The sequence below is a fragment of the Rhipicephalus microplus genome, chromosome 9 (assembly GCF_043290135.1).
Source record: "Rhipicephalus microplus isolate Deutch F79 chromosome 9, USDA_Rmic, whole genome shotgun sequence".
Taxonomy (NCBI): Eukaryota; Metazoa; Arthropoda; class Arachnida; order Ixodida; family Ixodidae; genus Rhipicephalus; species Rhipicephalus microplus.
The window spans coordinates 93,486,049-93,558,137 of NC_134708.1; the positions used below are offsets into that span (position 1 = coordinate 93,486,049).

General features: G+C 45.4%; 1 protein-coding gene and 1 long non-coding RNA gene across 2 annotated transcripts; both read left to right on the forward strand.

Moving 5' to 3' along the window:
- The first annotated feature begins 11,362 nt into the window (after positions 1 to 11,362).
- LOC142771407 (uncharacterized) lies at positions 11,363 to 55,022 on the forward strand. The gene is made up of 5 exons (XM_075872889.1): positions 11,363 to 11,529; positions 35,404 to 35,540; positions 35,601 to 35,668; positions 39,399 to 39,482; positions 54,844 to 55,022. Exons 1-5 carry the CDS (start codon positions 11,446 to 11,448, stop codon positions 54,990 to 54,992), a joined length of 522 nt encoding a protein of 173 aa, XP_075729004.1. The 5' UTR covers positions 11,363 to 11,445; the 3' UTR covers positions 54,993 to 55,022.
- A 425-nt stretch (positions 55,023 to 55,447) lies between these two features.
- On the forward strand, positions 55,448 to 58,035 carry LOC142771408 (uncharacterized). The gene is made up of 2 exons (XR_012885898.1): positions 55,448 to 55,668; positions 56,677 to 58,035. It is a non-coding gene; the product is annotated as an uncharacterized LOC142771408 (long non-coding RNA).
- The last annotated feature ends 14,054 nt before the right edge of the window (positions 58,036 to 72,089 follow it).

Genomic DNA, 72,089 nt, shown 5'->3' on the forward strand with positions numbered 1-72,089 from the left:
CAATCCCGCGACCACTAGCATCGGTTCGCACTTCTGTCGGAGCGGATGGGTCAAAGTGCGCCAATATAGGCGGAGTTGCCAGAAGCGTGATTAAATGTGAAAAAGCAGCAACTTGGTCGGTACCCCAGGTAAACGTGACGTCTTTCTTTAGAAGCTCAGTGAGAGGTCGAGCGATGGTTTCAAAACCTTTCATAAACATTCTAAAGTAGGAGCGAAGTCCTACAAAACTCCGGACGTCTTTAACTGACCGGGGTACTGGAAAACTAGCAACAGCACGAATTTTCTCCGGGTCCGGCTGCACACCAAATGCGTCGACAAGGTGACCCAAAAATGTAATTTGCCGGCGTCCGAAGTGGCACTTCGACGAGTTTAATTGAAGGCCTGCAGTGCGGAATATGTCGAGAATAGCTGACAAACGCTGAAGGTGGGTCTAAAATGTTGTGGAATAAACAACAACATCGTCAAAATAACAGAGACATGTTGACCGTTTGAACCCTTCTAGCAGAGAGTCTATCGTGTGCTTGAACGTGGCTGGGGCGTTGCATAGTCCAAACGGCATGACCTTGAACTGATATAGGCCGTCTGGAGTTACAAATGCAGTTTTCTTTTGGTCTTTTTTGTCGACAGCAATCTGCCATCAGCCGGAACGTAGGTCTATTTAAGAAAAGTATCGGGCGCCGTGGAGACAATCGAGAGCGTCATCGATGCGGGGTAAAGGGTAAACGACCTTTTTCGTGATTCTATTCAGATGGCGGTAATCTACGCAGGAGCGCCACGTGTCATCTTTCTTGTTAACGAGCACTACGGGTGACGCCCAAGGGCTCGAAGAGGGTTCAATGATTCCCTTGGCTAACATCTTGGTAACTTCTTGATGAATTACTTTACGCTCGGTGGCAGACACCAGGTAAGGTTGCCGATGAATGGGATGAGAATCGCCTGTGTTAATGCGGTGCTTGACGAGTGAAGCCTAGCCGAGTGGACGGCTGTCTATGTTAAATATGTCGCAATATGAAGCCATAAGGCGGCAGAGTGGGCTGAATTCTCAGGTTCAAGGTCTGGGGCAATCATGGAGGGCAAAGTTTCATCCAGGCACGTGGCATCCAGCGAGTGACGTGGGGGATCGGGACATACGCCTGCCACAAAACAGGTGACTTGGTCGTCAATAAAGGTTCTTAGCGTGGCGACGGATATTCCTTGAGGTAGCCCTTGTTTTATAGAACCGCAATTGACAAGAGGTAAATAAGTTCGGCTTGAGGCCATGGTTATGACGGAGTGTGGGACAGTGATGTCACGCGCCAGGAGAACATCAGGAATAGGCGTCACGATATAATCACCGTCGGGCACGGGAGAGGGTTTCCCAATTCAACGAATGTGAGAACTTTAGGTGGTATCCGGAAGAAGTCAGTTGTGCACAGGATCTTCGGGTGTTCAGGGTGAGAATTCAGGAGAAGAGGAAGTTCTAAAAAGAGAGTGCCGGCGGAGCAGTCAATCAGGACAGATTGTGTCAATAAGAAGTCCATCCCGAAGATAACGACATGTGGGCAACTATCGAGCACAGTAAATAAAACAGGAACATGGCGGCCGGCAAAGCTAATTCGAGTGGTACACATTCCAATGACGGCTACATTTCCACCATCGGGGACACGGACAGCTTGTGTTACGGCAGGCGTGAGTACGTTTTTGAGGGGGCGGCACAGACGAGCACTCATTATAGACAGCTGAGCTCCAGTGTCAACTAAAGCCGTCAAAAAAAGACCGTCCACATGCAATTACAGCAAGTTCTTATTAGTAGGTAGCGTCAACGGGGAATTAGGGTCAGTCGCACTTGATGCAGAACACCTCCAGGAGCTGCATATTTTAGTTTTCCATCCCGGACGATCCATTGTTAATCGGCAATGGATAGCGGCGGGGTTGAGGCGACGGAGAACGGCGGCGTTGCGGTGACGGTGAACGCGTGATTGAGCGGCTGTTAGGTGCGTCGGGAGCAGGATACTCACGGCTTGGCGAATACCGACGCGGTTCCGCGTATGGCCGAGGAGAAGAAACAAATTGGCTCCTAAGGGGGGGGGGCATCCAAGTGCTGCGGCAGTCGCGGGAGACATGGCCAACTCGGTGACAGCGGAAGCAGAATGGCTTGTCGTCTGCTGTTCTTCACTCCGTCGAATTGCGGAATCTGAGCAGAGTGTATGGGTCGTGGCATGGTACATTTATTGGCATCGGTCTGTAGTCTGGTCAAGAGACGGAGCAGGTGACAGGAAAACCAAGGTTAGCGATTTGTTGCCGCACGACTGCCTGAATAACTTACACCACCGGAGGTGTCTGCATGGTGCCCTGGTCGAGTGGAAGTGCATTAAACAGCGCCGGACGGGCAGCGTGGAGCTCGCGCCGACCGATCCGTGTGACATTCTCGTTCAAGGGTGGTGCGGCACCGAGATCGGTACAATTGACGTGACAGCCGTGTTAGGGAACCGTGAAAATTGAGGCCGAACTCGGAGGTTTTTTTAGCCATTCCGAAGCCACGGCATTCCTTAATTATGATATCGACGGTTGTGACGTTGTTGAACACGAGCAAGTTGAACGCGTCGTCCGCGATACCCTTTAGTATGTGGCCCACCTTGTCGTTCTCGGTCATTTGCTCGTCCACTTTGCGGCACAACGCGAGCACGTCCTGTATGTGCAGGACATACGACTCGGTTGATGACTGCACTCGTGTGGTGAGTTCTTGTCATGCGGCTGTTTGTCGACCAGACGGGTCCCCAAAGATGTCGCGTAGTCGGTCCTTGAAGATGTCTCAGCAGTTGAGCTCGGCCTCAAGAGCGTCGAACCATACACGCGGGGTGCCATCCAAAAAAAAAGATTACGTCGGCGAGCATCATGGTTGGGTCCCATCGGTGAGACAGGCTAACACGCTCGTACATGCGGAGCCAGCAGTCGACGTCAATGCCAGGCTGGGCGGAGAACGCACCGGAATCACGGGGGTGGAGCATCGCAAGGTACGTAGTAGCTGGCGCTCCAGGTGATGGCAGTGAGGGGGGGAGGAGTTATTATTAGAAGCCATTGCCGGAGGCTGTACGGTGCGGCCACTGTGAAGCTCCGTGGTGAGAATAGGAAGCGTTCCACCTCCACCAAATATGTTACGTAAGAGAGACGTCGTATGGTCGAGGCTGTGGATGAAATATAATTCAAACCAGCAGCAGCAGCGGCGTGACCGGTAGACCAGACACCGAGCGGAGACCACTCTTAATCTTCCTCGTCAGGCACACACGCGCATCGCTCCCTAGAGTCCAAATTTGCATGCATGTAGCAATATATTAGATTACAGCACCAAGTTCCTTGCGAACGCTTGACCCTGTCTACTATAAGGGCATCCACTTTTCTACGTGTGCATTTCGTTCCAGCCCCGTAGAAAGCCTTTTCGTCGAGTCAAATGAGTGCTCGGTTCACCTACAGAAAACTTACAAGTCCTTTGTATATTTCATCAAGGCAAAAGCAGACAAGAGGCACCCATCATAATCCACTAATAATGATTCGTCGAGCTTCGCTCTGTTTCAGAACAGACCTTCGGTGAGGCAGCCCTATTCAGTTCGCCTAAAGGGTATCGCTGAGGAGACTGGTTTGTCACTTGAACGCAGCTTAATGGCTCGTGCAGCATACCTGTCACCATGGCAGTAGCGGATTCCTGATTGCGATGTGTCTTTCCTTGAAGTTACAAAACACGCGCCCCTTGCCCATTTCCACACATACTTGCTGGAACTTGATCACCATTACACCTGTCTTGAGATTCTTAAAGATAGCTCTAAATCTATCTATTCTGTGTCCTACGCTGCTGTCGGGCCATTCTTTTCAGATGCTGGCCCTTTACATCCAGATATAAGTATATCAACAGCGGAAGCCTACACGATACTTACGGCCGCTAAACACACTAAAAATGCAACAACAAAAAAGTCTGATATACATGGAATCTCTCAGTGTGGTAAAAGCTCTGCACACTCGTGAAAAAAACCGTATTTTCGTCTCACTTTATTTTATGTACGCTCTGCACACTCAAACAACATGTCGTAATGTGCTGGGTGCCAGGGCACCGTGAGATCCAAGACAACGTGATCAGTTGCTCCATCCGTCCTCTAAAGCACCGCCACTGCACCCAAATCAATTCCAGCCCATGACCTTAAACCGTCTCGCAATTGAAAGCTCAGGAATTACTGGCTAAGCAAGTGGGATAGGCAGACACGAACCAAATTACTTGTTATTGGGCCACAATTTGGTGATTGGCAGCCAGTATTGAAATCACGTCGTGCAGAGGTAACTATAACCAGGCTCAGGATAGGGCACATACAAAGCACACTCATACCTTTCGTCCGTAGGGAATCCACCATTGTATGACAGATGTGTATAAGCACTAAGAGTGCTTCACATTTTATTCCAGTGTGTGACACTTTAGGAAAATAACACTTTTCATTACCTTACTAACAACAGATGCCAATTCACCCGGCTATGTTTGTCCGTAAGGAACCACTTTTCACTCACTAATCTGTGTTGACTTTTTAACAGATTTGCGCACTTTTATTGTAACATACGAAGGCATCGCTAAGCGTGACCTCTGAAGAGAGGTTGCTGCTGCGGTGGCTTCATTGAAAACTACCTACCTCGCACCTCTCGCACACAAGGGCACAGATGAGGCACTTGTGCTAGTGTCAAATATCTCCACCGTGCAATATTATCAGAACCTTTTGCCATTCATTCTTACGTCACCTTTCAAGTCATTGTCATGAGCTCATTACTACTATATTTTACCCACTTTAGCGCAAGGAACTTTAAGGCCCTATAAAGCCACCCAACACATTCATTGTTCTCATCTCGTCCTATCACCTGGCGCCCTTTGGCCATCAAATGGCCCTTGCGCTATAAAACACCACACGTCAACAACCACTGGTCATCGAGGGTAACTGACTCGATTTCCAGAGAAGGTAAGCGGATGCGAGAAAGAAAGAAAGTTAGACGGGCAGGTTTGTTTAGGAAGTTTGAAGGTATACAGTTGCATCAGCAAGCACGGGACAGACTTGACCGGTAGAAAACGGGAGCGACTTTTGTCCTGCAGTGAGCGCAACCTGGCTGATGATGATTGAATGAGGTATTAGATGTGATAAGATTCGGCTTTCATAGGTTGTCTGTATAAACTTAAGTAGAATAAGCCCAAGCGGTGATCATATGGAACATCACCTGAGTAAAAATGCTCCATTTGGCTGCTGACGTTCTTTCGCATTTTTTACCTATGTATCTCAACTTCACCATTGTATATTTGCAGAATATTCAATACCTGAAGCTAGCCAAGAAATGAAGCAGCGTGTTCTCTAGTTCGCACAGAGGGAGATAATTAATTGAAAGTGAGTTTGGGGACCCTAAAGCTTCGCCTTTAGTAACGCAATAGTAACGTCCTGTGCATAGTGCGTGCTTCGAAAACTTTACGCATGAACCGTTTTGGAATTAGCTATGCTCTCACTATGTGGCATTAAGATAATACACTCTAAAAAACAGCGAGTGAAAGGGGTGTCTTTTTGTCCCACAACATCATTCGTCATCTATATTGCGTTCCATTTTTGCGCTATCGCCCCGAACCCGGTACATTTCGGCCACGATCGACGTGCCCATTATCAGGGTTTCGTTGCATTCTCGATAGGAAAGTGGCTAGCGCCGTGTTTTCAAGAAAGGAAGCGTATGCAAGCCTGATGACGATTACTGTAGTGTCACAAAAAGACACCCTTTTTACTCGATATTTTTAGAGTGTAGGCACAGAAGCGTGTGTGCTATTTGAAGTAAGGTACCGGCTTTCAACGACGAAGCCAATATGATAATCACATATTATGATGCCCGTTGGCAATGACCGCATCACCAAGCATTATTGCTGCAACATTTCATGTTGCATAATGAATGTTACATACAGCTCGCGTGTGTTTGTGAAGCACGAAAGCTACTTAATTTCCTTCTTACTTCATTTTTCAGCAGAGGAAGTTGTTTAAACTATTTTTACTAGCAGACGCGTGACCGTGTCGTAGAACATCCGCATGCCCCGCAAACAACCTGAGTTTGATCCCCACTCAAACCCTTGCAACTCTGATTCGGTCCCCACTCGTTCAGTATGGGCTCCTGTTACACCTTGAAGTATCTGAAGAGGTAAAATTCTCAGTAATCGTCTCACATGGTCATCGCTTTACTACGTTACTGGCAGTGCGAGTGCAATGTGAAACGTTGCACGGAGGCGTCTGAAACATTTTGTGGCATTTGAGAGAGCAATATCGGATCTGCTGGACACAAACACTAGTAACAAATGTGATACACAGTTGTTATACATGCAGACGCTTCAATGTTAGCCCAGGCACCGTTCCGGCTGCTCCTATAGCACGTCATTCCTTAACACCGACGAATCCATTCGAAGCCTAAGAAGTTGACTTCGTAAAAAGACTATTTCTTGTGATTACAGCCGGGGCCGCGAAGAGCGAACGGTAAATAGCGCTTTTCGTATGTTCACATCACGAGCAGTTCATAAATTGGTTTTAAAAATGACCTCAGAAGCCTTCCTCGTGTTTTTGCGACGATTTGTAGCATGAAAAGGTCTACCTCACGTGATTTATTCAGGTAATGCAAGAACGTCTAAAAGACGTCAAGAGACTTGGAGAAGCTCTGTCAGATGGTTTCACAAAACGACGTATTGTCACACTTTGGTCAGAAGAGGGCCACCTGGATTTTTATTCTTCCCAGCGCTCCATGGAGGGGGGTGGCGAATGGGGGAGCGTTTGGTTTGCACTATAAAGCTTCCACTGAGAGAGGTTCTCGGCAAAGCTCGAAGTAACATTTAGTGGCTGACCGCTGTGCTATCGGAAATAGAGGTGGTTGTGAACTCGAGACCTTTCACCTATATTGAGTCGGATAGCAAGCAACCTCAATAGTTAACCCCAGGTGACGTTACTATTGGAAGGAGACTTACGGCGATACCACCCGGTGGCTGGGATATGCCAATGAATCAGACGCGCATGGAAGCGATACGATGGCAGGCACATAAAAATAGCTAACTAAAACTTTTGCAACTGGTGAACAAAAATATTCCTGTTCAAACTTGATCAGCACATTTTATGAGTAGCAGTCTCATAAAAGAAGTTAAAGCAGGCGACATCGTCATAGTCCCTGCTGAAAACTTACTCAAACAAATATCAAAACTTGCAACGGTTCTAGAACTGTACAGAGGGGCTGATAGTAATGTCAGTTTTTGAAAGATTCAACAACAGCGAGGAAATGTTACCACAAGGCCTTTAGAAAAATTCATTCGCTGGAGCTAAACGAGTCACTTGGTGGCCGGGAGTATGTTTGGTCAAGTGCACCGCCAGGTTGAACCGAGGGTAACAAGCGCCTCCTTCTACGACAACTTCCACGCTAATGGGCATGTGCAGCCAGGAATAGACCAAGATGGTTTGAAACAATTATCGTTTGGGATGTTTTAGCCTCGCTTCGTGGCAGTGAACTACATGTGACTTTAAACAAACGCATTACGAAACTAATCAATAACCTTAATGTTTGTTCTTCTAGTGGTCTTGGAAACATAAATTCAAATTCGGAAAAAATAAGATTTAGACGTCCTCCCACATGTTGCTTCACATCTTCAGACAGCTTTTGTCTTGTGGTCAGCTTCCCATGAACTAGAAAATCGCAAAAGATATTGGTTTATTTTAAGCAGGGTGTAAAGTTCAAGTTGAAAATTATCGCCCTGTCTCGTTAACCTCTATCAACTTCAAGTTGCCAGATCGTATCATCCTTATTCACATTCACAATCATCGTGAATCAAACAATTTTTAGCCCCACCCAGTATGGCGTCATAAAAAGTTTCTCTTGCGATACGCAGCATTTATAAATCACGACAAACCTACACACTAGCTTGGACATGAACCCGCAGACAGATTGCGTTGTCTTAGGTTTTTAGAAGGCCTTCGACCTTGTCGCAAACTGCGTCTGACTAACGAACTTTCTGCCCTTGTTTTAGATACTTTAAGGCTATCTTGGCTCTAAAACTTTCCTTCGTTTTGTCAACAACTAACATTATCAATTGCTTTTTATTCCCACCTCGCATACGTCAGTTCAGCAGTACCCTGGAGTAGTGTCATTGGCCTTCTATTTTTCATAATTTTTGGTAATAACTGATGGAGCACGATTTCATACCGTATACGCTTGTTAGCACATGACTGTGTCATTCTTCAAAGTATAACATCTTTTGTTGATCCTGTTGCCCTTCAAAGTTTCCAAGACCTTCTTAGCAGTTGGTGTAGCAAGTGGCAAAAGAGTTTGGATATTAGAATTATATGGTTATTGCCATCAGTGTCGGAGATTTTTCGATACAAACCAATGCTCGCGAGGTTAAAGAAATTCACGGGTAAAACTTGAGCGTGCAGTCTCTCCGAAGCCCCGCTTTATCAAATTCGAAGCAAGATCGTTCTCGAGAATAGCCTTTCTCTCAGTCAAGAATAATTCATGCTGGCGTGGAAGCACTTTCCAAGCCAAAAACTAGATATCTGTATTATTACAAAGGTACGGAGAACGCTATTGAATGTCCTTCTCAATCACGTCCTTGTACAGCTCCTATGTTCTTTGTGTTGGTATCAATAGCTTTTTCTTTTATGAGCTTCATGCATACTCTTGCATTGAGTAGCCTGCACGGGAGCTTACCATGAAGTGTGATAAATGTCGCGTTCCTCTAGGTATCAGGCAACGTTGTTCAAAATGGCGTGTTCGGCCACCCAATTCTTGAAGGAGGTCAAGAAGATGGGCCAGAAATTTTTGAGGCTGAGAAGTTTGCTCGGTTTAAGAATAAAAATTAGGGTGGCTGTCTTCCACATCGTCGGGACACTTCACTCTTTCACGGCTGGTTAAAGACATTCATGAAGTACTTTATCGACTTGTCATTTATGTTTATGAAAGCCATGTTCGATATCTCATCTGGACTCGGGGCCAACTTGCCATTAAAACCAGGCCTCATCCCCTGGCTTTTCAATTCCACGTGCAGTTCGGGGTTAGCGCCCCGTCCCTAGACAGGGACTAGAGGCTGTGGGCCGGAGGCAATCTTCAAGCGCTTCCCAAACAGTTCTGTCATCACCTGTATGTCTTAAGATTTTCGCCAGATTCATGAAATATGCGAGTCAGCGTATACCTCTGGTTTGATTTGGTGTTAGTGTCATCCAAAAGATGCTTTAGAAGGTTCAAAAGACCTGCCCTAAGTAAAATTGAAAATCTTGTCCCTTTGCTGTCCATAGAGGACCTATTGTGTTCTTCAATGCAGCTGTTGATGTCGGCAATCTTGCTTAGCCTGTGATTGAAGCGCTGCCCTTCCCACCTGACTAGGAGGGACTGTTTGGCTTCAAGGAGATGAACCAGTCTGCTGTGCATCTTTTTTACAGGCAAGTTCGTAGTGACCTCCTTAGTGGTAGACCTGATGTCCTCCTCTCTTATCTTCCCCGTCTAGCGTTCAAGGTCACGTTTCTTCTCACTTTCAGACCTCTCCTTTTTTAGTTTGGTAAACTTGTCCCAGATAGTCTCTCCGAACTTGAATTGTCTAGTCCGTTCAACTGGAGGGACAGTGGCCAGAAGGTAGCGGTCGCTTCCTAAATCCACATGGAAGTTAGACCACTTGGCTTACACAAGACTTTGAACAACGAGCATGTGCCAAAAAACTTTGTGCGGCGCATCAATAAACAATCGATTTCAGAAAGGGTGTTTCTCACAAAGTATATGTAATTGTCACTACACACAATTAGAACTAAAAACGAAAATTGTGAGAGTCAGCCGAACGATTGGCGGTGAAGTGACAGCAGCAAGCCAAAGAAACTGAGCTTTTACAACAGGAGAATACTAGAAAATGGCAAGATCAATGGCTGCTGTGAAGAAGCATGAAGTAATACAAGGCTTACGCAGGCAGCAAAGCACCCGTCAATCTTTGGAAGCTGAAAAGACGTTATTTAGCCGTGAGGTTATATCTTTGGAGTATGGATATCTGCATGGTGTCATAGTTTCTGCGGACGTCTGTGGTTTAACTCATACATATTTGAGCTAAGAGTCAACATTGAAACACCCGCAATCCTAGCATTGCTATAGAAGCATCCAGAAAGCAACCTACAAACAACCCGCTTCATCTAGCTAATGTATAGAAATAATCTAGAAGGAACCTGGCTATTCGTATAAATCATCAAGTATCGATACTTTAAAATTTAGGTGACTTATTTCAAGCTTCGTCAATTGTTTGTCTAATAGTTTGTTTTCTATCTAGCACTTTTAAGGATATCATCATCCAAAGTAGCTCCTCAGTGGGATCTTCAATACATGTGCAGAGAGATATTACCTGGGCTCAATACGCCAGTTGTTAGAAGTCGACAGGCCACTCTGTATTCCAGCATGTGATCCATATTGCCACGTTTTATTTCTCAAGTTTTGTTATCGCCCAAATACACTACACAATTCTCATTGCAAACCGCGCCTGCAGTTTTCTAGAAGCTTTAGGACTGTAGTAGATCATTTTGATAAGATCACGCCCACTCTGCGAACTGTACAGATTATTCTGGAACCTACGTCACCACCTGCGATAATGCTAGAACATTCGATGGCAAGAGTAATAATGCTGACGCACTTCGCCGCTTGTCAGTAGTTGATCGAAGGCTGACGCTCCGTTCGCTTCTATCTGTGCAAGACTGCTACTGTAATCAGACTGTCCGTTAACCGGGCACATATTCGCCCAAATAAACAGTTCGATCCCACCATAAAGTCTCCTGTCTTTGGCCACGTCACGACCCCGTGACAATATTCGAAAGACAAACTGTGGCCACCAAGGACAGGTTATTTTTGAAGCAAGTGCTTCGGTGCAAGATCTTTTTATTGTTAGCAAGTTCTAATGGATGTCGTAAGTGTAGGTCGGCTAGTGAACAACGAAGTTACCAACTACAGGCTCGTGTGGCGAACCTTGAAGAGAGTGCACACGTACCTCAAAGGGACAAAAGCTTCATAATTGAGTGAAATTCACGTGTAATTGTTGATACAAGTCTAGAAAAAGAACTTGTCCAGGCTGTCTGTCAACCAAAGTGGCTTCTAAAAGATTGCGTATATTTTTGCGGCATTGTGCTACAAGAAAGTTCTGTAGATTTTTCTTTCGGTGTTCCCTGTACAGCATTGATGAAGAAACTTCCGTGACGCATGAACGATTCTGCAGTCAAGTAATTTTTAAGAACTTGGAGTGCTATAAATTCTTGACAGTTGATTAAGACAATACTGCGATTACAACAATGCAATACATCTGCGTCATGGACTTTTATAATAGACATGAAAGTATCACGACCATGCTTTGTGCTCAAAAATCTGTCGACCAAAATAGGATTCATGTCAGTCGTGCGGAAGCATTGAACAGTGAACTGGAGCGCTATGCAAACAGAGTTGATCGCTGCCATACTGACCCTTTTTTTCACTAATACTTTGATTCATACGGCTGGTACGAATGTGAAACAGGTCAGTTATTATGTTTTGGGTCATTTAGACACCTTCTGATGTTTTGACGCACGAAATAATACTATCAATATCCTAGGCAGGCTCTACGGTATCCATACATCTTTGCGTTTTACAGATCAATATCGGTTTTTCATTGGCGAGACTTTGCAGGTGCACATGATGGGTATGATTCGTGCGATACATAACAACTTTTACCTGGTAGACATGCCACACGTATGCCAATACTTCGTGAAGTAGAGGTTTCTTTATGTAAGGTATTCATGACTATACCAATGAGATTTGAGCGAAGGCAAGAACGTTTTCAAGACTAGTGAAATTCAAATGAACCTGATTATATTGAATAATGACTACAGCAATAAGATAAGGCAGTATTTAGTAACAATAATTAGCGCATTTTAGTGTACACTTGGAAGTGTTTTCTGTTCGTGTTAACAGAAAAAGAGCTTTATTGAAAACTTTGCAGATGCTATGTACCGTGGCATTAATTGTGCTGCGAATCACGAAAAGAGAAGGTGACCATGTCGGAATTATTTTGTTGGTGAAAGCTTACAAAATCACAATAAACGTTTGTACAAATGTCATGTGCACAGGCATGTATGGGGAACAATCATGCAGCAAATAATAACCTGCTATTTTATAGTGGCGTCCCCCCGGCCTTTCTTTCCCTCTCTCTCTCTTAAAGTTGCGTAATGATGCCAATAGCAGCCTGAATAATACAAACACCAGAAGCTACAAGCTCTAATGTGGCGTTTACGCTTGCGCGAATGCTTTGTGCGTTATGCTGTGTGTCATTATTTCTGTGTATACACAAACTGCAATGGATGGCACTGGTACCGTTTACGCTAATGGGAAATGATGCCGTCATCATTTTAGTACTTGTGTATTGTTTTTTGAACAATGGGCCACACTGCGACTATAATTGACGTCTCACTGACCTCACGGCTGAATAAGAATTTTTACAAAAGAGCTTCAAGGCTTGACGTGGCTCTGTAGAGGAGTACGTGGCTCCCACGCAGAATGCTTGGCTTTGATTCCTCCTCGGACAATAACGTGTGTTGTGTTCTTACGATTCCCAGAGTGAATTCAGCCGAAGTTGTTTTCCTGAACACCAATGTATTTAAATTACCATTGTTTCTTTTCGTCGTTCCACGATAGGTATAAACTGTCGAACACATGTAGCGCATACCCACATACCAGGGCCAGTGGTAAACGGGTATGTGCATCAAGTCTCTCGAGTACAGGGTTTGACGTAGCACAGTGGTGGAGCATCATCCGCTGTTAGAATGTCAGAGGTGTCGTTTCATCCACTTCCATCTCTTGACCACTAGCAACAGACGGCGGGTGCTGACTGACGCTCCCAAGTAGAACTGCACATATTTGCCTTACAAGTGAACGAAGGGATGACCGCCACCGTAGCGCAGTGGTAAGCAATAAAATTACTTCTAACATTCTCCATCCTTCTCCTGGCATTACCATTTTTTAGTTCTCACTAATTATGTGTCAAACAAAAAAAGAGGCATTATGTTTACACTCTGGCTCCAATACATTCAGAGGCTCTCGTTCCGCCAGTTTTCATGCCTTCCGGTGGTATCCGAGGGATCGTTAGTCAGCTGACAGCTCGTAAAAGGATTACATGTTACGTGACGCCAACAAGCAAATATGCGTTCCACACTCACCGCAATGGCAGCAGGCGGCGTGCACTGACTGATGCTCTCAAGCTGAACTGCACATTAATGCACTATAAAGTGGAAGTAGGGATGATTTCCACCGTAGCCCAGTGGTAAAGCAATTTTCTCTGTATTAAGAGGTCGCCGATTTGGATCCTGCTAGTCGCAAGTTAATTTTTCATCCACTTTTGGTTGTTAAAATTTACTTTTGATAAAATCCACTTCTCTTCTAATAAAATACTTCATATAAAATCCACGTAAGCACAAGAGAAGAAACTACTACATTTCCAACCCAAACATGGCACCATCGCTTCAGCATCACTTCATTTTCTTCATATTCTGCAATCTGTCCTCCCGTACGTGGATTTTTTTCTCTCAATCAGCTGGCTTCAACAACACGTAACTTAATTGCTCTGGAGGGAGGAGGTGAAGAAAAGGGTTGACACCTGGAAACTAAGCAGGTGGAAAGAGAAAAGTGTGCCCTTGCTAAGAAGGTTGACAGTGTCTTTGAGAAAATGTCTTCATCAATGGCATACGAGTTAATGGCGGTTGAAAAGTACTCCCTTATCTGGGACATTACCGCGCAATAATCTTTAGATGCCGTGCCGAACTACCTTGCGGCATATAGAAGTTTGCATCGAGTTGACGAAAACAAGGTTGGTCACAGTGTCCAATGCCATGAGTTAGCGCTTCTGTACCTTCAAAGCATTGGTGTCATTCACGGTCTCATTGGGCGTCAAACGGACGTGTATCTTGTTGACTGTAACTTTCCTGTGCCCTTGCTTCAACAACTCAGTCGTGTTCTTCTATGCGCGTCAATTGTGTTTATGGTGCTTGAACTTTGCGAAGTCCTCAACACCGAGTACATTACTGTACGACTATCTGGGATTGCAGGCTCTTTCACTTTCGTCTGTCTGGATTCTACACATGACTCTGCATGTCCAGTTTATGCGCATGCAGATTCAACAGAACGTCCCCACGATATTGCACCTCTGGTGACGGCTTCTGGAGGTTGGGCTCAGCGCATGTCAGAACAGGTAACGGCAAGCGCTGCATCTTGATAGATTTGACAACACCGTGGAATTTTTCGTCGCACTGCTCAACATGTACTAGATTTACGTCTGTGAGCTTTGCCTTCAGCATCTTAGTGTCTTCAGTCACTGTCATCCCAATAGCTTTAGTGGCTCATCTTACCTGGTTCACTCAGAACCCTCTCCGTGGACGTGGTCCTGAGAAATTTTGATTGACTCAATCGATGTCGGACTCTGGAGTTTTGCAGACATGCGGCGCTACCTGTCGACGCCGGTACGAGTACTGCAAATCCCGACTCTATTGCACGGTTTTCTGCGCAACTACAGCGTACAAATTAACGATTCAGCTAAATGTTTAGTGTATTTGCGCACTGAACACTTAGAAAAAAAATGCCTGGTCTGTGCGGAAGGCGCAGCACAGTCACAGTGAAAGCTACATTTGCGGCCTTTTAGAGTCTTTTCTAAGCACTAATTGGGTAACTGCTGCAGGCACACTTGCTGGGTACCCACTACGGCATTATTAATAATGATTTTTGGTAGTGGACCAGCATTTGCTATGCTGATTTTCGTCATTTTTCCGAGAAGCGCTGTATCTGCTAAACACCTGCAAATATTTTTCCCTAATTGTTAATGCAGTAGCTGAAAATACGATAAACTATTTTTCAAGTGGGAATGTGCCACAGTTATTAGATGATCTAAAAACGTCAGGCCTGCGTGGAAGCCACCGCACTTTTCGCACCTGCACTTCACATGAAATAATAATTGTATCCCACGCGTAAATTGAAAGTCTTGATAACAAAATTACGTTTCCGTGTACCACCTCTTAATTTCTACCTAAACAGGTCTGGTCTGGTGCCATCCCCTCTGTGCTCAAGCTGTAACGAACCTGAACATACCGACCATTTTCTTATCACATGTCATCGTTTCAAAAATCAAAGAAAAAACTGCTTCGAAATTTTATTCAGAAAACTAGGAATATCACTTCATACTTCAAATATTTTGTCTTTTGGGGCCACTTCATTGGAACACAGCGACTGCAACATCTGCTAGGCTCTCTGCGAATTCAAATATAACACAAGAAGATTACCTTGCTGAGTCAGCGATCAGCTCTCGATTTTTACTCGCCACACTACCACTTAATTTTTAGCTGATACACTGCAATAATTCAGCCTTCAGGAAAATTTCATATAACGATTCTTCCTCAGATAATCAACAAATTCTATTATTTCTTTCTCCCTTTTTTCCCTTTTTTTACATTGCGCCAAAATAATTTCACAGTCAAAACACTGTAATCATATTCCGCTAGTCTAGAAAACCTAAAGGTATTGACTTGCATTAACCACCGGCTTCTTGGCCAATCCCCCTTAGTGGGTGAGAGCCAGAAAAGAAAGGAACAAGCAAGCAAGCAAGCAAGCCACAGAACAGTCACAGCAAAAGTTGGCCTACCAGAATCTTTCAAAACACTCATTGGGCAACCACTTCAAGCACATTTGCTTGATACCCACAAGGACATTATTATTAAAATTGTTTGGGTAGTAGGCTGGCATTCGCTATGCTATTTTCGTCATTATTCTGAGAAACATTGTGTCCGCTAAACACTTGCAAGTAATTTTTCGCCAATTCTTCATGCAGTGGCTGACGACGATGAAGAATTATGGCTGAGGTGGGTATGGGCCACAGTTAATAGGAGAAAAAGAACAAGCTTTTGCATTGAGCTGGAACATTGGACGACCTACTGGTTACGCTATTCGCAATTTGCGATGAATGGTTGTTGATTAGCTGTCTTAAAACACTTCATTAGTCGTAATAACACGATTGCTTTCTCGACATCAAACCTGCCCAAGGCAAGCCTGCCAGTAGGTCCAAAGCAGTGGTGTGGCTCACTCGTAGAATACTGGGCTGGCAAATAGTGGACCCTGGTTCGAGTCCAACTGTGTCATTGGTGCTATTTTCTTTCCTCGTTTCGCGTGATGCGGTTACGGACACTGGTGGCGGCGGCGGATAACTGCGCGTGACTCGAGTAGTGATCTCATAATAGCTTTCGCTGTAAAGCAAGCTTTTGCAATCGGTTGCAGTGTTGGCCTTCTGTGACGCCTCGTTATTTGACGTTGAACCTCGTTGTGTGACGCTATTCGCATTGTGTTACGTCTCCTTGTTCTTTTGCTGTTCTAAAACACTTTATCACTCAATTCACAAAGATTATTTTCCCAACATCAAGCCTGCTAAAGCGAATTTGCGAACGAGTCTCAAGTACCGGCGTGACTCGGTCATTCTGCTTTCGGCCACTGTAGTGAACAGACTCAGGATGCAGGGCTCCAATGGAGCGGCTACAGCGGCCCTTGAGGGCCACTGTAACAGGTCAACTGAAGAGTACCAAGTGATTCAGCCTCATCTGCCAACAGGACGCATTGCCTTACATACAGTGTTTTTGCACGGATACGTGCGAGGGAGACTCTATAAGGTTGAAGACCTTAGAGACGCGTTGGGTTCTACTGGACTGCTAACGGACGTCATGACACTCGGAGCGTACCAGATTGATCACGTCTGGGTGGTTACACTGAACGGAGAAGACGTGACGAACAAACTGCTGTCCTTCAAGGAACGTCAGGTGAAAAGGCACCGGTGTCTAATTGTTAATTCTCAGAACCGGCAGATAAAACTGCGGCTTCACTGGCTACTTTATGGAGTCGCCGATGAGGATGTGCGACGGCGTTCGCATCCTTCAGCAATGTTGTCGAAGTGAATCGAGAGCGCTGGAGAGTCGAAGGAGTCAGCAACAAAAGGTTGACGACCAGAACTGTGCTACTCAAGTTAAAGAGTGGTGTTACGGTGGAGGATTTTTTCCATACCAAGTACACGTTGCATGGGGAATTGGCCCTAGTCGTGGCGCCGGGCAGGCTGTGCGATGCTTGCGGTGCAAAGGGATTGGTCATATATGGCGGGACTGCAGGCTGCCAAGGTTTTCAATTTATCGGCGATTTAATCATCAAGACGCTGAGTGCGTTCAGTCATACGCAGCTGTTCCGAGCGCTGCAACGTGTGATGAGACCGGAGTACAGACCACGGACGCCGCTGAGGCGGAAGACGTGGTGACGCGGGCAGGAGGCGCGCCTAGTTCTCTGGATGAACGCGGGCCGGCTTTCCCTGATGAGTACGATGCAGCGACTCGACTCAGAAGAAAGAAACGGGTACTGCGGGCACCAGCCAAGATAATTTCAACTGAAGACGCACAAAGCCAACCAGCGCACATGTCGACGCAAGCGGCAAGCCGCGCACGGAATGACCCACGGGATCAACGCAAGCTCGGTGGACAAGCGTCCGCTGGAGAAATCTGTGGGCATTGCTCACGAGAGAAAAGTTGTGGGACCACAAGCCAAGGTGACACCGGTGCAGCGTTCGGGCCTCAGTGCGAGGTCTAGTCTACATGTGAACCGTCCGTTTGGCACTTCAAGTGACTAGCGGCAAACTGGTGCCGAGCCACTGGACAGTCCTGGAAACGTCTAGCAGTAAGCTAGACGTACACGGTAAGCACCAAGCTCCGGGTCTACCACATCTGTTTTTTAGTATGTAACGATGTCTAATCACATAGCACTGAGCTTGGCAAGCTTAAAGGCCCGAGGCTTCGCCTCCATAAAAAAGCAGGCTTAAGTGTACCGCTTTTACTTGACAAAGATATTGATGCGACACAGCCGGCACAGCCTGTCTGCAAGAAAGAGAAAGACGACGTTGGTGGCTGGTTGTTGATGAACTGTCGCAATCTTGTTCACCTAGCACGGTGCACCGTAACAGGTTACCCGTAACAATATAGACGTGTTAGCCGTACATAAGACAAACCTGGAAGGTGAGGAGGAGACCCGGAGCATGAAGCTGCAGTTTGCCTCAAAATATTATTCTGCATCTAGTCACGCGAATGGAATTTCCGGTGGTTGTGTGCTTTTTGTTAAAAGGTCCGAGATTGATTGTTCAAAGCTACTTCTTTTTTCACTCCGGCAGAATAGTGATTTCTGGTTTCAGTACGGGCGAAATAGAATGGCGCATCATCTGTGTCTATTGCACCGAATGTGGAGGCAGACCGAGAAACTTTTTTTTCGTTAATTAGACAACATTTACTGACACCAAAACAGCTTGTATTATTGGGAGATTTCAATTGTGTATTGAGCGTGAAGGATAGAATTAATAATCGCCGTAGTCGAGATAGAAGTGTTGAAGTGCTCTATGACGTGCTGAATCAATCCAAACTGAATTATGCAGCGGAGTTTCTCAAGGTATGTCGTGAAGTTTTTTTTGGCATATTCAGGGAACCAGTCACGCATGTCTTGATAGGGTATACATGGTTGGAAAGGTGATAGCTAAAAGCACTAGTTACGCAGTCTTACCTGTTTCTTTCTCTGACTATTGTCTTGTACAATGTAACATGGGACTTACAGAAAAGAAACAAATTTAGTACAGATTTATGGAAGTTTAACGCTAACCTCCTTCAGGATGACAACTTCAATAACATTTGTGAGAGCAAATTAAAAATTACGGCATATTCACGGTGTGAATGATGATGAATGGGCGAAGCTCCGGAGGGATTCATCGGTAAACTGTGAATCTTCCGTGTAATTCGCCCAGTCGATCATCATGTAAAGACATGAGAAACGCCGTGTGTGTATATACACAAATCAACTTTTATTTGTTCTTAGACGATGGATGGCTTGCGATGTCCCTTGCCTCGCGCGCGCACATCGGGATTCTGTCTGCGAGCGCGCGCTGCTGCCGCCTTGCGCTCTCTCCGCTGTGCAGCCTTATCCATCCGGCGACTCCGAGCACGCGCCAACAGCGAACGGATTTTATTACAACGCTCCCCCTAGCGTACGTCGCCGCACTAAATCGAACGATTGCCTTCAACCAATGACACGCGCCATATGTGACACCATTCTTCATTTATAAGATCTCGCGTCTTTCATCAACTACAAGTACCGCTTTCTAGTTTATAACATATTGCATCTTTTCATCATCAGCTACAAGTACCACCATCTAGAAAACACTACAAGAACTAAACGAGAGGTGGCTACATACAGGAGACGGTACCGCCATCTAGTGAACACTGCAAGAACTAAACTAGAGGTGGCTACATACAGGGGACGGTACCGCCATCTAGTGAACACTGCAAGAACTAAACTAGAGGTGGCTACATACAGGCTACAGGGGACGCACAGCCTACGCCCTAAGGAGCTTCGCCCCTAAAACATCAAAGCGATCGGTGCCTGTATTATCGGCAAAGATTGGGAAGTTTTGAAGCAAAGCGTTAAAATGAAAGCCATATTGAGATTTAGCAGTTTAGAACATGTAAAAAAAGAATGAAGAAAATGAACTCAAAACAACGCTCAAGAAATCGATAGCACTTGAAAGTAAGGAGCCCGGTGCATATATGGAAGTTACTCGAACGGTCAAACGTCAAATGTAGATATTTGAGCCGGAACGCTATAAAGGAGCCTTTCTTTGAGCGAGAGCAGAGGCGTAGGCTCTGGGGCACACTCCTACCAAGCGCGCACTTCGAATTGAGAAATCACAAGCGTGTCGTTATCACGTCAACAAAACAGAGGAAAATGACATTCTTCTAAATACTAACAGCACTATTGCAAAAGCCTTCTTTCGGTATTACAAGCGTCTCTTCGCAGCCGCATTAGTAGACGTTACAAAGTTCAAGGACACTTTTCTATGCCGGATGCCGCAGTTATCTCTCGAACGAAAGAGGCGTTAAAAAAGCCCATGACCATTTCTAAAATTGAAGTTGCAATAGATAATATCACCGCGGGCAAGTCACCCCGGGCCTGATTGTCTTGGGGCGGCGTGATATAAAGCTTTTGAAACAGAAGTCTCACCAGTGTTGCAAGCTGTCTTTAAGCAAACCTACACAATCGAATTCTCACCAACTTCATTGCTTTCATTGCACTGATATTTTAACACCAAAGATAGATAAAACAGCAAAATTGAAATGAGTTTTGTCATATAGGCCCATTTCGCTAACCAACACTGACTACAAAATACTTATGAAAGCATTGGCAGGTATTTCGCAGTCCGTAATCACTGAAATAGTTAGGAAGTACCAAACATGTGGCATCAAGGGGCGTACAATATTGATGAACACCCACACAATGTGGTGTGTCCTTGAGAGTTGCGATGCTTTTTATTCTCATGTTGCGATCCTCCAGCTTGTTCTAGAGGACAGAGACGCCTTAAACTTGAAAGATGGACGCCTTAGACATGATGCAGCGCAGCAGCATGCCCACTCGCTCCTGCATGTGGAAGAGGCGGCGTTGAGCCCCTACTTCTGGATATCTGCAATCGCTCTTCTCGCCGACTGGAACCACCCCAGTACCCAATACAACTAGCCCCCCACTACAGTACACAGAAGATTTTTGGTGAGTGAGCTTTTCCGTACCCAGGTGTTAGAGACGCTAACCTCAATGACGAACTCGCAGTGCTCGGGCCGCCCGATCCTGGCGTGGCGGCTGGCACAACAGCTTCTCCTTGCCGCAACGCCGGTGCAACCCAACTGCATCTGACTCGCCCACTTTGATTTCTACCTTCAGAAATCGCAACAGTGTTATCCATGGAAGTGGTCGAAGTTAAATGAACTGAGATCACCCCTGAAGACGCCACCCCCAAAGACGCATGAATCTCTAGTCACCGAAACAAGCAACGTAAGCATGCATCGAACGCTCTGGCATCGCTGACTGATCAGAGAAGCGCGTCCGATACGCCAACGCCGAACGGATCTGCTCAGCGTCTCTCTCGCAAACGCAGGCATCCGCGTCTGCCAGGTAATCACGTCAAAGTTGTGATTTGCCCGAAAGACGGCCTCAATCTCTCCAAAGTGGGGGAAGCACAACTGCGCGATGCTATTCTACGCGAAGTGGATCTGCATGCAACGCTACTCAAAGAGGACATTTACCGCACATGCGTTGAAACTAATCTCATCGTAGTAAGCACGCGTCATCTATCCAAAGCAGAAATCTACAGTCGGATTTCCAAACTACAGGTGGAAACGGAAACCTATGACGTTCGAGCCTACGTTACTTCCCCTGAGAGCACCGCAAAAGGAGTGATCTACAACATTCCCCCCTACGACTCTCCTGAAGACATCTCAGCAATTCTTGTTATTGACCGCAAACCCACGATACTACAAGCTCGCTGAATGGGATAGACAAACGCGGTACTCATTGTATTCGACTGCGACCAAGCCCTTTTCCATGTTTACTATCGTAGAGCCAAATACAAATGTGACCTACATAAGAAGCGCACCGAAGTCTGCGACTAATGCGGGGGTCGGCCACCGCTCGGATGTCTGCTCCAAACCAAGTTCCGCAATCTTCACGCCTTGTGGCACAGCCGACCGTGCTACTGTTCATCCGTGCACGCTTAAGTGTCTTCTGTGCGGCCAAGCCAACCAGACAGGTGACAAAACCTGTCCTCAACGCTACCAGACACCTCGCTTTCTTATTTATTGTCGCCAAGAAAAAGCTAAGTGCCAACAACAACGGCACCTCAAAACGGCAACATCCACGGAAGATGCTCATCCGGAACGCCAAGAGGTCAAGCCTAGCGACATTCATTCCCGCAGTCTGAGTCCAACCTCAAAACGTCGCGGCTCACAGCTGATCAAAGCAACGGCACAAGAATCAGCCCCAGGAGCTCGTATTGGGGTCTACAACACTCGAGGCTTCGGAAGCCTCCCCCCCCCCCCTTCGGGAGCGGAAACCGGGTCTCACCCTCCCCCTCACTGCCCATACGGTATGCTGGGCTAGCATTGCCTCCCAACCTGCTCCTATATATAATACAGTGCCTACAAATACACACACGACCACACCTAATAAGGAAACCATGTTAAGTACTATCACACAGGAGCTGCGTTAACTGCCCACGTTAGTACAAGAACTCCACGTTGAAAACGCTTCTCTTCAAAAACAATTTGCCCAGCAACCTCCTTCCTCTTCTCTGCTTTACTCTGCCGACCTCCTCGTCAATTCCGCCCCCACCCTCGTTAAACTAAAGGATCCGTACGCAGAAGAACCAGCCACATCATCGTCGCAACCACCTACCGCCTCAGCACTCATTTTGCCTGTAGAATCTACACCACAGCAGCAACTTCACAAGACGATTCAAACTGTACTTGAACGACAGTTACCGATAATGCTTGAACAAACCATCGCGCAAACGCTAGAGCAATCCCTCGATTCAATCCTTACAGCAAAGTTAGAGCACGAACTCACCTTAATGCTCGACGGAAAGCTGGAAGCCCAAGCGACAATTATCCAGAACAACCTTGAAGCCACACTTTCGAGTCTTTTTGCCAGCTACAATAGCAGAGTCACGGAGCTTGAGTGGTGTACACATCGCTCTTGCTGAGAATCGCATCAGAAGCCTTATGGCCACATTAAACAAGATGGCCATGAGAAATCCACACACTCAGTACAGCATCTGTCAGTGCAACTTCCGTGGCTACCGCCGTAAGAGGAGCGTGCTACAACAATTTCTATTAACACTCAAAGAAACAGATACACCAGATATTATTGCTTTACAGGAATCGGGTGGACAGGCTAAGCTGGTCGGATACGTCTCCTTTATGGCTGCTCAAGCCACTGACAGTCGCGAAGTCCTTACCACCCTGGGGAAACGAAATATCCCTGTAATTCAAGAACCCTCGCTCTCTGATAGAGTGCCACACATTATATAGGAAATCCTCTCTTCATCTCGCTGCACATCCAGCAGTATGTTCTTGGTCAGTGTTTACAACAGCCCACGACAACCACAACGCTTTCACAAGCTCCTCGCTTATGTCACGAAGTTGGCAAAAATTTTCTCCCTTCTCTTGGTAGGGGATTCTAACGCTCCCTCACCTGCTTGGGGCTACATTCACGACACAAGAAAAGGACGAATGCTGTGGCAAGACACCCATAATCTTGGCTACACCCTTATCACAGACCCGGCATACCCTACGCGGTTCGGCAACAGCGGCCAGAGACAGCACTCCTGACCTCACTTTCACTGCTAACAATACGCAAGCAGAGTGGTCCTACCTTCATGAACATCTAGGCAGCGACCACTACATAATACAAACGATCGTCAAGGCTGGCCCGCAGCGCAGGTTATCCAAACAGCCTGCGCTGGTTGACTGGGATGTCTTCCGCGAATTGCGGGCAACGGTCTCTCCAGAATCTGCCACCTCGATCGACCAATGGACAGCTTCTTACTACGAGACGTTAAGCGTGCTACCAAACTCCCCCAGAAGACGCCGTAGGCGACACGGTAGACACCAAGCTGCTGCACATGTGGGAGGCCCTCGCTGGTCTGCGCAAGCCCTATAACTCCAACAAATCGAACCGCTCTTTATGCATATGCATCGCAATATTAACGCGTCAAATTGAAGATTACGCTCTTAAACTCTCCCGCTTTGTAACGTTATAGAATGCTTACCTAGCGTGCCCAATACGTTGAATATTCTTCATCGTATGATAGAACCAACTTCGACAAAAACTGCTCAGCGCTACTCCTTAGTCACCGCTCTGCACAATTATCCAGGTACCAATGAAGACTTTATCCAGGGCCTATCAGTCGGTACATTGTCAGTGCTTCTTCTGTTGATCTCCATTGCTACACTGGGGTTAATATTCCAGCCCTCCATTCCCAGATTACAAACGCGGAATTGAGGTTCGCAGTTTCACAACTGAGACACCAATCAGCGCCTGGCCCGGATAAAATTGCAAATATAATCTTACGAAACCTTGACGAAGAATCACTTGAAACGCTCAAATCTTATCTGCAAATGGTTTGGGAGTCGGGAGAAATACCAACAACATGGTAAACTGCCACAGTCATTCTGATACCTAAACCAGGAAAACCACTCACTATCGAGAACCTTCGGCCGATATCTCTCACATCTTGTGTTGGCAAGGTACTCGAGCATGTTATTCACACTCGACTACAAAGGTACATTGAAGAACATGCCCTCTACCCACATACAATGTTCGGACTTCGCCCTAAACTTTCGACACAAGATGTGATGCTGCAACTGAAGAGTCACATTATCGACGGTGAAGGTGGCTCTCGGTATGGGACACGTGCTCGTCTGGGGCTAGACCTTACCAAGGCATTTGACAATGGGCTACATTCATACATACTTGACGCCCTCGCCACGCTCAACGTAAGCGCCCGTACCTACCGCTTCATCCGCAACTTTTCAGCGGACAGGAAAGCCACACTCTCGGTCAACGATTTGCCTGCATCTTCCATCACTCTCGGTGGGAAAGGGACACCACAAGGGTCGGTCCTCTCTTCTTTCTTTTTCAACCTGGCCATGCTTCACCTTCCGCCACTTCTGAAAGATATCCCCCACCTCCACCACAGCATATACTCGGACGATATCTTCGTGTGGATTGCCAGAGTTAGCGATAGAGAGATACAAGATGGACTTCAATTGGCGAATGATAGAATCACAACTTACGCTGATTAGCAAGGATTGTCCTGCTCGCCCCAAAATTCAGAGTTACTCGTCAATGGACCTAGATCTCCCTACAACAGAGACCTTCCCACGATAAATCTGCATGTGCAACATTACTCTGTATAAACAGTCCCTACAATTCGCGTGTTGGGCTTTCGCATTCAGCAGAATGGCAGCAATTGGGAAACAATGCAACACTACCCCATCCATCATGTCTATCATACTACTAGGCTCATCTCGCGTATCGCCAATAAATAGCACCGCATGAAAGAGGCCAATCTCATACGACTGGGGACCGCCTTCTCCGTAAGCAGAATTCTTTACGTTGCTCCAATTATGAAACTTACGCTCACCGACAAAAAAACTAAACATAATGATCAGGCGCTGCCACAATTGTGCGCTGCATCTCTCCATGTCGACGCCCAATGCGAAACTCAATGACCTAGGACTTCCCAATACTATATGCGAATTTATTGAAGCCCAACGTATATCGCACTACGAACGAATATGCCAAACTCCTGCAGGACGTCATCTCATGTGCGCACTAGGCATACCTTACGTCTCCCAGTATTGCCAGAAACTCCCAATTCCTTCGGACATTCGTGGCACTTTCGTGATTCCCCCCATACAACGCAATATGCACGCTGAATATAACGCGAAAAGAAGAGTAGACCGCGCCAATCAACTAGGCAAGCGCTACGCGAAAGCCACGCACGTGGCGTATGTAGACGCAGCGGAATATCCTACGCATCGGGCCGTGGCTCTTGCTGTCGCCACCGGGCTGCAGTACATAATTACCGCAACTGGCACGATTTGCGCAAGCAAACCCGAAAGAAGGCGAAGAAGCAGCCATCGCTCTCGCCTACGCTTCAACCCATGCATGCTGCAGCATCACTGACTCCAAGACTGCCATCCGCAATTTTACGAAAGGTTTGATCTCCCAACCGGCGCTCCAAATTCTCACAAGTACACTTCTGTTACGTCGTCGCCGCGTTGAGTTCGTCTGGACTCCGGACCACTCGGGGCCCGCGGGGAACGAACACGCTCATGACGCCGCCCGAGCTTTCATCCACCGGGCGCGTCATCCAACAGAGCACCACCCCTCGTGACCTGACGTGGCTGAGAGAGACATGATGGTCTCCTCGTTTCGCGACAATGCGAGGGACATAATGTTTACCTTTCGAGAAATCCTAATGTATTAGCGCAAGGCCAGACTTAAATACCCTCCACCAGACAACTGCCTTAGTAAGCAGCAGTCCACTACTTGGCGTCCATTACAGACACGCACTTTCCCCTTTTACAGACACGCCACAATGAAAAACAAGCGGTGCACCTAACACTGAGCGGTGCACATATTATATGGGCCTGCTCCGCGGCTACTCTCTCAGGTAAACACAGCACGAACCCTACATTCACAATCACTACGGACGAGCAGTGGGAAGCTTTGCTGCTCAGCACGTGCCCAGAGAACCAGCTCTGGGCTGCCTGGCTGGCCGAAGACGCCGCCAGGATTCAATGCCTGGTAACCGCCTGAGGAAGGGGGTTACAGAGGAGCCCATCTCCCGGCCCCCCGCTACATTTGACCCCAGCCGGGACATTTCAATAAAGTTTCTTCTCTCTCTCTCTTGATCTAGAGAAGGCGTTGAACTGCGTCCCACACGGTGTGCTAATCTTCATACTTGAACATGTCAATGTTAGATTGGTGATTATGGAGGGTATAGTTTTGGCGTATAAGAACTGTAAAACTCGACTAAATATTAACAAGATCCCAGGGTCTCCTAATGGGTTGAAACGTTTGGCATGCCAGGGCTGTCCGGCAAGTCCACTATTGTTTGCATTGTATATAGAGAGCTTGTGCTTGGCCAAATTAGAAAATGAGTTCATCCACGGTTCCAGACTGCTTGTCGCCGAGGTAAAAGTTTTGGCATGCGCTGATGATGTAGAAGTGTGTTGTACTACCACAGGAAGTGTACAAGAGACAGTTGCCATTGTTAAAAAGTTTGGGGAAACTACAGGAAGTTCAGTGAATTGTGGAAAGTGTCAGGGGCTGTGGCACGGAGATTGGACAACAACGCCAGATATCTATGCTAACGTTTAGTGGTTTAAAATTCTAATAGAATACCTAGGCGTGCCTTTCCAGCACAACACAATCACTAATGACTACTGGAATGAACAAATAAAACAAATGCGCGAAAGAACAGCGTAGTGGAACGGCAACTGTCTCTTAACATTTGCCAGAACAACTCTATGCTACATAATTTTAATCAGCAAATTATGGCATATGATGCAGCGTCAGTGTTGCTCACGAGTGCACGTGCAAAAGCTGCAGAGTATTTGCTGTGTTTTTATGGGGATCCATTTGGGAAAGTTGTAGTAGGACGAATCTGTTCCGATAAGTGAAATGCGGCAGACTAAGCCTGTCGCCTCTGTTCATGCGACAACTAGTTAATCGTTTTATTTTATTTCGAGATGTTCGACACCACTCCTTTGGAACGGTATGCCAGTTAAGCCTTTATCATATTTTGCCTAACTTTATGATTAGCACCGCAAGGAAGCCCGGTGCCACGCGATGTTTCTTTAAGGAAGTTGCGGATAGTGTTCGCTTTTGAGGGTTCGGTTTTCCAATGAATACCTGTTTTTGGTAGGGCGTAAGAAGTTGCATAAAGACATTAGTGACATGATTTTTCCGGTTCCTATGTATTGGTTAATTATAGCGAGGGACAGGCCAGCGATGTTCCTAAGCGTGTTAGCAAAATACTAATTCAGCCAAGTGCAAAAGCCCTTTTTTCTAAATTACATACGGGCACGATGCCGGTTAAGACATCTTTAGAAAATAGAGGATTTTATATGCCATGAGGTTCGAACTGTTTCATCTGTCGAAAGCAGGAGACAATAGATCACGTTTTTTTGCATTGTTGGACCATTGTTTGCATTGTTGTAACTCTAAAAAAGGACCTTTCCGTACATTCACCGGGTATCAGGTTTTTAAGAGTAGAAATAGAGGATGAACAGCTTTTGGATCTTATAATGCTGCTTGGCCTCCGTTGTCGATGGCGGGCTAGAATGACCGGTTACTACTGTGACCCTGAGAGACGTCCACCACGCGCGCTTTTCCGCGAAAGCATTGCTAATACGTCGATATACTCAAACAACAAGACTTTGTTCCGAAGTGGCTCCCCAGGGTCGAACCCCTGGTGAAGCTAAAGAAATTTTAGCACTGTAACCACTAATAATTCCGTGAGCGTCTTGTCATCGCTTCTGTTGTTTATATTATTCTTCATGTTTGTACCACATGCAAAACCAGTAATAAAGAAAAAAAGCCGACGTGGCTCTGTAGTAAAATACTAGGCTGGAACGCAGCGGACCCGGGTTCAAGCCCTCACTGTGTCCTTGGTACTAACTTTTTTTATTTTGCGAGAGTGATTATGAACACCAGAGGCAGCAGCGGACAACTAAAGCACCACGCATAACCTGAGTTTTGATCTCATAACAGCTTTCGCTGTAAAAGAGCTACGAATTCCTCTCCACTAGTAAGACGTGTCACCGAATTGTCATAAAGTGCTTGCTGGTTCACTCACGAGAACGATGGCACAAACAGCAGCAGACGCAATGGCTCCTCGCTATACGTTGAACGACCTCAGTCGACGCTGTTGTTCTTTGTGAATCGCCGTGGATGTAAAGGTCTTCAATTTTACTAATTTTTATTGTTTTCTCTAAACAGAACGGCGAGAACCCAGAATACGGGTCGATGCGAGGATGTTGGGTTAGTGAATTACTCGCATACTTTACAGGCAGTCACATGAAGAAGTGGGGTAAAGTAGGTTTCCTGTTAATTTTTTGGGAACCCTTGACAGATAATCGTCGTAACTTTAGATATGGAGGTTAACAGAGCATCTGACCACCGCGCACACTGTAAAAATACAGTGTACAGTACGGACAACAGTACACATATCACGCGCGCGATAAACACCACACACGCCGCTAGCACCAATAATGGGGAGTAGTCGCCACCATGCAGCATTACGCAGGCAGGCTTTTAAAGGATCCAACTTCCAGCTTTACCTAGGAAATGCTAACACGTACGTCACACAGGTAAATAACCAAAGACCGCGACCACAATCAGGTTTTTCTTGCCGTTGGCCCGTCTCCGCGATTGCTGGAGCAATTTCGGAGGCCGTGGTTCTGCCTCTCGTTATGCACTGACAAAGCGGACTCACAATAATGCCCATTTTGTAAATATACAAACGGAACACAACCATCAGCAGAACATTCTAGCATGCGTAATGAAACATTTCAACGCACGAGACGCGAGAGATTGATGGAGAATACAACTGTAAAGGCTGAAATTTCCGGGGCATTTGCGCCAGATAAAGCGAGATTCGCCCTTTTAATCGTGAGATACAATGCTCGTTTATGTATTTCATCGCTTTGGCATGATGTGTATGCCGAATTTTACCACGTTTAGGAATTACAGAACACACATCAGAGTGTTTGCCTGAAACTCTATGTCATGCAATGATCGCTTGCATATAAATTGCCAGTTGGAGCACGCCGAACTACCTGAAATATCTATTGCATTTTACCCGCCGTTCGTTTTGATAAGTTCCCTACTTTTGTGAAGCGAGGTTGCATTGAAGAAAGAAGCTAGCCAGGTCCTTGCTTTTCAGGAAAGAGCGCCTCAAGACCAACAAAAAAGGAGAAAGTATGCACGTTCGCTTGCGGAAGTTCCTAATTGCACGACCCATCTATTGCTGGAACAGCGGTGGGGCGCTGGTGGAGGTATTTTTCGCAGCTCCGCATGGGCAGAATATCACGTTTAGAGCTGTCGTGAAAGCAGTAAAATGAATATCAGACTGTTTTTTATTTGTGCTGTCATTACTTTTGATGGGATTGATGTCTTTTTAGTGGGCACGTTGACAGCACAGCTCTTGACGACTATGCAGGCTTCACCTCAAAAGATGTTCTTCGATTTGTGCACACCGCTAAACGTCTTTTGCTATCCATCTCCCTTATCAAACACAGATCAGTGTTTTAAAAAAATGGCCCAGTATCTGCATGTTATTCTGCCAATGTCGTCGAAAGACAATAGTCTTGCGTGTGGAGAGACCCTATTGAAATTCCTGGATTGGTGGATGCTGGAATCATTGGTGCATATGGTGAAAAGAATAGTGGATATGGTGGAAATAGTAGTGAATATGGCGGAAACTGTAGTGGGCATAATGGCTCATGATGGCGAAAGTGGAAAAAATTATAGCAGATGGTGGTGGTGGTGGCAAGCCAACGGTGGTGGCGGTAAAAAATGCCGGCTGATGACGGCTAGAGTGGAAACATGGTGGCAGATCGCGGTGGTGGTCGCGAGCCAGTAATGGTGACGGTGGAAAATGCCGGCTAAAGGTGGCGAGGCAAAGCGTGTTTGGTGGAAGGCTTGGTGACCAAGGTGGATGACGGTGGCATGATGGTGGCAAGATGGTGGCATGAGGAAAATCACATGACAGTATGTGAAATCACTTATTTGTAGTGTTTCATTCTTGAATGCGCAGAGATACATGTTTTATGTCAAATGAAATCAAGGCTGCTCATTACGCTATCTAGTACGTTTGTTTTTTATTCCTGTGGTGTCAACAACGCTTAAATTTCTGTGGAGCATAGAATATGCGGCCGGGAATATGTTTACATATCGCGCACGTACTAACATCAGTTCGACATCCACGAAGTGTTTATTTTTGTGATGTTTAGAAGACTAGAGTTGTTACTGTGAACATGACAGTAAATGCTTTACATCGGCGCGCAGTTGTCGACAAAAAATGGGCTCCAGTTCACAATTGCCCCTTTCAATCATTAGGGCAGAATACAGCGGTCACTTGATGTCGCCACGCTAGAAACACAACTCTGCTAATTCTTGCACACTCTATTGTTTGAGCTGTACCTTTAGGTTAACAATATGCCTGCGAATATGCATAAAGCTTCACTTTCGACATTCGTCGAATTGAGACCAAGCGAATTTGACTTTCACCCTTCTGTTCTACCACCATAATTTCCACCAAAGTTTAGTCATACTGACCGAGCCCGTACAAGTGTTATTGGCGCTTCTGGATTTCTGAATACACGATTTTGACGAGTAAAAATGACAATACAGCACAGTTGAGGCATCATTTGACCTAAATGAAGCCTTTTTTATTGTGTATGGTGTCCGCGCAAGAAGCGACAGACATCGCTGCGACGCGCTTGCAGCACTTCCACCAAAGGTACTCCTCGCCTCACTGACACCCACCGGTCACACTCGCCAGCGCTTCGCTGGCTTTTATGAGAGAACATAGACACGCCAATTCGTATGCTTACTGAACCAATATGATAGGATAATGTTTCTGGCGCACTGCATTTCTTTTGGACAAGCCGTTATGTAGTTGTTCCTAACGACAGAGCAACAGTGGTGCGCTGGCACGACTGCGGTGTGCGTCGCGCGAAAAACATCAAAACCAATTGTGTGGGCGTATCTATTGAATGAGCATATAAGCGTCACAAAATCTGAACTGATATCGCCCTCTAGAAGGAGCGAGAAACGGATAACAAACTTGGCAGTAACCGCCGATAAACTCGACCTGCTCCTCAGCACACTGAGTTGTTTTTTTTCTTGCAGTTGTAAATTGTAACAAAAGCATACTGCTGCTGACATTATCGCAGGGGCAATTGTTACAGGCAGCAGTTCTTCGTGTTTATCAAATGTGCAAATTTTAGTAGCAGGTGCCGATCCCGTTCCTCCCGAGTAAACAACAAGCAGGACTGAAGTTAAACGGTGACTTTGTGAGTTGAGTTCTTCTTTAACAACTGCGCCGCCATCTGTTGCCGTGGCGCAGTGGCTTGGAGAGCCAGGATATATGTACCATGGGGAAGCAGCTGTCTCCAGTGTAATAAACCTGAGACCATTGAACACGTGTTTATTGGTTGTAAGAACGCTATTTTCTTTTGGGACAATTTACAGATGACTTTAAAAAGATTTACCTCTTACTCCATATGGAATTCGTTTTTTTTGCCTTGTGATAGTTCTGTGCAAAATTTGGATGTTTTATTTTTACTTGGTCTTCCTTCAGTTTGGCGTAGTATGCTATCGTACAGACACTGTCATGTGAGAGTTCTATCCGTTAATGACTGTTTCGTGGAAGCTATTATAAAAGTGCGAGATGTGTATAAGACTACCAACTGTGTTGAAGATGTAATATATTTGTTCTATGTGTTATCATGCATGAAACACGTTTGAGAGTGATTGTCAGATTAGCTTGACCTGTAGACAAGAAGGCAATAAAGAAGTAAAATGTTGGCGTGGCGAATCTTTGCAGCTAACAAAGTCATGTTCAATCGTTTCCGGCCCATCACATACTATTTTGGGATGTCCTTTAGCGAGTACTGAAAAAACGTTTCGTCATAATTCTCACACAGTACGTTATCTTCTACCAGCAACGCTTGATGAAGTACCATATGATATGTTTTTCTTCATGGGTTTGCACAGCTTGTGGAAGACACGAATGCAAGACCGCAATGCAGAGCCCACCACCTCTTCAAGCGAACACTTCATTCGAATGGCTATCCACCTAAAAAACATTTACGACGAGCTAGACTTTAGACCAGAGTGGTACTCTGTCTTAGAGAACTGTTTGACCTCACCCCTTTTTTGTTTGTATAACACGATATGAAGAACTCTCCATGTGAGGAACTCGCGCTGTGTTAGCCATTTAGTGTTTATGAGTAACGCTTGAACGCTTACTTTCGCGATTTGATTGTACTTTTGTTCGCTTGATTTTGTCTTTATTGCCCAAGTACTTTAATAAATACCATGGAAAAAGAAATGTTGGCGTGGCATAGTGGTTAGTTTGCTCAGTTCAAGATTCAGAGGTGGCAGGATCGATTCTGCGCTGTCGCATTTTTTTGCGGATGCTTTTTACATTGCTTTTTATACATATATTTTATTATTTCTTTAGTGGCAGCTCGTCACGGTGGTTCTCACGCTGCTTCGCGCTTCCGCATTGCCGGCTGGAGTGTGCCATTCACCATTCGCTACACCATACGCCACCACGCACCTTGTGCCACCAACATTTCCACCGCCATAATCCACCAAAACGGTAGATGGTGGAATCCACCATTCCTATGGTGGACGTTTTTTTCAATAGGAAAGAGAGAGCAAACATTTATTCGATGTTCCACGCAAGAAAATTGATGAATGGTATTATGGAGGCGCTGCGTTAGAGTACCTCGAACGTGCAGCGGAGACGAGCAAGCGCATAAAATCATGTCACACGTGAGACATGAGCGCCATCTGGCAGTTTTCTTGGAAAACGTAGCGCGGCTCTGAGACGGACGTGCGCGCCCGTCTCAGAGTTCGTTTTTTCGTTCAATTGTTGCACGGTCAGCGCAGCGTGATAAATGATTCCTTCCTTAGGGTTACTTATGTATGCCTTTTCTGGCAAAAGACGCACATGCAGAATATATACGTGTTGGTATGGTGCCTCAGATATGCGAAATAATTGCTTTTTAATTGACAATCTCACAAGTATGAAGGCTGAATCTTGAGCAACATTGGTGGGCGCTGCAGGAGGGGTCGGCTGTTTAGTATATCGACTGGTGCTGTTTCGAGTACCTGGTACCGCTGAAGGTGGACAAACCGACAAATGTACAGACAGACAGACAGACAGACAGACAGACAGACAGACAGACAGACAGACAGACAGACAGACAGACAGACCAAATTTTTCGTCAAAAGCCCCCAAGAAATACTATAGTTTTTAAAAATCCTTTTTCTCCTCAACCCCGGAACGTCCTTCAACCTCTGCCCATTGGAAATATCTTCTCCGGAGTACTATGCGCTCCCTTCAACAAAATGGTGCTACTTAAAATATTTGATCCTTCGCAACCGTCTTCAGTCTAGCTCCACTAGAGCATTCATCGCACTCACAAGTTTGTCTTCACTCCTTCTATTCTTGGTATCTCCCCGCTGCCACCAAGTGTCACACCCGCGAATGCAAAGTGAAAAACACACCCGTGAAAGCAAAGGAAAGGAACACATTTCTAACACAAACAAGGCACCGTCGCCTCAGCATCACTTCATTCTCTTTTTCTGCAATTCGCTCACTCGTACCACGTGGCTTTCTTCCTCTTCATTCAGCTGGCTCCAACAACACGTAACAATATATGCATATGTAACGAACAATGCAGCTAGTCCGGAGAAGACTATTTGTTGGGCGCTCACTTGTTCACTTAAGTCCCAAATAGGAATCGGTCTATCGATTGCTTAAGTGGCTCATCAGTTTCTTTTCCTCTCTTCTGGCAAAGGTACGTTTCGTCGTGGCAATTGTCGCTATTATAGCGTGCCATTGTCTGCTAGGAGGAAGTGCGTTTTGTAACATTGAAGCGCATATTTGTGTTGTAAGCACTTTGAGCGCCTGCCTATCTATCTATCTATCTATCTATCTATCTATCTATCTATCTATCTATCTATCTATCTATCTATCTATCTATCTATCTATCTATCTATCTATCTATCTGTTTACGGCAGGGTGCTCTCGCGATCACCCCCTTAGCTTTGCATCAACCAAAATTAGCATGCGTGGGTAATATGGTTTGACGAATATGATGCGCTAGTCAAAACTTGAATTTTTCACAATAACATTGCGTATGTCGTCAAGCACTCAGTAGCCCATACCCAAGGGAGAGTATGTCCACTGGTTTGCGGGTACGTGACACAGGTGATTGAAACTTAGTATCTACCTGCCAGGACCAGCGAGAACACGCATGGGTATATTTAATGCGTTAGTGTGAAGAAAAAGCTGACATCGGCTGCGCTGACCCAACGAAGGCATACGTAATGTATCATGGTCTCATCACTAATTGAACCCCAGAACTCAGCGTGGCAATCCAGTATTCTACCACATAGCCGTGCCAGGCCTTGGAACTAGTTTCAAATAAACCTTCATGTTCGTAAACTTTAATTTTGGTTGAGGTGCTTGCAATGCAATGTTATAAACATTACATATGCACTCTTTTCATAGAGCTGTCACGTCGGGCTAACATAGACCGATGAGCTTTTTTTCGACATGGGTCAAATGGAAAACCAAAACTATCTCAAATAAGGCTACATATTGAAATTAAATACCCTAGATTTTCTGAAAAACATTACGAATAAAAATTAACAACATTTAGTAATTTATTATTAGTGTAATAAAAGATGATTGAAAGTATGTATGTGCCAAAACATCTTTAGCTAGTCTCGGTTTCGATTTCACCCACACTAATAAAAAGCGGCTGAATTGTAGTTACGTGAAATGCAATGAAAATGGTTTATCAAGCAGTGTTCAGGGTTGCCATCTACGCGAGCACCTTCAGTTAAAATTGACTTATCACTTCTGGTGTTGCTAATACTCATGCTTCTGCTGCTATTTTTGCGCAAGTCCAAACAACTGGTATTTAAGCATCCGCCACATTTCAACATATGTCTATGCGTGCAACACTTGTACATATATTTAGCTTCATATGAATGCGGGTCGCTGAATAAAAAAAAATTACAAGAAGGTCACCGTCTCTCCGCATGCTTCGCATAATGTCGTTAGCCAATGTGCGTGGAATCTGTCGAAATTTTAGTATAGTCATGACACGTGTCAAATGTTCTCCTTATTGTTGACTAATAATTTATACTTTTTTTCAGTTCTTCAACCAGATGGAGCCAATATGGACTGTCGAAACAACTCACAGAGGACATTTCATGTGCGAGGTAGATAAAATATTGGAAATTAGGCCATTGTCCATTTCATACACAAGGTGTGCGTTTCTCAGAAGACGTAGGTAAGCTTTTGTGTTTCCACCACCTATCTTCTGCTGGGCTCACACGTGTCTTGTTTGCAGGTGTGAGTTTCAAATACTTGGAGTACTTGATCCACAGCACATGGACTGGATGAGTATATTTCACAGAGGTAGGAATAAATTGCGAGCTTATTCAATGTATTTAAAATTTGAGTTTTACGAACACGACGTTTTTGACCCTATAACCACATTCAAGAAGCGATCCTGAAATACGTACATAATTTACGCTTAGGCAACTATTTAAAGTCTTATTCCTTGTCCTGAGTTAGACGATGCACAAAAAATTGAGTTACCTTTCATCCGCGGATGCCACCTCGCTGCATCGATAACCTTCAGTGTTATATGTCATAGAACCTTTTTTTTAATGCCAAGCATTTCTCAGTGAACTTCGCGACTTTGAGCGTATCTATCTATCTATCTATCTATCTATCTATCTATCTATCTATCTATCTATCTATCTATCTATCTATCTATCTATCTATCTATCTATCTATCTATCTATCTATCTATCTATCTATCTATCTATCTATCTATCTATCTATAGATTATTCTTTAAATCTAGCTATCTATTTATCTTGCCACCTGCGACTTTGAGCTCTCTTAGTTGTTTCGTTATTGGTATTGATGCTAAAATTGGTATGAAATAACATGATGGTACGACGAGCACAGGCGACTAGTCACAGCTTGAAAATTAATAAATGTATGTCGTTTGCATTATGAATTAACCTTCATGGTTTTGCTGCTCTTGCGGCGCTTTCGTTCACAAGACATAATGAAAAATTGGTGTGGTATGACATGACGACATGGCAAGTATACGTGACAGGCCCTAGCGTGGAAATTATGACATGCACACCATATAAGTCATTATAAACGCCACGCTTGTGGTGCGCTCACGGTCGTTTCGCTAGCTTCGTATAAACCAAATTTTGTTTTCCCGGACGTGATTGGATGACAAAGGTATATGACTGGTGCAAAAATGATAATCATCAGATTCATGTCATGTACGAACGTGACAACATACCATACTCATGATGCGCTCCCGGTCCTTTCGCAAGCTTCATATCAACCAAATTTGGTGGTACGTGATCTCGATTAACGTTGAAGGTATATCACTAGTTCAAACATAATAACAATCATATGCGTGTCATCTAAGAACATGACAACATACACCGTTCATGATGCGTTCACGGCCGTTTTTTTACCTTCACATATACCTTAATTGGTACTGCGAGACGAGAATGGACGTCGCCCACACATGATAATCGTGTCATGTAAGTCGTATACAGCACAATTTACGTCCGCCTCGTAACGTTGTGGTGCTAAAAACACACATCAACCTGCCTCCTTTGTGCATAGCATACCATCTATTCCCACTGTACGACGCATTTGCCCTTTGTTTTTTTTTAATTCTTATTGAATCCAAAACGACCTACGAGCAAGCATCTGTAACGCAAAAGATACAGTCCTATGCAGTTGTCAATCTGGAAGACAGTCAATGCGCATACTTTTTGAGAGCCCACGAAGACTTCTTTGAAAACTACCTTTTCCAATGCATGTATCAGAAACTAATGAGTAAGTGAACAAAGTCCTATAAAAACCCATACGCAAAACTTTGAGAAACCTAATAATTCATCACGCCAGCTAATGTACTACTTCTTTGTCCTTACACGTAACGCCTCGGGTATTCCTGAAACAATCTGCTTTTATATATCTTTTATACCTGCTCCCTAGTGCTCCCTCTTTAAATGAAGAAAAGCTGAACATACCTGTCCCGGAAGACCCTTCCGCCTTTAAATGTATAGTACTATTTTGTATTGTTGATAGTTAGGCACTGGAGGTGTCGAGAAGCTTTGAAATTAACAAATATATGAAAGAGGCGAGGCGAAAGAAAGGCAAAAGCACACACACACACACACACACCTGATAGTCGTGAATATGTTCATCATGCATAAGCGAATACGTGCATGACCACGTAAGGTGTTTGCTGCAAGCTTGGTGATCTTATATGTTGTTTAATAAAAAATTTTGTGAAAAGACAGCAACATATTATCCGCACTTCACGCACTTAATGAGTACATGTTAAGCAGAATATGGCAGAAACTGAGCTTTACTTGCCCCATTAATTGGTTCAGAGTCATGCGTGAAGAGGTGGAGGAACATGTTCATGCACGCTGTGTAGTAGGTGCGTGTTGAGAACCTACGAAACACGTCGATGGCGCTGTTGTGCTTGAAAGTTTTTACTCCAACGGGAAATGGTATCGCATATTCAAATGCACACATTTCTTTTGTTCAAGGAAAGGCATGCTTCAGCAGGCTTTCGTGACTATCTGAAGAGATTTCCTTTGGCAAAGTCTGGCCATGTCAATCAAAGCCACACAATATAAATGGAAGTGTAAAAAATAATGTACTATATTAGCGAAAATTCGCGATTATTGCGTCTAATGGTTGAGAGGATCCAGCAGCCAAATAACATTATGCACAATGTGTAAGAACAAGCCAACAGTAGCAGTTAGTTTCTGTAGCAGATGTCAAGCAAACACGTAGAAGCATTAGCCTCTACTAGCCAAGAGAAGGAACCCCTTGCGAAAATACAAGGCAGTATTCGGCAGTTAGCCAACATTATTGGTTATGAGCTACAAGACGGCATTTTTCAGCAGCAGCCGTCATCTGGCTACAGTAGATGACAGGCAACGCAGTTTAGCTTCCACTACCAACCACCATCAAGTACTGTATGAAGGTTGGTGCATGGTCTTCAGTGCACACTAACAATGCGTTGAGTGTACGACCTTTTGCTGTGTAAGCCATGTAGGCGAACCTACCGTCATTACCTCACATGACTTCCACCTTCGCATTTATTTTATGGTCATTGCCATATATCTGGCAAACTTTTCTGGAACAAACATGCCTAGATTCATTTTCACTGCTTTTAGCGCAGGCACGTATCTTTGTTCGAATTTTTTTTTTTTTGATACAGAGTGAATGTCTAGCCAAAGAGCCGTTCTTGAAGTCTTTTTTGAACTATTAGGAGCAAGAACATTATCTCTGCGTAGAATCAAAATGCACCCTAATTTTCCAGCTTTAAAAAATTCACAAATGAAAGATCCAAGCATTTTAGGTTCATCTTCTCTGCAGATAGTGTGTAGAGCATTATAATAGTATGTACAGCAAAAAAAAACACTAAACAGCCAATGTTTAGAACACATAAAAAGCAAAGATTATTGCACTGCTAATTACACAAAACATGAAATGTCGATTCAGTACTGATACTTTTTAAATATTACACAGAGAAGTAAAACTTTAGACTCTTTGATTTTATTCTGAGACGCTGTCAGGGGTTCCTAATTAAATATTCTTTCCACTGCTTGTTTGTGAAAGTATCAGCCGCAATACCTTTTCTGTTGAGGCAACTTATGAAGTTCTTTATATTTATGACCACAATTGATTCGAGAATATGGTATATGTGATGAACCATTTGTTCTTATGTTGTAAGGTGTTGCAGATGACTCTGAGGCCAATATTCACAAAGCAACCTCAACCTTATCTCGAGCTTTCCTTAACAGTTTTACGTTTTTGCTGTGCTCGATGGCCAAAGTGGGCGAGTATGGTTCAATCAATCTTGTTATCTTTTACCTGGTTACCTATGTTTGTCCTTATAACTCAAATAAACAGTACAGGAACTTGAGGAAAATGTGAGCGACGGCTAAGGTTGGTTTGTAAATACGGGCCCAAGTTTGATAAACAAAGTTAGAGCAAAAGAGTTTGTAATGTCATTAGTGCTTTGTACATATCTGCAATAAGGATGGCCGAAATGTTAATCATCTCTCTTTCTTCATTTTTCAGGCAACTTCCAACGACTTGAAAGATTACTGTTCATGTCATTAGATAAATCTTGCGCTGTTTTTCGAGTCGAGTCTCTGACAGACTGTACGTACTCTGAATTCACTTTTACATCATAAAAAAAGTTTTCAAGTTACACAGCAGTCAAAAACAACTTAAAAAAACTAAGAGTTCAACACACAGTATTTACACTCCAACATAAAGTGTACTTAGAGTTGCGGTCTATGCATTATCATCGCCTTATTTTAGGGATGTTGTCACTCCTTGAATATTTAAGACTAGGCAAGTTGCCAAACAAATGTCTTTCATTCATGACGTACCTTTTAAAAGTGGAACGTCTTAACAGATGCCATAAGAGATATGATATCCTTTCAAAAGACGATATTCGTGCTTACATTAGGAAAGATGAATCTTTCGTTTTTGATACACGAGAATCTGATGGTAGCACACAACAACTAGATACAATTCGATTCAAAAGTAGTTTGGATGATAGCCTACGCCCGCTATGGTGGTGTAGTGGCTCAGGAACTCGGCTGCTAAACCGCAGGTTACGGGATCAAATCCTGGTCGCGATGGCCCCAATTTTGGTGGAGGTGAAAATTCTTCACACTCAGTATGCTTAAATTTGGGTGCACGTTAGAGAACCGAGGTAGTCGAAATTTCCGTGGCCTTTCAAAATCGTATTTCATGATTGTACGGCATCTTTCATGATCGTATTGTGGTGTTAGGACGTTAAACTCCGACCACTATAATTATTATCTATTTCTCATCCAAGTGAGTGAGAAGCGTTTCGCTGTTTTACGAGCTGAGGTTGCATCTATGAACCTTTCTAGAAATTGGCGCGCGCCCCCTATGGTGCCTGCAAAGCAATATGGGAACCTAGAGCGTTGGTGAAATGTTGTCTGCTTGAAGTAGCGTTGGATCACCCGGTTTCCTGTAGAATGGCTGTAAGAACGCATTGTTGCAGAAATATTGCGTGTAATAACCCTACTTCGATTTGCACTCACAGAACAGGCAGAAGCCAGTGCAACCTGATGCCAGCAAACACTAGTATCCTCGATTTATTATTAACCCGGGAAAATGCTCACGCACCCGAGAAAAGGCCCGATGCATTTAGAAACATTGCTTACTTTTCGCGGTGAGTCCCCTGTCCTTCGTTGACCGTATTTCCAAGTAGCGGATGCCTTCCTCTTTAGTTTTATTGGCAGTGCGACCGTGCAGCTTTATTATTAGTACTTCATGTCAGACACTATCACTCGTGATATGCTTCCACGCGATAACAAGTGCAAAATTGTGCACTTCGTGATAGATATTTGATGTCAAAATTCCACCTTCATCATTGGTATGGAACCTCACAATGCTGTAAAGATTTGAACACTAATTGCTTGTTTGAGATGCCACGTTTGAAAAGCTTTCACTTCGGACGCTAAGATTGGTAAAAACTAGCTACCAGCACATCCATAGGGCGGATACTTCGCGTGCATTATTTGTTTTCAAACAGCGTCAAACATGGTGTCTCCGCTTACTTCCTGTTTCCAACACTGTGAGTTCGAATTGGACTCAAGAATTTTGGACTTGGCTGCGTGAAAGGTCATCACTATTTAACAATTGGAAAAAATACATAACGAAATGAGCGTCAGTCAGTGTGCATAACTTACATAGTCTTCTAGTTTACTGTTTGAGCTCCCATGACCTCCTTTTTCATGATAGTTCATGCATATGCTAAATTATTAGTTTGTTCGTTGACCAGATGCCTCGCCAAGCAGCTGAAAACATATATTCTTTCCTGTCAGCTTTGCCAAAAGGACCATGAACAAAACATCTGAAGGACTGGTTACAAGCGTCCCTGCAGGGTTGTCTGCGAAAGCAGGCGTTTGTGGCGTAGCGTTACCATGGACGCAAGATACTAGGCGGGTTTCGACTCCCTCCAACGCATAGCCGTGAGTGGCATTGCTATGTCCGGCGAAAAGGGCATCCTTGAGGTTGAGCCAACGCTGGGTGATTGGACCTTTGAGGCACCCTCCCCCCCCCCCCCGGCCGAGGCAACACTACCCTTTGGCCCCGTCTTCACGTAGACGGCACGCGATAGGCTGACCCAACCAGGGGAAATCAGTAGTCGCCTTTTCCTATCTCTATCTCACTACATCTTCGTCTTTATCTTCTACTTTTTATCTGTCCTGTCATCTTCTCTTTTCCGTTTACTTCCAAATTTCCTGGTGGCGAGGGCAAACCCTGTGTAGTTGCCCAACCTTGGGTAGTTACATTTAGTTATAGCAGCAATGCATGGCTGGCGACTAAAGTGTACTTCCCTGAAGCGTCCCTTTGTTGGGCTTGGAGATGGTTGGCCACTATCACCACCATAGTTAAAATGCTTCTTGTGGGAAACCCTTTTTCCCTCACTCCCTGATCGCCGCCAAAAAAGGTAGCGCCCCGATGACAGCTTCTTTTCTGCACAACAAAAACAGACCTTCCCCTAGTACTATGTATTTCAGAGCTAAAATGAAACAAAAACAGTCAGATATATTTCACCAATCCTTGTCTTGAAAACGCTCACAGATTCCATTGGCCCTGGCTATAAAGTAACAAAGATGAGGAATGACAATCTCCTTCTAGAAGTTCGCGACAAGACTCAGTACGACAAGCTCTCAAAACTAGTAGCATTTGGTAACATCGCAGTATCAGTGGGCCCACATAGGTCGATGAGCACAGCGAATGGTGTCATATCTGATGATAACCTCCTCGAGCTATCTGAAATTAAATTGCTCGAAGGCTGACAGGAACAAAATGTAGTGAAGGTATCAAGAATAACAATCAGGTGAGATAGTAAACAGACCCCAACAAAGCACATAATAGTTGTCTTTGGTACAAGCAACCTCCTGACTCCATTGAAACTGGTCACTGTAAGCTTCGTGTCAGACCTTAAATACCAAATCCTCACCAATCGTTCAGGTGTCACCGGTTAAGGCACTGATCCCAAACGTGTAGAGGCCGCGCTAGGTGCGTGAAGTGCGCATCGTGTGAACATGTATCCGAAAAGTGCACATCAGAATCTTGTTGCGCTAACTGTGAAGGAGACCGCGCTGCCTACTCCCGATCATGCCCTGCATGAAAAAAGAGAAACAAATACTAGAACTTGAGGTCAAGTACGACCTGTCATTCCAAGAGCCACGTCAACGCTTTTCTGCGCAAAACCATTCTGAACCTTTCTTCGCCGACGCGGCCCAACGAGGCACCATGCCACGGTTTTAGGCATCCGCAAAATTCACGCCAAACCTGACTGCGGTTGGGCCAGAAGCACCTCCCGATGGAGCAGCTTGTACTGCTCCGCCTCCTACTCAAAAACGTCAGCAGACTGCAGAGACTGCAGGACTCCAGACCACTGCAAGTGCACTCAGCTCCGAAACTGCCATGAACATGCCTGCCAAGCAGGCACCATCCGCCAAGTCAGAAGAGGTGATGGACACAGGCCATACTCTTCTGGCGCTCCAGACGCCGAAAAAAAGGCGCAGCTCTTTGGAGCGGAACTAGAAAGAGAAACCCCGAATGACAGGGACCTCAACAGGTCCTGTAACCTGAGGCAACAATTTTAAACACACACCACTTAACTACAATAAAAATCGAGACACAACTTTTACAGTGAAACGTCAGCGGATTCCTGAGAAACCTCGACGATGTTCAATAACTTTTACATGAACATTCAGCAAAAGTGCTGTGTGTACAAAAAATACAACTAAAACCAAGATCACTAGTTTTCTACGCCAGTATATTATTTTTGGAAATCCCAGGAATTAAACCGTTGCGTCATCTGTTGGTGTGGCCATTATAGTACATCAAGGAATTGCATGTACTCATCTACCACTTGAAACATCTCTTGAAGCAGTGGCTATCCGAGTAGTTCTTCTGAAGAACTCGTCACCATCTGCTCTTTTAGGGGCAAAGCCCCTTATAGCGGCACCCCTACGTTCCTCGTAGCCATGTAACTAGTATAAGATTTTGACCTCCAAGGTGGTGCCGGTGAGAGATTTTCTGTGCTTTGTTGAACAATAAAAAATAGTGCTCAATGTACATGCCAATGGCTGCTAAAGGGGAATGAGAGACAGGAGCATTTGGCTATTAGGTAACGCTCACACTGCGATCCCCATTAGCAGCCATTGGCATTTACATTGAGCAATATTTGACAAGAAAGGGTCGCTAAGTCATACTAGCTGGGTGTAACCTCCTTAGTTTTAGAAAAGTTTAGCGAGCGTTGAGCCGCAGTGATATGTATACAGTGAAGTAGTATATACCATTAATGAACTCGAGGGGGTTTAAGGTGGGAAGTAGGCCCGAAATGCAAGCCGTGGAAAAGTAAAAGCCGAATTCTCTTGTCTCTCATTTCCCATTAGCAGCCATTGGCAAGTAAATTGAGCACTATCTGACAGGAAAAGGTTGCTACGTTAAACTCGCTGGGTGTAACCTTCTTGATTTTAGAAAGGTTTAGCGAGCGTTGGGCTGCAGTGACATGAATACAGTGAACTAGTATATACCATGAAATCGAGGAGGTTAAAGGTGAGAAGTAGACCCGAAGCGCAAGCCGTAAGAAAATGTGCGTGTGCTACCTCTCGTTTAGTCCATGGAATGTCCGCTGGATGGCGGTGCTTCTATATGGGGAATAATGATGAAAAGATGCGAGATGGTGGTACTTGGAGTGTTGAGTAGATGGATGAACGAACACAGACAGATGCATGGATGGACGCATGAACAGACGCAGGGGAGGATGCATGGATAAACTCAGGGACGGTCGTACGAACAGACGCACGCACAGATGGGGGGATGGACGCATGGACGGGCGGAAGCAAGAACGAATGGACGGACGAATGCATCACCCAAATCACCATGATTCACTCCATGAATAGGCTGCCAATTTTTTTAACATACCTCTATAGCACCATCGGAAAAACGTAAATTCCAGTCCCTAGTAGATAAACATCCAGAACCTTATATTCTTGGAAATTTCAATGCACATTGCAATCTATGGGGCGACACTCGCTGCGATACTCGAGGTCGCCTGTTTGAATAGTTCCTCTTCACTTCTAGCACGTGTCTTCTAAACCACAAAGTGCCCACTGTGGATGCTTGTGCGCAAGTATTCACAGTGCGAATGCAAAACTGAAGAATAGTACGTTAAAATGAATTTCACAATGTTTTTGTCGATAAAATTACGGGAAGCGTAATCTTTGTCCCTACTTTGAACCATACGATCTAAAGCATTGCCTCCGGGATGCAGCGCACAGGCAATTCATCTGTAGAGCAGACGACGGATGACAACTTGCCCTAAAGCGTGTTCTTCAGTCTAATGCAGCAGTCTTCGTGCGCCAAATGATAAAAATTTGTTATGAATCGTTTATGAACTCATTAAACATTCGATTCTCTTACCCAACGTGTTGCAAACACCTGGCCGTCACAGCAGCTCCATCTGTGTGTCAGTAATGGAGAGGCACCACATATTAGAAGTCTCAGTGCTCTACGTATAAGAGTGAATTCAGACACTGTAGAATACCGTGTTCAAAATAGTTACTCCTATCTGCTAAAACAGCCTTTCTTCACCAAATGCGGTCACGTTTACTCGCGTTCGAAGCTTGTTGCCGCTTTTTCGTTCCGATTTCTAGATTTCTCAACTTATCAGCAGATTCTCGAAAAGCTCTGATTTGTACCACAAATGTAGTCGCGAAAAACTAAATAATGCAACATGTTTTTCTATATTACTGTATGAGGGCCTTCGGTTGTCTACTTACGAGATTTTAAAAAAAATCGAAGATAGGGTTTTTTATTGTTCAAACTTCAGTGGAGTACACTTTTGCCAATACGAGAACTTTGAGGCAATTTATAAAAATATACATTTGCCCTACGGCATCAATAATTTACGTACCTAATGAACACACTATATCCTTAAATAGTGTCAAGTTTGAAAACGCTGCTTGCATTATATTTCAGAGAAAAAAATGGATAATACGTAACCTATTTTAAACTGTTGCAAAATTAGACATTTTTGAATCTATTTTCTTAAGGTCTATAAACTTAAAACCGTATGAATTCATTCTGCATTAAACATGCATTTATGGTAAAAAATATCTTCCTTGAAACAGCAATATTTGTCTTTTTATAACATCTGCAATTTTCGAAAATGTCAGGTGACAAAATTGGTGCCTCCGTGTTGGTGAAGTTTGATTTTTTTTCTCGGAAGTTATGCCGTTAATAATAAAACGAGCCTAGTGCCTAAATAGCCCGCCAACAATAGACCAATCTCTGCGTAGGGTAGGCTGACAGTAGTAGAGTCATCGGTCTTATGATAGCTGTTGGCATTTCGATTCACCTATTGTGCTTTTGTCTAATACTGGAAGGCAATCAATGCCCAATCTTTGCGAAAATCACTGCAGCAGCTTTTTTTTATTCAACATATCGAAAATAATGGCAGAGATGGCTTGAGTCAATTTTGTCGCTGGTACGTATCGCCATCCTTGTATAAATGCTGGCAACATGGACATTTCTTGTACGCCCTTTTCGTTGGCTGCGCCAGCCTTTCTTTTCCATTGTTGGATGCCACTTGTTGCCCGCGTTTTCGTTGGCTACACCCATTCTTTTTTTCAGGTTTTTCACTGAATCTGTTGTTTAACATGGCGTAGATTTGCGTGTAAAGGGATGCATATTTCCCACACTTTTGATATTAGGCAAATACGAATAATAAATAATTCAGGAAGTTTTGAAAATAATTAGGTATTAAGCTCAATGTTCTCCTGACCACTTGCTTGTACGTAAAAGACAGCAGCTGCATGGAACCGACTACAATTATTCTGAACAACAATCTTCCATTAAAAATTTAGGAAAAGGCAGCACTCAGAAATACCACAGCCGAAAGTACTCCCTTTTAGGGCTGAGTTGAATTATCAACTCATCGAAGGTTTCAGAAGAATTGAGTGAAAGTGAAGTATGGTGTAAAATAAAATTCATGAATGTCTCAACTTTCAAAAACGTTCGACACAATTGCAATTATTATCCAGCCTATGTACGGGAAAGTACAATACGTATATATATATATAGTAGATAATGTCGGCGGCTAGAGCTTGAAAGAATTCAATCATTTCAGAGTTTAAAAATTCGAGTGGTACAAAACCAAAATTTTTTTGTGTAAGACAAGCGGCAAATGGCAAACGAAAAATGAATGCATAGCTGGCGCGAAGCGACGTTGTTGAAGAACAAAATAATGCACACGCATGGCCACTACAACGTTAGGAGGAAGGGCTTATTTAACTAACAATCTTCAATGCGCACAAAGCAGTTCAGTACATGGGAATTCATAAACAAATCTAACGAAAATACACGGCACATATCCTACATGGGTAAATATGGAAAGTGAAATGCGCTAATGAAAAATTGGCTTACGGAAAGCGGTCCGAGCACAAATATCCAACAAAGAGTTTGTGAGAAGTCAATACCCATCGTCACTCATCGGCGAATGGCGTGTCGAAAAATAAAAACTATCAGGTCCTAAAATCAGCAATCCAGCTACTTTCTCACTATAACGTCGCCTTAGAATGACCTTCTATCGCGGCATCCGAGTGATTTTTACATGTAAAGCTGCTTATGCTCGGGGCTGTGTCCATCTCTCAGTGACCACTCGCTCCCCCTCTGCGCATGCGCAAACTCGAGCCTTCACCTCGCGCTCGCATGAGGAGGTGGGATGAGAATGCATTGAGGAAGTAGCAGAGCGTTGGCTTCGTTTCTCCTCTCCCGATTATCTTTCCGCCACAGCTGTGCGCTCGTATATAATGCAGTGCGCGCACGCTCATTTGCACTCTCCTATCAGCGCTGGGTGCTCAGACTTCAGCGCTCACGATAATATAGACAAATGGGGGGGGGGGGTGGTAACATCAGCTGTACACAACATATACACAACTCCAAGTTCAAATGAAAAATTTACGGAAAGAGACAAATGGAAAAGCAAAACGGCAACACAAGTGAACACCAGTGCTGCTTCGCGAGCCTACATGGTTCCTTTTATGGGAGACGGTGTAACTTCTTCCCCGATTATACTATGAGTGCTGAAGAGCTGGTGGCGACTAATACCGGAACCCGTACGACTAACAACCACCTTCTCTAATGTTAGCTGCCGGCGAGGACAGACCTAAACGCATAGGCATCTTCCGGGGTCCCCCTTTCCGCGGTCATTGTTTTCAAGGGCATTAAAAGCAAGGAACCACTGTGGAACCATCGCGAATAGATGAACTGTCCAGTTACGAGAGTTTTGTAACCAGCTACCACCATGCTGTCCCTCTGCAGGAAGAACAGAAGACACACTTTTTGAGCAAAAGCACCCGTCGTGCTGCTGCTGAAGCCTCCCGAATGCCGAGAATAATTATTTAGAGTGAACGTCTCTGCAAGATAACCCTCATGACAGCTTTTTTATTTGCAAAGAGGTACTGTGTGCGCTGTCGGGGCGAACCGAATAAACCTTCTTCTCATCCTCGCTCACCCCATTTGTCACACACTCCTCTTACTTTCTGCTTTACTTCTCATCCTCCGTCCGGCACTGTTGACGTGACGTTCATTGAGAGAATCATGGTTCTGAAATCATTTCTTCATTTTCTTTCGTTCAACAGCCTGCATGCTGGAGGGGTCTAGAGTGCAAACACCACTAATCGCGCATTTAGATACTTCGTGAGGGGTACCCTAATTTTGGACAGATCATCGCTGCAGTGCTCACGCAAAAAAAAGATACGATCTTACCATCTCATGATTTGTGCATCAAACACTCAAAATTCGTGGTGGTGCTGAAATCACACGAAACGTTTCAATTATTCAATAATACTAAAGCCAACAGAACATTTAAAGGGCACGTGCTCACAAGCCAAACTGGTGCAAAATATTCTTTTCAAAGCAAACTTAAATTCTCTTTTCCATTACCTTATCAAAGCAACACAGAGTGTCAACTCATTTATAGGCAATAGTTTAAGTTTTTTTTGCTATTTCTAGTGTAGCGGTGTATACGTTCGCTATATCGCACAATCAACATTATACTGTGGCAAGTATTGCACAGCTCAACATTCTGTTGCGTGTTTCTTTTCTCAGAAATGTCTTTCCATCAGCTCGAAAACTTGGTTGATCACCTGGCCCACATTTTTTTTCACTCCTCAACATCCATAATACTGACACGTGTATATACATAGAACAGGATGACGATGAAGGTGTTTCGCAGACTCCGGGTAGCGGGACAGGAGGCTGAAAAAAGGAAGACGAAGAAGGCTTTCGCTGTACAGTTGATTCTGAAACACGCTGTTTCACTGTAGCAAGTTGTTTCTGTCTTTTGTTCTCGCTACACCGCAACACTGGTGGAGGTGCTGGCTCGCTACCCCACCTGATGCTCCACACTCCCACGGGGAGCCGTTCATCAAGCCCGGGCGCACTTGTCGACACTCACGTTCACGTGCATTGCTTCAGTCATCGCTTGTGAGGCCTCCCTCCAGAGTTCACCCCATCGCAGGAACACTCTACAAGGCACCGCTCATATCTACGAATGGCTACCGCCAGTCCACAACAGTTACTACAAGACAGTAATCCGCCAACCCTATCTCAGGTAACCCTTTTTGCACCGCTGATGCCTGATCGTTTTGGTGGTGGAGCACATGAAGATGTCGAAGACTTGCTTCGTCACTATGAACGTGTCGCCAACACCAACCAGTGGTCTCTTGAACAAAGGCTTTCCTGCGCCTATTTCTATCTCGACGACAGCGCTCGTACTTCGTACGAAAACAGAGAAGGCAGTTTGTCAACATGAACTGACAACATGGAGGGACAACATAGAGTGTCAACATGAAGTTACCTGCGTCAACGTCTTTAAACGCCCCCGGTTCTTGCCCACTTCGACGAAGAAGCCCTGACGATGCTTCACACAGACGCTAGCAGTGTAGGTCTGGGGGCTGTGCTTGTGCAACGGCTACATGACACAGAAAGAGTGGTCGCCTACGCAAGCTGAACGCTAACACGCGCAGAGGCTAACTATTCAACAACAGAGAAAGAATGTCTCGCCGTAATATTGGCAGTGATGTAATTTCGCCCGTACTTGTATGGCCGGCACATCAAAGTTATTAGTGACCATCACTCCCTTTGTTGGTTAACTAATCTAAAAAATACGACCGGCCAATAAGCGCGTTGGAGCCTAAGGCTGCAAGAGTTTGACCTGACGGACGTACACAAGTGGGGGAAGCGACATATAGACGCTGACTGCCCGTCTCGATCACCAATACAGTCAGCTTTCCTACCTGACGAGAATGAAACTGCATTTCTTGGGGTCCTTGATAAGTCTACCATCGTCCATCAACAACGTGATGACCTGAGTTGATGGTTTAAATAATTACTTGAAAGGGCAATCACAGAGCGCACCCAGAGTTTTTGCAAGAGTATTATCGTCGTTTTCCGTGCGGAACAGCGTCCTATACAAAAGGACATTTTCGTCGATCGGATCTCCCTACTGGCTTGTCATCCCGGCAGCTCTCCACACTGAAGAGCTTCAAGCTTGTTACAATGACTTGACTTCTGGTCTCTTAGCCTACACATGGACATTGGCGAGAGTTCAGCAAAGGTATTGCTGGCCAAGGCACACCGTTTCCGTGAAACAACACATTCGTACTTGTTCGGATTTGCCCGTGACGTAAGTCTCCTCCGACGAAACCAGCCGGCTTGCTGCAACCTGTTCAGGTCTCAAGTACACCATTCAACCAGATCGGAATGAATATCTCAGGTCCACTTCCTACTTGTGCTGGAAGGAACCGCTGGGTCATTGTCGCGACGCATTACCTTACCCGGTACGCCGAAACGAAAGCTATTGGACGAAGCATAGCAGTGGAGGTAGCCAAACTTTTCCTAAAAAATATTGTACTGCGACATGTTGCACCATCCGTTATGAAAACAGACCGCGGGCCTGCATTCACAGTGGCTCTTCTTGAGCATGTCTTGAAGTTTAGTGGAACGAGTCATCGAAAAACCACTGCCTACCACCCACAGATGAACGGACTGACAGAGTTGCCAAATATGCAGTCGATGTTCGTGTACGTTCGACATAAAAATTCGGACCAGATCTTGCCCTATATTACGTTCGCGTACAATACAGCCAAGCAAGAAATGACTCGCAGGACTTTATTCAGCCTTGTTCATGGACTGGAGGTACGGACACTCCTAGATGCCATGTTACCACATGAATGGGACGACAATGACACGGGTGCCGATATATATACCGAACGCGCGGAAGAAGCCAGGCAGCTCGCACGCTTGAGAATGCGCCAGCAACTACATAACGACGAAGGTCGCTACAAAGCCCACCGGAGAGCAGTGACGTACGAAGCTGGTGACCGAGTGTGGGTTTCGACACCCATACAAAAACGTGGACAGTCTTAGAAACTTTTAGGGTGATACTTCGGGCCGTATACAGTATTGCAAAAGTTAACTGACGTCATCTATGAGGTCGTCCTCGACAGTCCCTCTTGCACCAGGCGTCAAGCGCAACGGTCTGAGCTTGTACATGTGGTATGCATGATGCCATATGTGAGTGATTGACTGCATTTCCTCACAACGGTCGCTCGGATGTAGCATCTGGGCAATGCTCCTATACGGAGGGGAAAGTGGCACGTGTATATACGTAGAGGAGGATGACGATGGACTTGTTTCGTAGACTCCGGGTAGCGAGACAGGAGGTTGGAAAAAGAAAGACGAAGAACGCGTTCACTTTACAGTTGATTCTGAAACACGCTGTTTCACTGTCACAAGTTGTTTCTGTCTTTTGTTCTCGCTACACCACGACAATACAGAAGCACGTGCCTGTACATGGGAATTACTAGACGGCGTGCGCTTTGCTATCACGAAGTTCGGGTTTCATTTAACGCTGATAGCGCAATATTGGCAGCTGCGTTTCGTAAAGATGGGAATTACAATCTATCATTATCAGTAAGCAATCAACACTGGTACTTCTAATACTGTGTTGGCGTTTAATTTCTGAGTATTCACCCATAATTTCATTTCATTCCTCATGATTTATAGCACCAGTTTTGTAGAGCTATTTCGCTTGTTAGTATAGAAATTGGTTTCCGCCGTTATATAATGGTGCTGCCAATATTGCATCACATGTTGGATGGATACGATGACCGTTTGTGGCTGTCCTTATACGATGACTGTACTAATTATGTGTTTCGGCTGGCTAGGATGAACGATTGTTGGCGTCCTCATAGGCAGGCTCTGCTGACATTGATTTTGTAGGGACATATCTGTGTCTTTATTGAGCCATCGGTTGCCAACGTGTAATCAATATTGAGCCAATGTAATGAGCCGCCTTAGTTGGGACCGCACGATTTCACCGTGAATGACTGCTTTGTAGAAGCTGTAGAACAGAGTCAATCAGTCAAAAGCTTAGCCTCTGTATGGCTCGTTGGTGATCTTATGAGCACAGTGGTACAACTGTAGAAATATTACGTGATAAGGGGAGAAATTCATATTAAGGTCGTGCGGCAAAACAGGTTTTGCTAAAGAAAACTTTCAACTAGCCGAAGCTCTGGATAAGAGATGCGCATATGTGACTCTCTCCCATTTGCATTCGATCATAATGGCATGACTGCGGCTGCAAGAATTCCGCGCTGCTTCAGACAAAGCGGGGAATCCGCTTGCCCTGTGCCTCATAAGGTTATAATTGCTAAACAAGCGTTTCAAATTGCACATGCTTATCCTGTCAACCTTGCGTTATTTTAGTTGCAAGCCTAATTGAATGAGATAAAGAGATTTCGCCAATTTCTTGCGGCAATAATACATTTTTTTTGCTGTAAGCATGCCTTGATGCCCTCTTGATAGTTCAATTCGACAGAGAATAACTCGTTACGTTTTACAAAACAACGCGTTCGGTCTCCGTGGTTTTTACATAGGTAGTCACAGCAAACGACGCCGGCAGTCAGTGTTTATGAGAAGCGTAACACTTTTTTTCGGAGCAGTTATTTAAAATTTTACACTGTCAATGAAAAAGTCGTTTCACTATTTTACTCAATTTGTCGAAGTGAAGCACAACAAGAATAATAAAAAAAAGACGGGAGTATGGTGGCGGGATCTGCGCGACAGGGCTGTCGAGAAACCTAATTGTGCACATTGCAGGCCCGCTTGCACATCGTAGTGCCATGATGTGTCCTCGAACCGAAAACAATAAACAATAAGCTACAATTGTAATGAGTAGTTTAACTTCGGGTTACACTAATTTCTAAGGCGCGTGGATGAAGCCTGATTTTTTTCTCACCAAAGTGTTTCGCGAGGATAAACGGAGACTTTTGTTACGTAATTCCGTCGAGGTAAATACGTCGAAAAAGTACTCATGATGATAGGACAAACAGAAAAAAATGTCCACCAACAGGAGTCGAACGCATAATTTATCAGGTGGCGACAACACCTGCCAGGCATGCTATCTAGTGCGGCACGATCTTTTTTTTAATACGATAATCTTTCTTGTGGTACTTCGACGCCAGAATTTTATTCTGTCTGTCTGTCCATCTGTCTTACTGTACATTTGTCTGTCCGCCGAAACGATACCCAAGAGGCCAAAATCCATCGCTGTCAGCAGCACCCACCAATATTGCTCAAGTTTCAACGTTCATACTTGTGCGATCGTTCATTGAAAAGCAAACATTGCGCATATCTGAGACACAGTAACAGCACGTCAATATTCTGTATGTGTGTTTTTGTACTAGAGAAAGCATACTTAAGCAATTCTAAGGTTTATCACGCTGCGCTGAAATGCAACGCTTTGCACAAAAAGGCAAGTGTTTCTAACACTTTGATAAGATGACACGGTGACGGTGCCTGCCTGGTGCTTTGCCTTCTACACCTTGTCGCCTCCGAGACAGGCGCGCACGCCTTCCTTCGTTTTAGAAGATAGGTGCCAGATAACGCTCGTGTATAACGTGCCTCGATGCGCTCGTTCGCCTTCGCTGCATGCATCGAGGCACTCTAACGCAGCGTCTCCAGAATATCATTCACCAATTTTCTTGCGCAGAACATCAAATAAACATTTTGTTCACTCTCTCCAGACGCAAGACTAGCAAAGTATTACTTTGCGTGATGAAGTGTCTTATGAAGTGGCTCATGAGTATACGTGGCTTATAAAGGCATTTACGCCGAAGCGTGATGCAGAACCCACCACCGCACCAAGCACACATTTTATTCGAATAGGTATTCAACTCAAGGGTATTTAGCACAATCCAGACTTTATAGCAGACGGGCCTCGCATCATGTTCAGGTGTTTCACGTTACCTCCTTCGTTCTCCCTATCCTACCACACGCTCTGTTAGCAATCTAGCGTTACGATAGTAACGCTTTAGCGCTCACTGTAGCCTTGCGATTGTACTTTTACTTGCTTTATCTGTATATTTATTGGGCATTGTAGTATTCCCTTTCATTATTACTATGAAAGAAAAAAAAAGGTCCCGTATCTGCCTGCTTCACAGCAAGTTCAGTTTGCAGTGAAGCTTGCGGATATGAAGCCTTTCTTTTTAAAGACCCAAATAAGACACAAAAAAACAAGCAAAAGTACAATTGCAAAGCTTAGATGAGCGCTGAAGCGTCACTGGCGTAACATTAAATTGCTAACAGAGCAAAAGGTAGACTCGTGAGAGCAAAGGAGTCAACGCTGAACACCTGACCATGATGCCGACCGTCTGCTATAAAGTCTGGGTCGTGATAGATATCCTTGAGGTGAATACCCCTGCGAATAATGTGTGTGCATGGTGTGGTGGTGGGTTCTGTATTACGCTTCCGGGTACGTGCTTTTCATAAGCCGCGCATACCCATGAGCAAAAACATAACATACGACACTTCATTGAGCAATTTTATACTTTGCATACTTTACTTAAAAACGTCCATTTCAATCATATTTCTTCAAAGCATAATGAAACGCTCTTGCATCGCCTGAATGTAACTAAGTTCTCTCCCCTAGCGCTCGCCCCGCGAAAAATCATCGCCGGCCAACAGCGGGCACACAACGCGCGTTGCGCTTTCCTCAAATCACGCGGTGGTATTCAGTACCTCATACGTTCCAAGAGTAGAAAACCCTATGCCAAGTTTAGCGTACAATCAGAGGCGCTCTTGTGGCTGTCACACCACTTGCTTTTGTTTCCTTCTTATCGTTTAGTACGAAGCACAGGCATTCATGACAACAAGGGCTTGTTTATTCATTAGATTATATAAAGGATGCGCGTTGGTCGTCGGGATGGAGATATATCACTAAGTGCCAAAGCGGATGCATTAGGGTTAAACGGTGATATAGCTGTCAAACACGAACAGCCGTTCTATGAGCTGTGTTATATCAATGTGCAGTATATATTGATCTACTTCTGCGAAATTACGTTTGCCTTTTGTGAGGATGAAGGAACCATTTTTTTTCTCTTTCTAGGGAACAACTTTTACTATGATCTCCGGGTCATAAATTCTTCTGTACACACAAGACCTCGTGAAGGATGCCGAGGATATTTTTCAGGCATTACAGGACCAGAACCTTCGTTCAACATTTACAAACCCCGATGTCAGCGGCTACTAAGATAAGAATATTTAGAATATAAACATTTCAAATGAGTTTTTGATTTTCTTCACAGCTTCGTATAAACGATGCTGATGCTGGTCTCACTAGTAAATGCCGCCAATCTAGTACACTGTAAACAAAAATATACCCTTACGGGAGGAATCACGGATTGATGCCCCCGCTATGCTCCGGTGACCTCGCTCAAACCGAATTGTACCGGCGCAAATACTTTTTTTTCTACCTTTTTCCTCCGGTGGGCGCCGGACAAAGGAAACTGGGGGGAAACGGGGCTAATCCTCTGACTATGCTCTCGTGGTTGCTCCGCAAATGTTCCGGTGCGTTGCTTTTGCCCCGGTGAATGTTTCCCAATTGCTTCCGCTTATCACTCAGTGGTATTTATTGGCTGTTCAAGGAATGACGCAGGCAGCCTCGCCTTCTGGAGGTCGTTCGCCACAAACCAACATGACGCAAACAGAGCCGGTTCAGTGAGGATTGTGAGAAGCGTTCGGCCATGTTGTAGAAAAGGAAATCATTCGGAGCACTTTCTGGATATCACAAGCGACAAGCAGCAACGACGTTTTTAACGACAGAAGAAAGTTATACGAACAGTAATCGTGTGATGGTTCCTGGCAGTGAACGACAGATTGTAATCTCGTGAGAGTTGAGAGACACGATGGTTGCTTGTGCGGTGAAAATATGGTGAGTCAGCTTTTCCTGAATTACAAGTGTTATTGTTGTCAGGTAGTGCTAAGTATAAATAATGTTGGGTTGATGAACCAAGTATGTGATCAATATTAGGCTAATTTCCCAAGACGTAAACTTCGGTAAAACTAAACAGAGAGATGAGCGAGTTGGTCATGATTCATTTTGCGCGGAAATGTAGCGCAAACGAAAGTGAGCACCACAACCGCTTGTTCACTTTCTTGTACTCGCCCTTTTTTGGGCTGCAATTACGCCTTAATACCTTTGGTAAATTGACTCAAGTTGCTGTAATATTTAGAGCGTTGATTAGATATGCAACAATGGAAACTATTTTAGTTTTAGGCTGATTCTATGAAACATCAGTAATTTTTATGGGAGAGTCTAACTGGTTAAAAGATATATTTGCTCTTGTCAGTACACATGAATGGTAACAGTCATCCACTTTCTATAACAATAAATGGCAGGTCGAAGTCTACCACGACGTAAAAACTATTTTGATAGAATATGTAATCTGTAATATTAGAAAAATATTAACTAAAATTAGTGGTAATAATAATACATATAGGGAATAGGGGCAGAGCAATATGTTTGGTAAAGACTTTTAGATTAGATACAGACACTCATACTTGTGAAAAAGTTATTTTGGTTGGATAAATTGTATTTGAGATATCCCAGAAGTGTACGTGACTTTTCGCGGGGCGTGGTTCTCTCATGTGAAGAAAGAGTGGGGCGAAATAATCTGACAATACTATAGGCGAGCAAGCCAAAAAAAGGGAGTTGCTTGACTGAATGAGTCGTGCGGTGCTCGACGTTTCTGTGAAATGGTGGCGGGAGATTAAAGTTATCCGATATGACAGCCCAGCTCAACATTCTAAGACAAAGGGGACATTGTAGTGAAAAAAAAAGAGAGAAAAGAGAAGGTTCTTTTTAAAAATTGGCCGTAGTTTTGTGTGTTGATGATGAGAGAGATTACTCGCCTTGCTTCTGCTTTTTTTTCTCTTCTAGGTAGTGCTGCCGTGGCTGGGGCTGCAGTTTTTTTTTGTACAAGGCGAAAGTGCGAGCAGTGCTGAGACGTAGTTTTGACCTGGAAAATGGAAAGACGCTGACCTGTGAGCAGAAGATAGGAAAAGAAAATTTCTTCAAGAGGGGGCACTGGCACGTCGTGACGGTTCCACGTGCATCCCCTTTTGCTGCCTCAGGCTGTTTGCGCGAACTTTTGAGTTCAGTAAACTCGTCGGCCTTCCCTCATTTCTGGGAAAATGCAGTTGTCTCAGGTGGCGTAATGTTTGTGCTTTTATTGCTTATTTATTTTCTTATGTTGTAGTGAACTCTTTCTTATTTTGTGCTTGAATCTGTTCGTCTTGAAAGGCATGCTCATACAATAACTACATTGAAAAATGTTCACAACGACGAGTATCAAAACAGGGCCGGAAGTGCAAATTAAAATGAAACAATGCCAACTTACCTCAAACAATTTATTCCAAAGGAGATGAAGCTAGGCTCTGCTTAAATACAGGCCACAACCAAGCAAAATATGAGGGCCCACTTTGCTAGAAGTATGACGATCAGTACACACTAATGTGCGACTGTAATATTCAGACTTAATATTTGATAAAATTAGGAAGTGATCGAGAGGAGCATTCCTGCTGTCTTCAACGAGAGTACCGAAATAAAGTTAGCTTAGTCAAAAACTGTTTTTGAATGTTTCAGCAAAGGTAGAGCTATTGGTTATGAAACATATAAAGAAACTTTGGCCAGTTTAAAACTTTGCGTAAGGAGGTGTGTTTTTATCTTGTTGCGGCTGCCCACACCGGATTGCACGGAATGTGCTTTATGTTATTGAACGCTCGCCCTTTGTTTGTGTGTGTGTACGCGTGTGTGTGTGCGCGTGCGTAAGCGTGTGTATACGTGGTCAGTTTTATAGTTGTTTCTTCTCATAGGCACACAGATTGTATATGATTTATTGAGTGTCCGTGCCTTCAGTGTTCTTAGTTTTCATGCCTCTCAAACAACTTGCAGTTCTCAGGTAGAATTATTTTTTTTCTAAATTATGCAGGAAGCAATCAGCTTGACCCATGCATCGTGAATGAATCTATTGAATGATCCCTCGCCGATGGTGAAAAGTTGTTCTCGGTGGCCGCGCTTTCTTCGTTAGTCGTTCATTGTTTTGCAGCATTAAGGACTTCCTTTTCAAAGGTGTCGCTTAAACTTTGAGTGCTGTTGGTTTCATGGGATCTGTTTTATTGTGTTTTGATTTTGGTTGCCTGTTGCAATGCTTGTTTGTTCTTTTCTCTTTTTCCCATACGCTCAGTAATCACCCAAGAAAGGCAGCTTATTTTGAATAAATAAAAGAAAACTGAAGTCCTTTCTTGCATTTGATTTGCTAGAGCTCTGTGAAAAAGAATTCACAGTTTTCTGCAGTGCTTGCATAAAAATTGGAACTTTATTTATCTAACCAATGCGTGAAACAATCAGCATACTTTAAATAAACAGCGTAGCAAACACTTTAAAAAAGTACTGATGTACCTCACTGAAGTTCTGTCCGGATGAAGTAAGTACATTCGTAAAATACTCAGGAGGTACCACACAAAAGCTCCGGAGAGCCAGAAAGAAAAACACCCGCGAAAAAATGCTCCGGAGGTACCACGTAATCACTCCGGCCAGCCGGAGTAAAATGCCAGTAAATAATACACCGCCGGCTCTACGCAATTGCTCCGGTCGGCCAGAGTGATATACCTGTTAAAAGTACTCCGGGTGCGCCACACAATTCCTCCGGTGAGCCGGGGTGAAATAGTTGCTCCTGGCGTCCGTAGCGAAAGTTGCAGCGCATAAAGGGGACGATAGAGCACAAGCGTTCAATCCAACCTCGGAGTAATTATTTACAGTGTAGAGCTGTGTGCTTTGTTTAACGGCTTGGTATTATGAAATCTTTAAAAAAGCCCACTTTGACGACATTGATAAACTGACAGGTAAGTCAGGCACCTACAGCTTAATCGGAATAAGAGCCACTGTATCCCACGTAGTGTATAATGAAAAGGCTCATAAGACTATAATGGTAGCACAGTTGATAAAGAAGTAGAGACATTACACAGATTTTACCGCCACCTTACCCGACAGCTATTTGAGTTTTTGTCCTTTGCAGTGGCATCAAACAGATTTCACTTGGGAAGGCTTTCCCTCAGTGGCATCTACGTAAGCATGCGTTTGGTGTGTAGCGCCACCAGGGACCCCAGCTAACGGAAGATATTCAGCTACCTCACGCTTAGGCGTGTGAGGCATTGCCGTGTACGAGAAAAATGAGATCCTGGGGTTTGAGCCGACGCTGAGTGTTACTACATTCAGGGCCCCCGGGGGAGGTAGCACACTTCGGCTTCACGCAGACGCCAACCCTGGGCTGCCCCCCTCCTCCAGAAGAAATCAGTCGTCACGTTTTGCTTTCTCTCTCTTTCTGCACGTTAATCTTCATCTCCTACATTTTATCTGTCCCGTCACCTTCCCCTTTCCGTTCACTTCCAAATTTCCTGGCGGCTAAATTTAACCCCGTGTAATTTCTCAAACTTCGGTAGTTATATGTGGTTAGAGCGGCGATGCATGGCTGGTCTCTTGAGGTGCCTTACCTTGAAGCGTCTCCCTGTGGGGCTCAGTGGTGGGTGACCACCATCGCTACCGAACAATATATTTCCTATGTGACATAATTGTACGCCCCTTCCTGATTGCCACCCAAAACGTTGGTGCACGCATGAGCCCTTATTTCTCTAAAAACCTATGCTAACTTTTCCCAAGTATCATGTTATACATGGCCAGAACAAAAATAAGACAGTGCGATCAATTTCACTATTTCTTGTATCGAAAAACGCTCAGGAAAGCAATTAGTCTAGGATATAATGTCACTAAGCTGAGAAGCGCTCATTTCCTTTAGGAGGTCCGCGACAAGCTTCAGTATGACAATCTCTCCAAACTTTATGCATTCAAGGGAGTCCAAGTAGCAGCAAGCCCACAGAGATTCATGAACACATTCTGCGCTGTCATCTCAGAAGATGATCTCTTTTAACTCCAAGAAAGAAAACTAGTAGAAGGCTGGCAAGACCAGAATTAAGTCAAAGTAGACAGAATATTTATACGACAAGACATCAAGGATTGATTGATTGATACGTGGGGTTTAACGTCCCAAAACCAGCGTATAATTGTGAGACACGCCGCAGTGGAGGACTCCGAAAATTTAGACCACTTGGGGTTCTTTAACTTGCACCGAAATTTGAGCACATGGGTCTACAACATTTCCGCCTCCATCGAAAATGCAGCCACCACAGCTGGGATTCAATTCTGCGACCTGCAGGTCAGCAGCCGAGTGCCTCAGCCACAAGACCACCACTGCGGGGTGGTGACGAGACAACAAGCAAATACCCATCAAACACATAATTATCACCTTCGGTACTAGTGAGTTGCCAGAATCAATTGAAACCGGCTGCTGTAAGCTCCGTGTCAGGCCCTATGATCCAAATTCTCGCCGATGTTCTGAAGAGCAGCGCTTTGGACATGGGTCGCAAAGCAGCCGAGGGCTTCCAACTTGCGCGAAATGTGCATCCAACGAGCTGTCAAAAAAAACGTGTACTTCAACACTACGGTGTGCGAATTGTGAAGGAAACCGTCGTGCCTTCTCGAGGTCGTTCGCAACATGGAAGAAGGAAAAACAAATCTTCGACAATAAAATGAAGTTCGCTTTGTCCTTTCAAGACTCACGTAAACGGTTCTACCTTTATTATTCCAGTGCCTTCTTCGCCGATGTCACGCGCCGGGGTGACATGCCAAATCTTCACGTGCCCGCAAAAGTCTCACAGAGTGTGACTGCGGTGGCACCATAAGCACCGCCAGCTGGAGCAGCCAGTACTGCTTCACCACCTGACAAACAGGGCCAGTAGGCTCCCCAGTCTACTGTCCCAGGTAAATCAATCGCAAAATGATCGCGATCACCGTGAGGCTTCTCTTGCCGTTGGTGTGCGTGATTGCCGGAGCTATCTCGGAAGCCTTGGTTACGCATTTCGTTATATAGCGAGAGTACACATGCATGTATCCCATTTGCAGTATATATAAACAAAACACAACCATCAACAGAACATTACCGAATACGTAATAAAGCAGTAGAACTCACAGGAAGCTAGATATCGACATAGAATGCTACTGCAAAGGCAAAAATTGCCATGGCCATTTATGCCTAATGAAGTGAGCTTTGCACTACCGATTTTAAGATGCATTGCTCGTATATGCTAGTTATTCCTGGGGCATCATGTGTATACTCAAATTTAACGCATTTAGGCGTTCTGAAAACCACGTAGGAGTATACTTGCCTCAAACACGATGTCACTCGACACTCGATTGCACTTAAATTTAAGTTGCAACACGTAGAAATAACTGAAACATATTTTGCATTGTAGCTGCTTTTTGTGTTTATGAGCTTGCTAGTTTTTGGATGCGAGGTTGGATTCAAGGAAGAAGTTTGCTGGGTCTTTTGTTTTTTAGGGAACCGCGCCTTAACACCAGCAAAAGAGGAGCGCCTATGCATGTCTGCTTGCGGACGGCTCTCTTTGCCCTACCATTTACGGCCGGCGGGGTGAAAGGCGTGCTCGTTGGTTGGTTGGTTGCGAAACTTTATTGAGGTCCTGCAAGGCGCGCGTCAGCGCGCAGCGGGCGACTCCCACGTTGGGACCGTTAGGCCAAGCCTATCGGCCACTCCGTGGGCCTGCTGGACGGCCCAAAGTTGGTCGGCCAGGAGGGAGCTGCGTAGGGCCGCCTCCCACCTGACCGATGTAGTGTTGGGATTAGTGTACACTGCCTTGCACTCCCAGAGCATGTGCGCCAGCGTGGATACATCCCCACATGCGGGGCAAGCGTTATTGGGGAACACGTCAGGATAAATAGCGTGAAGGGATCTCAGGTTAGGGTATGTGTCGGTCTGCAGTAGTCTGAGCGTAAGGGCCTGTGGCCTATTAAGATTTGGATGAGGGAGTGGATATAGTCCCCGCGCGAGGTAAAAATGTTTTGTTATTTCATTGTACGTGGCAGGCGCGTCCCTGTTTTCCGCAACCCCGTTGGCCTCGAATCGTTGCCCGGAACCGGCTCGGTCGGTTAGCGCGCGCGCGCCCTCGTGGGCATACTCGTTGAGGTGGAGGAAACCAGATCAGTACGTGGTGCTTGATGCCGTCCCGGCCACCACTCTGGAGCACGCGCAGGGCTTTCTTGGAGATTACACCGCGCTCGATAGCGCGAAACGCTGACCTAAAGTCACTATATATGACCTCCCTTTCACCTTCCGGGATGGCCAGGGCGATGGCCACTTGCTCGGCAATCGTCGGATCGTCAGTGTGAACCGATGCGCAGTTAGTGATTTGCTGTTTGGAGTCGACGACGTCTGCGGAGAAGGCGCGGCTCCCACGGTACGCCGCCGCGTCGACAAAGCTGACGCCGTGCGTCAGCTTGCGTGTGAATCTGCTTGAGAAGAGTGGCAGCTCTAGCCCGTCGCCTACCACGATTGTGCTCGGGATGGACATTCCTCGGTATCGGTGCCACGGTGATGAGGTCGCGAATCTGACGGGGCACCTGTTTCATCTTCTCGTCCACTTCAGCCGGAGAGCGACCGAGCTCTCGGAGTATGTCTGCCGGTTTGGGAGCTCGAAAGGCGCGCAAGCTGGGCCCGCTCCTGCGCTTCGGTAATCTCCTCCAACGTATTGTGTACTCCGAGCTGGATCAGGCTCTCGGTGTGCGTCCTGATCGGGATACCGAGGGCCCGCTTGGTAATCTTTCTGAGCATGACGTTGATCCTGTCACGCTCGGCCTGCCAATTGTGCATGGCCGCGACATATGAAAAGCGGCAGAGCACAAAGGCATTGACCAGGCGCATTAGGTTGCCTTCCTTGAGGCCTTAGTAGTGGTTGGCCACCGGCCAAACCAGCCGAACTGCTTTATCCGTCTTGGCGGCGAGCTTGAGTATAGTCTTGCCGTTGGAACCAATGCACTCGATGGTCATGCCGAAGACCCGAATGGAATCGACTCTGGGTATTGCGCTGCCATCTCCGGTGTAGAGCTTCATATCACTTTTCGAGATCGGCTGTCAGTTTTTGGGCTTGGGCCCTCACTTAGTGGTTTGGTAGAGGAGGAGCGCGGACTTGCTTGGGGAACACCTCAGGCCTGTGGGACGAAGGTAATCTTTCGTGGTGTCTGTGGCCTCCTGCAGGTAGTGCTCGACTTGCCCGTCGCTGCCACCTGTGAACCAAATGGTAATATCGTCCGCGTAAATTGTGTGGTTAATGCCTCGATACATGAGAGCCTCTTGGACAACCCGACCATGACAAGGTTGAACAGGGTGGGCGATATCACTGACCCTTGTGGTGTGCCGCGCGATCCCAGCTCGATCTCCTCGGAGACAACGTCTCCCACACTGAGGGTGGCTCGCCTACATATCAAGAACGATTTGACATATTCGTAGAATCTGACTGCAAGGCCGAACTCAGCAATCGACCGCCACACGAAAGAGTGAGTAACATTGTAGAAGGCTTTCTCTAAGTCGAGGACGAGAATGGCCCGCATGTCTCGAGTGTTGCAGTCGATGTTTCGGTGCTTGAGCAGCTTCATAACGTCTTGCGTCGAAAGCTTGGCCCAAAAACCAGTCATAGTGTGCGGGTAGAGCCCATTGTCTTCCAGGTACCGAGTCAACCTATTGAGGACCACATGCTTGGCTACTTTTCGCACGCAGGATGTGAGCGAAATGGGGCGCATGTTGTCCAAGTTGGGTGACCTCCCCGGCTTGGGAATGAGCATGGTGCGTGCGACCTTCCACGGGTCGGGGACCTCGCTGCTCTTCCATGCCTCGTTGATGACCTCGGTGAGGTAGTCGATTGATCGGTCGTCCAGGTTACGCAGGGTCTTATTAGTTATGCCGTCGGGGCCCGTGGTAGACCTCCCATTGAGCCCGTGGAGCGCCTGCCGAACCTCTTCGTGGCATATCTCGGCGCCCAGTTCAGTGTTGGCTGGTCCTGAGTACTCGGGGTACGTTGTTGCGGGGTTCGGGTCGACGGGGAGGTACTTTTGTACCAGCTGCTTCAAAACCTCCTCTTCTTAAGAGGACTTCTTGGCTTCGTTCATGGCTCACGCTAGTGTGTTCCGTTGGCTAGTTTTGTTGTTAGTCTCGCTGAGCAGGTGCTTGAGCAGGCTCCATGTCTTGCCATTACGCATCTGGCCATCTACCGAGTTGCACACCTCGTCCCACTGCTGGTTGGCGAAGACGCGACAGTGCTCCTCGATGGTCTTGTTTAGGTCGGAGATTTTTTTGCACAACCTGCGATTGAGGCGCTGGCCTTTCCAGCGGGCGAAAAGTGACTGCTTGGCCTCGAGCAGGTGGGCAAGACGGCTGTCCATTTTTTCAACTGGAAGGTCAGTACTAATATTCTTCGTGGCACTTATGACGTTCTCTCTGAGCTGGCTAATCCACTGCTGGACGCTTGGCCTGGTTGCAGGTAGGGGTCGGGCGTTGCGGACTTTGCAAAACTGGTCCCAGTTTGTCCCAGAAAACTCCCGTGCCCTCTTTCGGACCACAAAGAACTGCGTCACCAGGACGTAATGGTCGCTACCTAAGTCAATGTTCGAGTTGGCCCACTGTACATCGGAGAAATTCTTGACGAAGGTAAAGTCGGGAGTCGAGTCTCTGCAGGATAAGGTGCCGAACCGAGTTTGAAAGGCCTTGTCGGTGATTAGAGTCAGGTGCATGTCCGTCACGTTCTGCCGCAGTTTCGTGCCCTTGCTGGTATTGTACGGGTAGCCCCAAGGGTGTTGCGGAGCATTAAAATCGCCCGCCACAACCAGGGAGTTGGGACCCGCCAAGTTGACGACCTTCTTTATGAGGGCCCTGAAGCGCTGCCGTCGGTCCTTAGGGCTACTGTACACGTTGAGAGAAAAGATGCTGCGTTGGTCCGAGCGGCGTGGCAGAATCTCGGTCATGACATATTCGGTGCTGCTGGTGGCCATTTTGAGGTCGTGAGAGATGTGTGTGAGCTCCTTATTGACCAAGGTGCAGACGCCCCGGCCTTCAGAATAACGTGAGACGGGCTTGTAACCAGTCAGTGTAACGTTTGGGGTTAATGTTTTCTGAAGCAGAATGACAAGGAGTTTTTCGCTAGAGCATCGAATAAACTGCTGCAAGGACGCCTTTTTACTAGGGAAGCCCCTGCAGTTCTATTGCCAAATGAGAAACGTCTCACTTGGCTTGGCCGTCTTGTTGCTTTTGTGGGCTGGTGCTGCCCTCAGATTGGCTAAGAATAGCGTGGACGATGGGGCCCGTAGCACCGCGCTGGGGTTGTACGACGGCGGTTGAGGTCAGAGTGGGTTCCACTACGCTTTCGAGAAGCGACTTTACCTTGGATACTCGGTCATTTTACGTGCCCAGGGTGATCTGCAGTTGGGCGAAATTCTCCCCGAGCTTATTGATGCTTTCACTGAGCGCGGATAGCGTGTCTCGAAGCTCAGACCTGACTCGAATTGCTACACCTTCCTGTTCGTAGGCGACGGCCCTCTTCTTGAGAGCACTTTGACCCTCACTGCTGCTGTCACCGGCTTCAGTGCTGTGCACCTCCATGGGTAGGGGCATTGTATCGGCGACGCATGCGGCGGTGGTTTTCGGGGGCGGGTCCCTCGCGTTCTTAATCTCGGCAATTTCGGACATAAGCCTGTTTATGGTTTCCTTCATCGCTGCGTTCTCGTGTTTCAGCTGGGAAATCTCGCGCGCGCTCTGCGTGTGCTCTGGGAGTGACCCCGACAGTACCTCAGCTGAACCTCCTCGAACCGTTTCGACCCAAGTTATAGAGCCCGACTTCTTGCTTCTCGCTGACACCCCGCTAGGCTGCAGTTGACGCCCGATAGACCTGGATCGAGACCTGGAGCGGCTCCCAGACTTGTAGCGCCGCGCTCCTCCTCGGGACCGGGAGCGGCTCCTGGACCGGGAACGGCCCCTGGAATGTGACCGAGAACGTCGCCTGGAACGGCCCCTGGAACCGAGTGACTGCTGAAAGTCCTGCCCATCCGTGGGGGTGATGGTGGTGCCGTGGCTTGGCCTTGATCGGTGGCGCGAGACTTTTCCCAGCGCCTTCGTCGCACGACATACGGGATCTGGAATCTTTGCCTATAGTCCTTGTCAGCCGTGAGGTGTTGCTGACCACACAGCCTACACTTGGGGGTACACTTATGTTGTGCGTAAGGATTTGAAGCCCCGCAGCCCCGAAATACGACGTCGCCTAGGCAGGGACACACATCAGCATGGTGACCGAGCCGACCACAAGCGTAGCAAATGTCTATTTTCTTGCGATAAAGCGAACATTGCACAAGGATGGGGCCGTAACGTACAAAGTTTGGGACTCTATGACCATCGAAGGCGACGATTACCGTACCAGTGCTGCCTATGCCCTTAGCTGCCAGGGCGAGCGGATTTCTTTTGTTTACGATCTTGTAGTCAATATCATTCGGGCCGTCTACGAGTGGAATACCTCGGATCATGCTGGTGCTGGTGGTGGCCATTTTCACATCACCACCTGGGCAGAGTCGACCGTCTATGTGAAGCCAGCTAAACAGCAGCGAGCGCACTCTGGGCGTAGCATTTATTCATGATTTACATGACACGACTGTCATGACGGTCATGTCAGGGCGTCTCACTTACCTTTGTCATTCGTTCTCGTCACGTAATACCACATTGGTATATATGAAGCTAGTGAAACGGCCACAAATGCATCTTGAGTGCGGTATGAGTTCATGTTCTTACGTGACACGCATGACACGCATGACATGATTATCATTATGGCACTACTCATACGCCATTGTCATCCTTCCACGTCAAGTAACACTAAACTTGGTATATATGCAGCTAGCGGAACGACCGCGAGCGCATCATGAGCGTGGCATGCATTAATGACTTACATGAAATGTACCTCATGATTTTCACGTTAGGGCCTCTCCCTTATGTTAGTCATGCATTCATGTCATACTATACGAGATTTGCCGCATGTCTTGTGAATGAAACCACCGAAACAACAGCAAGACCACGAAATGCAAATCATGACATTAATGTCATACATATCACAATCCTCATGTTATGACTAGTCACTTATGCTCGTCATAAAGTCATGTTATGCCATACCAATCTTGGTATCGATCCTGTAGTTTAAACGGCCTGGACAGCTTAAAGTCGTAGGCGGCAAGATAGATACGGTCAAAGCCGCCGAAGCTCGCTGAAAAATGTTTCGCATTTAAAAACCAACTGCTCGCGCTAGCAAACGTTCACTGGCCACCCCGTATATAATGCCAGTGAATGTAGACCTTCAAGCTAGTGTCAGTGGGAGATTTTCCTGTGCGTTTTTGAACAATAAAAATTCGTAGGGTGTGCGCTTACTAAAAGCGGATTGCGGGTCTCTGTGTCCAACAGGAATCCTGTGTCTCTCATTAGCAGCGACTGGCATGTTCAAGTAGGACACACCGGTTCATCAGGGCGTGCTTTGTGCCTCTCCAGGTTTCTCTCCTGCACCCCACCGTAATGTGCGCCAGCGTCATGTCATCGCAATTGGAATACATAGCGCCCGCTACATCGCATCTGCGCATGGTTTCCTTTAACGAAAAGGTGGTTTAACTTTTTTGATGTTGAGATATAGGCGACGCAGTTCTCCTGGACCTGCATGCCACGATTCATTTTCCGTGCTTCTAACGTAGACACAACTCTCTGCTTCAAATTTATTGACTGGCAAGAGAATGCCTACGTAAAGGGCTGTTAGAATCATTTTACAGTAGTGAATGGAAGCATGTCATCTCTCTGTAAAATACACCCACGTTAATTCATATTGCAGAAGCTGGTTTAGATCATGAAAATAGTCGTTATTAGGGCATTCGTTGTCCGTCGGTGCCGTTGTCTGTAAACACTGTCCAATAGGAACAAAAGTGTGTGAATAAAATGCAACAAGTATACAATAGGATTTGAACCTAGGTCCACTGCGTGCTAGGGCAGTGTTTTTCAACTTATACCCACTATTTTTTATTATATCAGTTGTATGTCACACACAAGTGACAATATAAATATATTAGAATACACAAAAAGTTTGACAAAACAAAGCTACTACGCTGCTACTGCTAAAGTACATCGCTTCTTAAAATTCTTTCATGATAAGCACTGGCTGTCATGAAGGTGTAAGCCCTCTCTAGTCATAAAGAAACGCATTAGTTTGTTCCTACTACATCTACAAGCCCTGATGTACTCTCTTAAAAATACTCTGTTGCTCCCCTCCTCTCGGAGTCACTGGAAACTTCTTCCAGTCCAGAGCGCCATACGATGACTGGCATAAACTGCTACGTTGACAGGAGGCCAGCAAGACAGTATTTCAAAGAGAGTATAGTAAGGTTTGTAGAGGTAGTAGGAACAAATGAATGTGTTTTTGTGGTTCTTGTGAATAAACGATGAGCTCAAGACATCTGCTGCCATTGATTTAGCCAATTTTAGTGTTACTATGTACGACTGTAACGCAGAAGCAAAGAAGTTTCTTTTCAGCCAGATTTTACCTCAATTTACTAAGGCAGATCATCAGATGCGCTGGGGTTTTTAGGAAGTGAAATAAGTAATAACAAATATTATCTACCGTGGTATTGCAATATTTGACCCTAAGGATATGGCTAACCATCTGAATGCCGACTTCAGCAGTGTGTTCTCTCCTGCTACTGAGTCCTCTTTTTAAAATTTATGCTCCAGCTTTTTGGATATTCCATAGCATCAACTAGGTGCGTGTGCTTAACATGCTACTGCGTTAGACGACAAAGAGATCCGTCGGTCCTTACAACATTCCCTACTTCTTTCTTCGGTGTTATGGGAAACTACTAAGTAAAGTTATTGTAGCGCCCCGCCGCGGTGGTCTAGTGGCTAAGGTACTCGGCTGCTGACCCGCAAGTCGCGGGTTCGATTCCCGGCTGCGGCAGCTGCATTTCCGATGGAGGCGGAAATGTTGTAGGTCCGTGTGCTCAAATTTGGGCACATGTTAAAGAACCCCAGGTGGTCGAAATTTCCGGAGCCCTCCACTACGGCGTCTCTCATAATCATATGGTGGTTTTGGGACGTTAAACCCCACAAATCAATCAATCAAAGTTTTTGTAGCATTCTTTCAGGCCTCTATAGAATCCGCGATGCTTCCACTCCAATAAACAACCGCATGTATAGTAACAATATTTAAACAGGGGACCATTCCTCAGTCCGAAAATTACCGTCTGATTCTATTTTGTCATCATCTTGCAAAATAATCAAGCATATCAATGCAGGCTACATGCGTAACTTCATATATGGGCGTAACAGTCTAACTTCAATTGATTACGGTTTTCTGAAAGGTCAATAAACAGTAATTCAGTGGCGCATGCCCTTGAAAGAGGTGGTCAAATGAACTTTGTATTTTTAGATTTTCATTAGGCCATTGGTGTACCTTTTTATGACGACTCATTCTACAAATTACGTTTGCTTGGGATTTCTGGTGTCATCTTGTCACGGATATCAACTTAACGCATTGGAAACGGTGTAATCTGATGTACGGACAGATATATTCTTTCTTGGTATACTCTGGCATCTCCTAAGAAAGCGTGCTTGGCCAACTAGCATTTTTATTTATTGTATTGACAATGCATATGTCATAGAATACCGGCAAATCTTTGTCTTTTTCAAATGACAGCGTTCTTTTAGATTATAATAAGAGAGTTGACGATCAGTTATTGCTCAGTTAGGCAATCAACAGCTAGTATTTTCAAGTGGAGCAATAAAGTGTGCATGATGCTTAACTTTTCTAAATTCGTGCTCCTGCATATAACTAAAAAATAGTGCCCCTTGAAATTTTTATACTCCATTATTCAAGACCCTTTGACTGAAGTTAAAAAGTACAAATATGTTATAATTTGCAATACTTACTACCCGAATTGGAACACCCAAAATTTTAACATTGGTTCTTCTGCTTTTAGAAAGATATATCCCCGGCAAGCGTCTGGTGTGTGGCGACACCATGAACCCGACCCAACAGGGGAGTTTCAACTCCTTCCCACGTCTCGCGTGCGTGCGGTAGCCGTAACCGGGAAAGGGGAATCCTTGGGGTTGAGAGCCAAGGGTGGGTGATTAGACCCTTATGACCCCCATTCCAGAGGCAACATACCCCTTTGTCCCCGGCTTCACACAGATGGCACCCCTGGGCTGACTCACCGAGGGGCAATCGGCAAACAACTTTATCAATTTCTATCTCCTCTCATCTTCATCATTTCCTACTAGTTTTGATCTTTACTTTCATTTTTTCAATTTACTTCTACACTTCTTGGCTGCGAGGGTTAACCTTGTGTGGTTGTTCAGTCTTGACTCACCATATATGGTTGTAGTGGTGGTTTGTGGCTGGCTTTGTCAAACTTGTCATCGCACGTTTCTCGTCCCGTCCATTTTGTTGGGCTTGGTGGAGGGGCGGCTGGCACTGCCGCGCAAACGAAAACACATACTATATTAGGTACATTTTCCCCAAATAGATCGTTACATGAGAAGGATATGCACCGAAGCACCCCTTCAAGCTTTTTTTTTTTCAAGTCGTTCAAACATTTTCCGAAATGTTGTGCACAGCGAGCAGTCAAACAAAAAAGCGAAAACTATTTCAACGTTTCTGGTGTTGAAAAGCCTCACTAAAAAACTAAGAACAGGTTACAAGGTGACTTAAACGGCCAGCGTCAATCTACTGCTTGAGCTCGAAGACAGAACGCCGTATAAAAACCTCTCCAACTTTAGTTCATTTGGAAGCATCTCTGTCAAAGTCCCCTCACATAGATCCATGAACACCAAGAGCTACTTGATGAATTTGGAAAGAGCGAATCGTCATCAAAGTTCAGCAAATCGAAATAATAAGCGACCACGCATAGAAGCCAATCATGCACATAATACTAACTTTTGAATTCAATAAGCTCCCAGGAACAATGCAGACAGCTTACACGAAACTTGGAGTTTGACCTTACGTACCATATTCACGCAGACGCTTAGTGTCGAAGGTATGGCCACAGTTCAAATATTCACAAATGTCAGTCTGCTTGTGCAGATGTGGCTCTACAGACGATGCTTCTGATTCTGAAGGCTGCGAGGCCACAGTGGTCTGTCCTTTTTCGCGGCGACCAACCAGCCTACTCATGATCACGTGATTCATGGAAAAAATGAAAAAAATAACCTCATCGAAGGCCAGAAAAAACATCTTGTTTAAGGAATCCAGAAAACGAGTGTCACCATTCGATGGCACCACTTATGCTAATGCGGTGCGTTAGGATGGCAGCGTCGCACTGACCTCCGTCCCCAGCTTGGCAAGGGCTGAGCGTGCCTTCGGCTGTGGTGCCCACCCCCAAGGCAGCAGTAGTTTCAATATGCTCCGAGGACGTGACAGTAGAACCTAGTGACTCCAGAGCTGTCGGGCCCCAATGCCTCGTCTCACCAATTGAGGTCTGAAACTCGAACGACCAGCCTGCCTACGCGGGCCTCGAGTGCCTTCCAAGAAGCAATGCACAGTGCTACGATGCCTCTCGCGTCAAAAGAGCGGCGCAAATCTGCGGACTGCAATAAAAAAGAAAAGAAGGATATGACAGGTCCTCCCAAGGGCAAGTGAGTAATTACTTCTACTAGTCTAACACACAGAAAATCTTTATTTTTGCTAATATGTCGACATATACAATGTTTTGGTATATCAGGGGCCTGATTTGCAATCAAATCCATTTAAATGAGCTGCTATGCTCCTACCACCCCTCGGGGTCCTACGTCCCGAGACACATTTGAACTCAAAACGCACGAATTTCTTCCGGCGTTACGCCGTCTATAGGATGGATCGTAAAGAAACACTTGCTTCATCGAGAGGTGTGGCAATAATTGTTGATAAGCCCGTGCTTGCCATCATGTAGCACTCCAAACGCCCCTCGAAGTAATTGCAATACTTGCTATTTTATTCCAAAAGTTGGTTACAATCTGCTCCATTTACATATCACCTACACTCTCAGAAAAGCGAAATTGCAAAACTTGATTACCCAGATTCCTGAGCCTTGCACTATCATTGGAGATTACAACGCACATAACATACTCTGGGGAGACTTGCGCTGTGACGCAAAAGGTCGCCTTGTGGAGACCATTGTCCCAACCTCCTATGTATGCTTGTTTCACAAAACAGAAACAACGTATTAAGCTTTATCACACAATTCATACTCGTCTATTAACCTAGTGATTGGTTGAATAGTTCTCTTTTTTTTCTCTTGAGTATAGTGATGTAAAAAACCTACTTGCGAGCGACCACTTTCCCACAAAGCTGCAGCTCATAGAAAAAGATAGTTTCCTGCCCCATGCCCCAAATTGAAAACTCGACTCTGCT

Coding starts and splice junctions, on each gene's coding strand:
- LOC142771407 (XM_075872889.1), top strand. CDS start 11,446: ATGCAAACAGAGTTGATCGCTGCCATACTGACCCTTTTTTTCACTAAT. Junction 35,669..39,398: donor GATGAGTATATTTCACAGAG/GTAGGAATAAAT, acceptor TTCATTTTTCAG/GCAACTTCCAACGACTTGAA. Junction 39,483..54,843: donor AGTCGAGTCTCTGACAGACT/GTACGTACTCTG, acceptor TTCTCTTTCTAG/GGAACAACTTTTACTATGAT.